The sequence below is a fragment of the Marmota flaviventris genome, unplaced genomic scaffold (assembly GCF_047511675.1).
Source record: "Marmota flaviventris isolate mMarFla1 unplaced genomic scaffold, mMarFla1.hap1 Scaffold_49, whole genome shotgun sequence".
Classification (NCBI taxonomy): Eukaryota; Metazoa; Chordata; class Mammalia; order Rodentia; family Sciuridae; genus Marmota; species Marmota flaviventris.
The window spans coordinates 181,160-253,248 of record NW_027288305.1 but is presented as its reverse complement, the minus strand read 5'-3'; the positions used below and the strand labels follow the sequence as shown (position 1 = coordinate 253,248).

The 72,089-nt window shown below is 36.6% G+C and overlaps 1 pseudogene; it reads left to right on the top strand.

Moving 5' to 3' along the window:
• Positions 1–31,728: 31,728 nt before the first annotated feature.
• Positions 31,729–67,901, top strand: LOC139704308 (ubiquitin carboxyl-terminal hydrolase 31-like; annotated as a pseudogene).
• Positions 67,902–72,089: the final 4,188 nt, after the last annotated feature.

Sequence of the window (72,089 nt, the reverse complement as noted above, 5' to 3'; positions counted from 1 at the left end):
GGGCAGAGGTGGCCCTGGGTGGGCAGGTGGGGTGGCCGAAGGGCCTGATGACCACATTCATCTCCCAGAGGAAGTTTTAACGAGTGACCCATCGCCCAGGGTGGGCAGTGTCTCCATCCATTACAGGCAAGACACAGCCTGGGGGGGGGGGGGCAGGGGATTTGTCACATCTTACTGTGCTGACACGCCATCTAGCGGCCATGACAGCACCCCCATTTTTTGCACCATTTCAGCTTGACTCTGAAAAATGGTTGTGATGTTTAGGTGAAGGGGGGCTGGTCCCCAGAAGTGGTTGAGGCGGTCACAGCTGGGCCCAGGCTCTGGGGTGCCTCCCAGCACGGGACTGGATGGCCCATCAATCCCAGCTTCCTGCCTGCTCTCAGGGGCCCCTGTAGGAGTGGGAACCCAGAACTGGAAGGGCTCTTTTTTGGCACCAGGGACTGAACTCAGGGTCCCTTACCCACTGACCCTATCCCCAGCTCTTTTTATATTTTATTTAGAGCCAGGGTCTCACTGAGTTGCTCAGGGCCTCTCTAAGTTGCTGAGGCTGGCCTCCAACTTTCAATCCTCCCCCCTAAGCCTCCCAAAATGCTGGGATGACAGGTATTTGCCAGCCAGCCAGGCTCCTTTCTGTTCTTGAGCCTCAGTTTCCCCATCTGTAAGATGGGCCTCTGCCTCCTATCACTGGAGGTGTGTGACCATATCCCATGGACCTGGGAGGTGATGTGTGACCAGCCACCCAAGCAGCCTGGATTGAGAGGAGCCCCCAATCCAGGTCCCTCCCAGGAAGAGGACTTGCCAGTCTGTCAACAAGGAGACCCCCTGGCCGGTTCCCCTCCCAGTGATAGACCCAACCTGATTTTCTCTCAAAATTGGGAGCCATCTTCCCACAAAGCCATGAAAAGCTAATTTCAGCTTTACAATAGATTACTGCAAATTCTGAACCTGCTTGGAATGCCTGCCTGTGCCTTGAACTCGCCCATGTCTGGCTCTCTGACAAGATAGCAGCCTTCTTTGAAACTTTAGTGACCCTCACAAATCTTGACCTTCCCTGGCCAGATAACGACCCTCTCTGAGGCTCTAATGACCTTCATAAATTCTGATGTCGGGGCCAGCAAAAAATGTAAACTACCATTTGTGTTCTGCTCCTCAGAGTTCTGTTATCTGTAACCCCCCTTTGTGGAACTTTCTGGGCTATAAAGCTAGGCTGCAGGAAAGCTGAGGCTCTTGTTCCCACGGTTTTGGTTGGGAGAGGCAGCCCGGCCAGTGGAAATAATAAGCTTGCTTTAATTTGACTTTAATTGGAGTCACTGCTCTTTTCTTTTGTCCTGGTCTAACTCCACGTTATTCACATGGCTTCTGACCTTCAAATTCCCTGTGTACTCTAGCCCTTATGATTAAATTTTCCTGTAGTTTACAACAAGTCTAGTCCCTTTATTATTTTTCTTTACATCACCACATAAATGTTTGCTGGAATGTTCAAAATGATTCTACAGTTCATTATAATAAAGTGGTCTCACATAGAGGGGAAAAAAATTTTTAATTGGGACACCTTAACTATACTATTTTCCTTAGAAGAGAGTCATTATTTTTTAATGTCACCTGATTTCCTAATTTTTCCTTTTTTTATTCTTATGTGAAAGACTCACAGGGGTAAAGCAAAATCTTTTAAAACTGGCCTCCAGTTTTTGGAGATAAAAACTACAAATAAGGCACTCCTTCAAAATTAAACATGGGAACAAATAATTGATCATTTTGAAACTGGAGTTTTGAGATGAAACTTAATTCCCCATATAACCAGTCTTCCCTGGGATCCTGACTCACAAATTTTGAAGAATAAAATCTATGGACACTCAGTGAAAATAAGAGTAAAAAGAATATGATTTATTTAAGCAGGAGAAAATAGAACTCCATGATGTGAGAGAGGACATAATCGCTGAAACACCCATTTTGGTGTGGCAGCTTTGGAGTATAGGTATGGTTTTGAGAAGAGCATGAGGCAAAATCTACTTAGAAGAGATATTGAAAAAAGCATCCTGGCTACCACCTGGGTTTACATCTGTTCTTTCTGTTTCTCATCCTTCTTCCTGTAACTTCCACCTAGGCTCATCCCTGGGACAAATGATTTGGTTGAAGGTATTCCCACAAGTGAGCCTCAAGGTTTCTTTACATTTGAAATAGGCCTTAAAGATGCTCATTAACATATCTATCCATGAGCCTCCAGGTGTGGTTGGCAGCTCTCCATTATCTGCTTGATCATTTTACTATGGATTCAATTTATTTATTTATTTTAAAATTTTGCTCTTTAATTGGTAACTATGTAGAGTAAGAAAGACAGGCTGGGGATGTGGCTCAAGCGGTAGCACGCTCGCCTGGCATGCGTGCGGCCCGGGTTCGATCCTCAGCACCACATACAGACAAAGATGTGTCCGCCAAATATTAAAAATAAATATTAAAAAAAAAGACAGTTCACTCATGGGGTGTTGGAGAAGTAAACCATAATAATAATAACCCACTTGAATCAAAGTGTGAAATATGATATATCAAGAACTATGTAATGTTTTGAACAACCAACAATAAAAATTTAAAAAAAAAATAGAACAACTTAACTTGTACAATGACACCAGGTGAAGATATTATTCATAATTGGCTAAAGAGACAATAATCAATATAGGAAGCAGAAGGGAAATAAGTGACAGAACTTAAATTATTATTATTGACTCAATTTATCCTCAATCCAGGTGAGCAGGGAACCCTGGCTTTGGGAATGTGAAGTGAGAGCTGAAAATTTAGAGATTTATTCTCAGACCTATGAATAGCTAAACCGGAATTCTGGATATCAGACAGCTGTTCTGGACTTTAAATACTGCTCACCCTAGATATAGAGAATTCAGGTGGCATGAGAATGGTGAGTTCAAAGCCAGCCTTACAACTTACTGGGGCCCTAAGCCACCCAGTGTGACCTTGTCTCTAAATAAAAATATAAAAATGGGCTGGGGTTGGGTGTCAGTAGATAAACATTTCTGGGATTAATTACTGGTCACAAACAAACAGTCATATATATAAAAACAAAAACAAACAAACAACAACAAAAAAAAACCAAATCAAACAAACAAAAAAACTCAGGAGGAGCAAAAACATGGGTTCTTAAAATCACAGCTTCTTTCCTGAAGGAACACAGGCAATGGAGTAGGTCTCCTATCTTGATGACTCTTTCAGTCTTCACCACACAATCTGGGGTCAGGCCAGGCTAGTGGCACATCACAAGTGGCACAGAGATTCCCATGTAGGAATTCGGGAAGACCCTTAAAACACCATACAGTGATGAGAAAGAATGCCAGGGGTCTCCAATGCTGATCTGAGTTCCATAGAGTAGTCAGAGCCAACTGAAGACTGAGTTGCCACAGAGAGTCCTTCTGGCCACCAGACACTGGAGAGAACTCTGAGGAGCGCCTGGCCACCAATTCCAGTTCCCACCATTGCCAGTCCCACTGGCTCCATATAGCCTCCCTACCCAGTCTCAGAATGTGAACACACCCTTACCATTTCCTGGCTTCCAGTGTGCTTACTTCATTTTTCTTGATAGTTTCTTTCATCTGCTGTGCTGTGCAGAAACCTGGGGCTCCTGATCTAGGACTGGAAGCATAGAAATGGTTTCAAAAAATGGCAGGCTCCAGAAACAGGAGAAACAGAAGATGGTGGAAGCCCACCCCTCATCACTGGCTGTATGAGGACTGGACAGTTCTCACCTAAGAGACAGATTGGAAAGGGCTCAGGCAGTTCCTCCAAACAGAGCCTAGTAGGCCAACTGTTTGAGTGACATTAAACTGGATCCAACACAGAAATAATTGATGTCAGAAAGACAGGGTCTTGGCTGCTCTTTTTTTTTTTCTCTTTTTTTTTTTTGTAGATAAAAGACTGGGGGGGGCTAGGGATGTGGCTCAAGTGGTAATGTGCTTGCCTGGCATGCGCAGGATGCTGGGTTCGATTCTCAGCACCACATAAATAAAGATGTTGTGTCCGCCAAAAACTGAAAAATAAATATTAAAAAATTCGCTCCCTCCCCCCCTCTCTGTCTCTGTCTCTCTCTCTGTCTCTTAAAAAAAAAAAAAAAAAGACTGGGGATCAACCATGTGCAGTGGTGCATGCCTGTAATCCCAGCAACTGGAGAGGCTGAGGAAGGAGGATTGTGAGTTCAAAGCCAGCTTCAGCAATGGTTAAGAACTAAGAAATTTGGTGAAACACTATCTCTACATAAAATACAAATATGGCTCAGGATGTGACTCAGTGGTCATGTGACACTGAGTTAAATCCCAAGTAGTAAAAATGAATAAATAAATAACACTGGGATCAGAAACATGGATACTCACTACAGAGCCTGATGAATACAGATTGATGGATGGATTGATGGATGGATAGAAACATAGATAGATTCCTGGGGCAGCTCCTCTAAATCTCCTGAGATTGATTTTCAACTGATATTACAATAATGCTCCACAGTCCTGAAATATATATATATTTTTTTTATTTGTTGTGAATTGCAATAAGTGTCTTAGGATGGAATTCTTTCATGGCAGTGTTTTCTCACAATACACAGACCCACCTAGACAGAAGTTCATTTAAATTTATCAATGTATATAAGGTTAAATCAATTTGTGAATACATATGTATATATTTTTATTTAAAATTCACAATTTCAAAATTTTCTTTAATATTTCTGTTCTCTGGTATTATGAGAAAACATCTTGAGATTTCTACTCATAAGTAATTCCCTGAGGCAGCCATGTCCCTACTCCCCTAAAAAAATGAGGCTCAAATAAATTTTAATGTTTCTAGTATTAATATTAAAATGAAAAAAAGATGTGGGGTGCCAGGTCTCTAGATCTGTCACTATCCCAGACTGTGGAGTATAAGCAATAAAAAAAAAAAAAAAACAACAACTTATTTGCAATTTTGCCTTGAGACTAATGGGAGGATAATGCTGTCTTCCCCCCCCCCCCCTTTGGTATGGGGTACTATGAGAATATGAACACAAATTACAGGCATAGATATAGATATAGATAAAGATAGAGATAGAGATAGATATTTTTCTGTAGCTCAATACAGCCCATCAAGAGAGTCAACTTTAAATTTAAATTAAAATAAATTAAATCTGTATTTCTGGGGTCAAGCCCTAGCAGAGATCCAGGGGTCCTGAAGGATGAGTGGCTTAGGCGGAAGAAGAGGAGACAGGACTAGAGTTGCAAGTGACAAGGGGCCTTCAGAAGTGTGTGCCGCCCCTAGAGGGCCCTTTATTTTATACCTTTTTACAGGTGTTTTTTTTTTTTTTTTTTTTTTCATGTAGTTAATGGATAGCTTGAAAGCTCAAAATTTCTTTGATTTATATAATTTCTGAGAGTTACAATCTTTTCAGACATATATTAATTACCTAAGATGTTGAGTATATTGTTTAAAATACTTTCCTATAACATTTGACAATCATGATTAAGCTTTTATATTTTCACCTCAATCACTAGACTACACAACTGGACTACAGGTAACTGGATCTACTATTAATTTTTAACTTTAAAACATACCTATAATCATATCATTAACCTTTAACTTTAAAGCTTACCTATGACTATTGGTAAGATTTCTTACTTCCAAAGTCCCAATATAACACACTTAAAATAGTGAAATTCTATTACTTAAAAGCCTACTACTCTGAATTGCCTCTAAAATATATGTATATTAATTTTATATTATTCTATTTTTAATTTCCAAGACAATTTCCTTTTTTTCATATGACCTATTTAACTGCTTTCTTAAACAGTTTCTTTGATCCTTGATCAAAGTGCAATGATTCTTATGTCTTTGTAATCTTTAACAAAAGAGCAGAGTCTTCACCTCAACCCATTTGCCATTAATATTAACTATGTGTTTCCCATTTTTATCATGAATTCCTGTGTAAGGCCAAGGGGGGTCTGTTAGTGGGGGGAATGTATGTTGCACAGGTTGTAGCTTTAGAATGGGGGGCTTAGTGTTAATTGTTAAGCTTTTCTCAAGAACCTTAATTTACAATGTTTCCTGGTATATTTCTTGAGGAATAACACTATCGTTTGTATCCTGAGAGATATCAAAACACATCTCCAGGCATGTCTTAATTGTATCCTTAGTCTCATTCTGCGAATTTTCCTGCAATTTCAGACAACACATGGTTTTATTATTGATTGATGTGTACCCTATTATCCATATCATGTGTATCATAAACAACACACATAACTGTCTCCATGGTTCCAGTTTCCAGATGGTGCATCCCTGCCACAGTGTCCCCCATGCTGTGACCCTGTCAGATGGAGGGAACATCTTCACCACACTATCTATGATAAATCATCTATTTTCCATATGACTTCTGTGCAACTTGTGGTTAAATCTTGGCATCCAGTCTATAGTGAGTCAATTTGTTGTCACTGGATAACAAGTCATTCTACAACTTATTGGCTCACTCAACCCCTGAGCCAAATCCCAGCAATACTTTATATTTTATTTAAAGAAAGACTTTCACTGGTTTGCTTAGCACTTCTCCCTTGCTGAAGCTGGCACTGAGTGCATGATCCTCTTGCTTCAGTCTTCCAGGACCCTGGGGTTACAGGAGGGCACCCCTGCACTCAGCTCTGTTCACATTTTTAATGCCAGCATTCCTTTTGCCTTATCAACTATTTTTTATGCTATATTTCAAATGGATGCAGTATTTCTTATTTTTCTCCAAGAACTCGATGGCAGTTTCAAGATTTTTTGCTTTCTCTTTGTGAGCATTACACATGAGAGAAAAGCAGATACGATGAGTTTATTAGAAGTGACGTGAAGGAGGGAAAATGTGACACTTTGAAGGGAGAGAATGTGTGCTCTCTGTAAAGAGAAGAGCATGGCTCTCTTGCACTCCAGTTTTATTGGAGATCTAAAATAAAAAGATTCCAAAGAGTCCTGTCCAGATACACTTCTTGACTTTGGACTGACAGCAGGATGACATCAAACTCTCAAGTATCCACTGCCATGACAACTTTAGCTTAATTAGCCTCATGTTTATGATTTTTAATTGCATTCTTAAGAATAAACTCTTGCAGATTTTATGGTTAGTAGGAATTATCTTTATTTCTATGAGTTCCAGAATCTGGTCTGTAACAGGGTCTCAAAATTCTCTCCTTCAGGGTGACGTGTGCTCCCCTTATGAACATTATTTTGAAACTGCATTTCTCCTGCACATAATAGTTTGATAAAGAATGTGATACATCCTGTCCAGTTAATCCAGAAGGGTGCAAGTAAGTTGCTTCTTGGAAAATAAAGTATAGAATCAATATGTTGTGCCTATTTATTTATTATTTATTTATTTATTTATTGTACTGTGTGTTGAAATCAGAGGTAGTCAACCACTGAGCTACATCACAAGCTCCTTTTTTATATTTTATTTAGATAAAAGACTCATTGATTTGCTTAGTGCCTCACTGATAAGTTGCAGAGACTGGCTCTAAATTCATGATTCTCCTGTGTCACCCTCCCAAGCTGATGAGAATACAGGCATGTAGCACCATGCGCAACCTACCATTTACCTTAAAGGTAATTTAGTTCTTTTACCAAGTTCAGTGAAAAATACTACAATGAAAATATAAATGTAGTGTTTTCTGTGATGTAATTACTCCAATATTTTTAGATACATACCCAGAATTACTAGTACTGAATCATATGGTGTCGCAGTCTGGCTGGGCACAAAATCACGAGCCACCACACAGCTTGTAGATTCAAACAGCAACTCTTTATTCCCGAACTCACACCAGCCATCTACAATCACATTCTGGGGAAATCCATGTTCTCTGCCCAAATCTACACCCACTGGGCTTCTGTCTCCCAAAAAAATACTGTCTGAATCCCATGAGAACTCAAGGGGAACTCAGGCAGCAGGATACACCCCATTCCCAGCAGGAATAACCTTAAACCTGGAACCACCCTAAACCCAGATAGTCCTAAACCGGGAACACCCTAAACCCGGATCCGCCCTGGTCCTTGAGCAAGGTCACCTTAGATGCACTGTCACTGCAAAATGTCCTATTTCCACGAGTCCTTCCACTAAGCAACATGGGGTATGCTGGCAAGGAAATTGTCATACCTACTTGGCTAATGGCTCCCAGCAATATGGTATTTTCATTTTAACATATTGAAGAACCTTAATACCATTTTTAAAAATAGCTTTATACAATTTATATTCTCACTATCATTTTTAAAAATAAGTCTTTATATCCATGCTCATATGCTCTGGAGTACTTATTATCTTTCAGATTTTTATTTTTTGCTCCTAAATATTTTTTTAACTGTTTATTTATTTGTCATAGATAAATTACTTTTATTTATTTATTTTTATGTTATTCTGATAGTTAAACACAGTGCCTACCATGTGCTAGGCAAGCACTGGACTACTGAGCCCGAACCCCAGCCCCTATCTTTCAGATTTTTACCATAGGCATTCTGACAAAACTGCATAGGGTGTAAGAAATCTTTCATTTGACTGATGCATTAAATTTCTGATGTAACTGTTTTATATTCTAGGCTGTCGAGTAGCCAGAGGAAGATTGTGCTGTGAACATTTTCTGTGATAAAACAGGAATCAGTGATTTCTAACACATTTTAACACTACTGCTGAAAATTTTATTTTTTGAAAATAGTTACAAACAATGTAAATCCAGCTGTTTATAATGTATGAATATTTGCACAAGCTCAGTCTCTATTGCTTATAGAAATTAGAAGTTTAAGATACACTCCCTGGAACAGAAGTCCCTAATTTTAGATGCTCAGTACATGGAGAAAGTCCTTCTGAAAACAAATGGTAGGCCTGGAATTATGACTGGGGTGAACAAGTGTAGGTCAGGGCTCCAAAAGCGCTCAAATCTTATTGAGTCTATCAGTAGTTTGCTTAATTTGCCCCTTTTGTACTCATAACTGAATAGAGAGAGAAGCAATTCTTCCCACAAGAGAAGTTAGCAAAACCACTGGGAAATCTCTTTTTTGGGACAAATTGACATCTTTGATATTTAACTTCACTGCCCTGACTTCAGGTAGTGAAGTAAATGAAAACACACCAAGTAGAAGATGACCACTTTGTCGTTTTTATACTTATATATTATTTCTTCTCTAACCACTGGGTAAATTAAGAAGAAAATCACAGAAATTTTTAAAGTCAGCTTATATATGATCTCAATCTCTTCTTATTTAAGGTGACCCTTGACTTTGGGGGGATTTTTCTCACATATGTGGCACTTTACTCAACAACTCAAATGCCTAGGTGTATCCCAGCAATTTCCACTCATTTTGCTGTAGGTATTGTTTTCAATTGTCCAAAGTATCTAAATCTTAATTGTCCAATGTATCTGAACTTATTGATGACTTTGTCAAAGAAGGACCCATAACATGAGTAGATGTGCAATCAATGAATCAGTAGAGGGAGGGAGGGTTAAAAGCCTCATATTCTGCTATATTTCTGTTATGGTCCAGTTGTTGGTGTCCCCCAAAATCTCACATGTGAGACAAAGAAGAAAGGTTAGCAGAAGAAACGATTTGATCATAGCCTTAACCGCATTAGTGAACTAATCCCTGAATGAATTAACTGTGGTAACTGAAGTGATAGTGTGTCACTGGAGGAAGTGGAAATTGGGGATTTGGCTCTGGAGTATAAATTTGTATATTCTCCCCAAACAGAGTCTCTCTTTACTTCATGATCACCATGTAAGTTTCTTCCCTCTGCTACACCTTTCTGCCATATTCTGCCTCACCTTGAGCCCTGAGAAATGGAGCAGTCGTCCATAGACTAAGACCTCTGAAACCCTAAGTCTGCAAATAAACTATTATTCCTCTACTATTTCTATGGTCAATTTATTTAGTCACAGTGGTGAAAAAGACTGATTAAAACAACTTGTAACTTCACCTCATCTGAACATCTGCTTTTTATGATGAATTTGAATGCAGTACCTTACATATTCTGCATGCAAACTCTCAGGGAACTGTGACCCAAGCTCAAATATCTAACTTTAAATTGTATCATCCACTTACTTCTAGTGTTATTTTGGACATGGATAGGCTTAGACCATTCAATTGCTCTTAACAATACAAAAAAATTACATGTATATGAGCTTATCTTTGTGTTTGGTTCATACTATGACTCCTTGCTCTTCATTATTGTATTAGAGTTTTTTAATATACATCAGTGTCTCTTAATGATGCTACTAGTTTACTTTCTTCTCTGAAGCAGAGGTTTTGGGGGTATTTCATATATACTTTTCCTCCAAAGTATTTTTTTCTTTAGTCTCTTTCCTTTAAAAGAGAAGCATGCTAAAATTTCTTTGTTAATGTTTTTTTTTTCATAGTTGTAGTTATAAATAATACCTTTATTTTATTTATTTATTTTTATGTGGTGCTGATGATTGAACTCAGTGCCTCCCATGTGCTAGGTGAGCACAATACCACTGAGAAAAACCCCAGGCCCACATGCTAATATTTTGATGAAAAATAGTACAGATTACATTCATGGAAAATTGTTTTCTTTCTAATGGTGAGTCATATCTAAAGACATGTGTGTAATTGGGCCTTTTGTGTCCTTGTTCAAGTTTTTATATTCTGATAAGTTCTACATATTGTCTTTTAAAACATATATGCACTTGTGTAAAGTAGTATACAATGTGACATTCATATAATACTGATGTGGTGTTTTGTCCTGCTGGTTAGGCTGAATGTAGTGTGGACAAAATGTGTGTCAACCTTAGAAACCATTTGACTCACACTTTATTATTTGTATCTTCTTATGTGCACATCATCTTTTCATTCAACTTACAGATTTCTACTCTATGGACCATTCAGCTCTCCTTTTTATGTATTTTGTCTTATAAGGGCCATCATTTCTCTATTTTAATACTACTGGTGGGGAAGAATCCTGTCCTTCAATAGGCACACAGTTTTTAGTGGAGGCTGCAGCCTGGCGCAGGCCAGAGGTGAGCGCGAGGCCCAGCGGGTAGACAGAAGGGGGGGGGGGTGTCTAGGGCGTGGCCCCCACTGGAGGAGAGAGTGCCTGCCGCCCAGACCCGTGGGGGTGAGAGAGAGGCTCCTGCTCTCCTTAGGGCAGCGGCTGAGCTGGGCAGGTGGCTCCGAGAAGGTGCATTCTTTGAGGGAAATGCTTTGCAGCTGCAGCGCAGGTGGGAGACGGGTGAGGGGAGGCAGGACTCGGGAAGTGCTGGGAGTGTGTGGGGGTGAAGCCCAGAGGGTCCAAACCGCGGGTTAAGCCTCCCGGAGGAGGTGGTGGAGAAGAGGGGGAGGACATCCCCAGCCCATGTCAGCTCCTGGGGCAGAGGGTGAGGGGTGCTGCAGGACCAGGGGCTGAAGGGAAGGAGCTGCCCCAGGCAGGGCGGCGGAGACGTGCTTGGGGCCAGCTGGCCAGGCCACGGAGGGGGCTGGGAGTCAGGGGCCAGGCCGCAGAGGAGGCTGGGAGTCGGGGCCTGGCCGAGGTGGGGATGGGACCTGGGGCTTGGTCGTGTAGGGGGCAGAGAGCCCGGGTCAATCCGAGGAGGGGGCAGAGGTGGCGGGGAGCCGTGTCCTGGTGTGGGAGGGGAGCCAGGGGCCTGGCTGTGGTGGGGGCGTGGAGCCAAGGGGCCCGCGCCACGGTGGGCCAGGGAGATGGGGCCGGTCACAGCGGGGACGGGGAGCCTGGGGGCCGGGGCTGGAGGGGGCTGTGGGGGCGGGGAGTGGGGGAGCCCTGGCGGAGGTGGGAGCAGGGAGCTGGCAGGGCCTTGTTGGGGGCTGGGAGCCAGGGGCCGGGCCGTGGTGTGGGCAAGGAGCTGGGGGCCTGATCGCCATGGAGGCGGGGAGCTTGCAGGGCCGTGCCCTGGTGGGCCAGGGAGATGAGGCCTTGCTGCTGTGTGGGCGGGGAGCAGGGGGGGGACGGCCAGGGCCTGGGCTGGGTGGGGGCGGGGACTGGGGGCCAGTCCGCATAGGGTGCAGGGGCCTGGGGCAGCGCTGCAGTCGGGGCGGGGATCCAGGGGGTGGGGCTGCTGTGGGGATGGGTACTTTGTTACTTTGCTGAACTCTTAAGATCTTTTCAGCTCAAAATTGTATTTATGGAGTTTTTGATGTCTAAAAACTGTTTCTTATGAAAAGAACCAATTACTCTCAACTTATCTTTTATTATAATTATTCCTTTTTACATGGGATAGAAAAAGAAATTATTAAACTTATTTGAAGACTTCCGAATAACATTTGGTTATGCAGTCTGCCTATTTTAATGTTACTATGACTTGCAAAATTGAAAACTGTGGAGGAATTCTAAGTTAATGGAAAAATCTCTAAACTTCTTTAAGGATGTTCATCTCAAAATGTGGTTTTAAAATTAGGCATTTCACCATCTGACACAAGAAGAGAAAGAAACCAAATTGTAGAGAATCAGATGTGATTACTGTCCTTGATGGCATCTGCCTGCAAATGGGATATTCTGTCAAGGTAACAGCGGATATGATTGAAAACAAGATGTCTGCTGCCCTTGGGAGGACTTACTCACAAATGGGATGTTCTGCCAAGTGCGCTAGGAGGGCGCTGAGAAAAATTTTATTATCTGTTCTTAACAAAGAGCAGAGTTCAGCATGCTCCAGGCTGAGAGTAGATTAGCCATGAAAAGGGGGTCACTTCTGATTAGAAAGTAAAACTTCTGTGTGCTATGTTTAATTAGCTGAAAGACCTGGTTTATTGCTGTTGGGAGGCTGCCTTCTTTGTTCACAATACTATAAAAAGATTGCTTGTGTACAATAAAGGACTTTTTTCTTCTGCTGCTTGGCTTGCTCTGCTGCTTCTTTCTTTCTCATGCTGACCTGCACGTGAATTACTGCAACACCGAATAAAATACTAGCAAACTCTGACAGAAACTCTTTCCAAAATTAGACTTACTAATCTTCACATGAGACTCCATTTTCTACAGAGGGCTTATTCTTTAATATACAAGACTCCCTCTCCTCCCCACTAAACTTACTTATAAAATTACACTGGTTTCTTGGGGCTTCTGCCCAAGTTTCTTCCTTATGAACCACTGACATTTCTGCAAACCTCCTCTAAATATTGTGAGAGATAGAAGTGGCTTTTTATTTGGAAAAGTAGTCGTGATTGAGGATTATCAGTGAAAGCCCGTGGGGCTTTATTGAATCATGTAAACAGCTGTCTGTAATAATGCATACTTTGCTGGCCACAACAGAATGTATAAAACAATGTTATGAATTGGAAAAAAAAATGTGTTTTTTTCATAATTTATCAGCATTATTATGCCACAGAATAATGCACTCTTATCAATAATACAAAGCTCTTTGTGAGCATTATGTGTTGAAGGTAATAATTCAGTCTGTTCTCTGGCCTGCCAGGAGAGTTGTAAAGCAGAATGTATTAGCTCACCTTGTGATAATAAATCACTTTAGTATGTCCGTAGGCTCTAGCTAACATTCACTTCTGAGGTCTTAAAGAACAGTGCTCTAAATGGTTCCGGAAGTGTTTATACTGGCTCTGACTCTCCTGGGTAATGTTTCAGTGAGTGATATGATCAGATAACAAGTGGCACTATTTCTCAAGTATCCATATTGTGATATCTCCTGTAGTTTTATTGCCTGGAGTAGTTGATTTTGTCTTAATTGGATCTGGAGTTCTTTGTGTCTATTTTTAATATGATTTTTTAAAAGTGGTTTATAAACTTGTGCACTTGTTCTAAGTGATATCACCCTTTTTTCTTAGTTATCTTTGCATGGATCCGAAATCAATAAGTCCTCACTGTTCTTGTTTTATCCTCTTGAAAAAATACAGACACCCGTATAGGAAATGTTTCTCTTGAAACTGAAATAGCCATCAATTCATCACCAATTCGTGTGTTCCAAATGGTAACAAGACATCTGCATTGGTAGCAAATCACAATTGATTATATAAATAGAATTTAGAGCAACATGTTTACATAAACTTTGTGAGAATAACCAAGCTGTGTGCATTAATTTCTCCTATAATAACAGTAAAGGTGGTGATTTGTGCATAGGAAGAAAATCTCTGACATTAAATCATTCTTTTGGCTGAGAACATACAACTGAATTTTAACGTGTTACAATTTTCTCACAGGAAAACAAGAAATAAATTTATAAGAAGAACTTTATTGAAGGTAATAGCTTTTCTAAAAGAGGTAAAACATTTCATTTTGTTTATATTTTCTTAAAACTGCGTAGACTAATTCTGAGAATGTACTTAAGCATTTTCTTTTTTTATATACATTTTTGGATGTTGATGGGCCTTTATTTTGTGCATTTATTTATATGAAGTACTTAGATGGAAACATGTGCCTCAAACATGCTAAGCAAGTGTTCTACCACTGAGTTACAATCCCAGCTCCAGGCACAAGCCCAGGTCTTTCAGCTCTTTCTTGATGTGTAGAATTTCTCACCCATGCCTCTGCTGTCTTGATCTAAGTATCCATACATTTACTTCACACTGATACAGTGATTGGATGCACAAACACAGTACCATTTACTGCAGCATAACAGCATGGTTTATAACTTAGTCCATTTTAAGCATTCAAGCTAATTAGAGTCACACAACTATTATAATAGTGCCTTTTAATCCACTGGTATATTAACCTATATAAGAGGGGTGGGCTTTTTATATACAAAAAAATCCTGAAAAATAGTTGGACTGAAACAGGTGGAAAATAATAGTTGAGGCCCACTGCTCTTTTGTGTTGCACTAATATTAATGCAGAGACCATTAGGAGCAGCACACTAGCTGAGCTGAATAAAGTTGGCCAATTTCTAAGAAAATCAGAATTCATATAATACAGGGCCTTCTAGACCACATCAGGTTGACTCCTTTGGAAAGCAAATGTGTAAGCCATGCAGCTCACAAGACATGACATGGCTCATCCACATTCCACATGGCTTGTGTGGCCTCTGTTCAGCACCAGAAGACCCTCAACACTGGCTCCCACAGAAGAGATTGCTGCAGTGAATTATTGGGATTAGTAAAGTGTAGTGAACAATGGTGACAGCAATTTTGAAGAGAGATTCTTCTGTTTGCTTCCAGCAAAAAGACAGTAAGGAAAATATGAGTGAAAAAGTCCTTTTCCATGAACTCCTCCTTGTTTTGCTTTGTGAGCATACCCTATAGAAGAAAATAATATTCTGACTGTGGGGGGAAATCTGGACCTCCAGTGATTGTTATAGAAGAATAGGAAATGTTGACACCAAGGGTATGCTATCGAATACTTAGCATAGAACTGCCTACTTCTTTGAGAGAAGGCTCTGTGGTAAATAGAAAATGCTGGTCATATCCTTTCTTTTGGATTCATGAAGCCTAGAGTTTTATTTGATGTTTGAGATCCATTGTGCTTTGAAATGTAATGCTCTTAGCATCCCTGCCATAGGTTAATATGAAAGGTGATTTAAAATACTGTGGTGGGCTAACCTCCATTGATTATTTTGATGGGAAACATTTTGTAATAAAAAAATTAAAATACAAATACTCTTTAGTAGGGAATTTTATACACCATTGAGTGGAGGCTTTCTTAAAATGATTTTTGTCGGACTGCCCTCCGACAGAGGTTGAGGAGAATCACTAGACCAGCTAGTGAGTGTCTACAGGCTGAGGGAGAGGGTGAGTGTCGTGACCCAGCCCGCCACCCTGCCTGGCAAAAATCACACCGAGTTGGAGTTGAGGACTTATATAGAGAGAGGAGAAGGAGGGGGTGCAAAGGCAGGGGCCAATCAGAGATTGGAGAGTCCCCCAGGTTGGGGTATCCTAGGCACCCCAGTTACAGAAACAGAGCCCCGTTACCCTAGTTACAGAAACAATACCCCATTAGGTATGTGTGCCCCATTGCTGGGGAGTTATTCTTTGTGTTTGTGGAAGCCATATCTTGGGGCCGTTCAGGCACGTATATGGAAGCCATTTCTCAAGCTCTAACTGTCATGTACATGGAGAATCACAAAACCAGAATCACAAGACTGGGGATTTCTTTTTCCCCAGCGATTGCACTTCCATGGTCAGCAGAGGTCCCAACAGATTTTATTCAAACACATCTTTTATTTCAAATATATAAATAACTGGCTTTTTAAAGTCCATCATGTAAAAAATTTCAGATACTTTAAAATAAAGTAAACAGGTAATTCACACCATATTTTCTACAAAATTTTTTATTTGCCATTATGTTTAGAAAAATGTAAAAGAATTAAATTATCTCACATACATATAAAAAGTTAACCTTAGGTAAAACATATATACATATATACATTTATACATAGTGTTCTGGAGTGTACACACACATTCTAAAATATATAAAAGATTTCATCAACTTGGAGAAAAATTCCGTAAAGTATCTAGAATTGATATTATTTAATGAACTTTCATGGAAAAGTAATTACAAAATCATGTCTAAACTTATGAGAAATAGTTTCATGTGTTGATCTCTATCCCAAGAAAATAAGTTTTCAGAGGATAAATAACCTGTGATTCTTCACAGTCTTATCATGCATTCACTACTTTTCTTATTTCTAGCCTGGATACTGTCTCTAGTACTTAAGACATTTTCTTCATATGTAAATTACTTTTCCACTTCTACCTATTTTGATTTAATTTCTTAAACACTCTTTGTATTTACTGTTTTACTCTCTCTCACTCAAAAAATTGATTTAAATGAGAGAATATATTAGTTTTTAACAAATTTATATATTTTACTTGCTTCAAAAGTACTTGCTTTTTTCATAATATGTTACAGTTATTACAAACTCCACAGTGGGATATATAAAACGTTTTCAACATATACAAATATGCTTTTAATATATTTTTTGATTTTTAAATATTTTATTTCCTCTGCATTTGCTCACAGTCTTTTATATATTAACTTTTTAGATTTTATTTTAATTTGTTACATATGATAGTAGAATGCATTGTAATTCATATTACACATATAAAGTACAATTTTTCATATCTCTTGTACACAACATAGAGTCACACCATTCGTGTCTTCATACATGTACTTAGGGAAGTGACATCCATCTCATTCCTCCGCTTTCCTATTGCCATGGCCACTTTCTTGCCCTTCTTCCCCACCGCCTTATCTAGTGTTTGTCTATTCCTCCCATGCTTCTCCCTCCTCTCCATTACAAATCAGAAATTTTATTAACAGAGAAAATATTCAGCATTTGGTTTTTTGGGGAGGGACTTACTTCACTTAGCATTATATTCTTAAACCTCCATCCATTTACCTGCATATGCTATGATTTGATTCTCTTTTAATAATGAGCGACCTTCCATTTTGTATAAAAATGAAATTTTCTTTATCAATTCACCTACTGAAGGGCATCACAGCATAGTACAAAGATGCAGCTACATCAATGTTTATAGAAGCACACTTCAAAAAATGCTTTTAACTACCAGGTTATATATGAATTTTCTAAAAATCTGATATAAAGATATAAAAATTCTACTTTACATGGTTTCTATTGAACATTGTGGATGTGTAACGTGTTGAATATTTTCTTATACATTTGTTATCAGAAATACTATTATTTCTTCTAATAAAATGCTTCTAAAATGAAAATACTAAATGGAGAAGCCAATAAAGTAATAGCCTTGCCTCATAACTTATTAGGTGTAAGACTTTGTGAATATTTTAGTATTTTTTAGGTGTAAAATCATAGCTAGATTTTAGTTTAACCTAATGTTAGCTTTTCTCACTTAGTAACTTTATAAACTATGATATATCACTCCCAGAATTTAACTATTAAACTCTGGGAATCTTATCAATTTGATCATCTGTCAATCATTAATAATTGCTCTCAGATTTCCTGGAAAACTTGAACATGCCCAATATGATTTTCCTAACTTATATGTTATGAAAGGATTATTCAGTTTCCTAATATAAAGTAGCCTTTAAAAACAGCAAGAGCTCTATACCATGTAGACATGTAGTGGTCATAACTATTGAGAACAGAACTACATGAAGCTTGGTTTGTATACTCCATCAATTCAAGTTTTATTAACAAGGAATAAGACAAAGTTTTTGTACCATGAAGAAGATCTCATAGCAGGACAGGTAGACACTGCAGTCACTTATCTCCATGAAGTCGCAATATCACATCTGCTTATCACATCCACTACATTTGCAAAAAGGCATCTCATTACATCAAAACTGGTATATGAGATGTAACCTCACTGAGAGTCTCACCAAGCCCAAAAAATTATGAACACCATACATGGGAGGGAGGAAGCCAGGACCAGATCAAACAGAAACTGCTTGCATTAAGACCTGTAACCACCCTGGTGATGTAGCTGAACCCAAAGAAAGATCAAAACACGAGTATTAGGGTTTAGAGATAAGCCTGCAAAAGGCTTATTTGTTCTAAGGCAAGGAAGCAATGTAAACCATAATTGTAACTATGCAGTTATAAACCACAATTTTGAAGAGAAGGACAGAAAAACAGGCAGAAGAACAGAATTAAAGAACAGGATAGAGTTTTTAACTCATAATAGAAGGCTTGACAATCCTTACCAAAGGGGTGAAGATGTTCCAGAAATTGTCCTTTATGAAGATAATTTGTGGAAGGAGTGAGTTTTTTGTTTCTGGAGAAAATTTGGGCAGAAAGTGTAGAATAAGAGAAGGACCAGCAAAAGCACAAAAGTCACAGAAGGAAGTCTAGTAAGATGTTCAGTTATAGGGCTTGGGATGTAGGTCAGTTGGTAGAGTGCTTGCCTCACATGCACAAGGCCCTGGGTTCAATCCCCAGTACCACCAAAAAAGGAAAAAGATCTTCAGTTACTAATTTTTATTGTGTTTATCATGATGTCATGTAGAATTATTATTAGTATTATTAAAATCAGGAATTGAACCCACAGGTGCTTAACTACTGAGCCAAACCCCAGCTTTTTTTTCTTTGATACTGAATCTTGCAGAATTTCTGAGACTGGTTTTGAGCTTGCAATTCTCATGCCTTATCCCCTAGAGCCAACCAATATTACAGGCATTCGCCACCATATCCAGCTTAAAATTTTATTAACTGATTTTATTTTTATATATCAGGACTTCATCTGACAATGATTGTATTTTCTTTTACTAATGTTTGAACTCACTCTTTTTGTAAATATGATATCATCTTGGCATGAGTGGAATGACTCTACAGTTCTTGAAGTGACTCCCTAAGTATGGTCAAGCATAATATCGAATCTTTGATATTGTTCCTTAAGAAATTTGGAAAAGAATGTGGCACATTAAGTGAATATTTTAATAAAATTAAAAAGCCTTGAAAAATATGTCCCAGAGACTTGTGCTTCAATCCATTAGGAGTAATGTTTTAGATTGTATAGTTGAGAAAATAAATGCTGTTTAGAACCCACATCTCAATTATTTATTTAATCGGTGTTTATTTCCCACTCTAAAAAGTGTAAAGTGAACAAAATCTAATGGTCACACAGGTCTCCTGGGTGGCTTACATCTGAGGTAGTTCTCAAAACTCTGGGATTCCTGCATTTTATGGGTTTTATGGATCATTTTCCCTCTACAATTTGTTAGTATCACAAGAGTACATGTCCCTATTAAAAATATCCATGTTAGTCTCCCAGGCCTTAGAACCTTCACTTCCTGGTGGTGTGCTCTGGGAGAGGCATGCACCTTCAGGGTCAGTTACAGCCTTCAGCAAACTTGTTTGTGCTACTTGCCATCTTGAAGCCTTTTTCCCATCATAAATTATACTCAGAAAGTTATTTTGTGTATGGAGAAAAACTTGAATTTTTCTTTAACTTGCCTCTTGGCTGACTGATGTCTCTTAACCAGTGGTGAATTTCTATTAATAATTTACATGAATAATAAATGACAAAGCATGTTTCATAAGATAAAATTATAAGAAGAATAGAATGAGTCATTATGCCTTCATTAAGATTGCCAAATGAGAAAGAAAATTAATGTGTTTTAAATATTTGTCATTTAAAATTATTGTACTTAAAATATTATAGCAAATTGGGTAATTTTAAAACTAAGTTTCTTTATCTTAATACATATGATTGAAACTTTATAACTTAAAGATTATTTTTTCAAACCTGAGCTCAATGAATTACAACTCACTAGGTGCAAAAATCAAAAATTAGGCAGAGAATTTGTATATTAAAAACAAGAATAGGGCTGGGGATGTGGCTCAAGTGGTAGCGCATTTGCCTGGCATGTGCATGGCACTGGGTTCGATCCTCAGCACCACATACGAAATAAAAGATTTTGTGTCCGCAGAAAACTAATAAATAAATAAATACTAAAAATTTCTCTCTCTCTCTAAAAAAAGCTTAAAAAATAATTTAAAATAATAGATGGCTATTATAAAACCTGGAAGATAATGTTGAAAAGATTCTTCAGAGAGAAAAGAGAAGATAAGTCCAGAAGAATAAATTTCCCTAACATATTCTAAAATGAGAATATGTAAGAGGGGAAATAAAACATGAAAAAGGAGAATTTCCTACTGCTGAGTGGAAATGTAAATCTTCAAAGAGTTTAGTCTTCCAGAAAGGAAAAAAGTGGTCATGAGTAGTGGTGCCAAACCCACAGTTGTCTCTAAGTTACCACCAGTCTCCCTGTGTAAAGACACGGGAGAAGTTCTTTCAAGTTTTTTGAGATAAGGTTTCAAACTAAAATTCCAAGCCAGTCAACCTTTCTTTAAACTAGGAGCTAAACATAAAGACCATGGTGTCTACACAGACTTCATATCCTGTGATATTACTGTGTATGTGTTTTAAACAATTTCATCTGTTGCCTTATGAATTTTTAAAAATGACTGTATTCTGGGGCTGGGGATGTGGCTCAAGCGGTAGCGTGCTCGCCTGGCATGCGTGTGGCCCGGGTTCGATCCTCAGCACCACATACCAACGAAGATGTTGTGTCCGCCAAAAACTAAAAAATAAATATTAAAAAAAAAAATGACTGTATTCTGTAATGGAGTCCTTTGTAAATTACCTGATAAATATTGAATAAGAAAAAGTTATCCACCATAGCTAGAATATCAATTAGGACATGGTGAAAGGCATTAAAATTAGCTAATCTAGTGAACTAGAGGTGAAAGGGTCCCAGAAATGAATGTAAATATGCTAGTTGACATTTAACTTCTGGATTCTTACCATGTATCCATTAAAATATAAGATTTGAAGAAAAATATTTCCCTAGACAGTGTGTACTAGTCTGCCCTTTGTCTTGGCTAAGGGAGGTCAGACCTCATAGACCACCTCCATTCCTCCTTGAGATAGCCCTGCATGCTGTGAGGTCCTGCACTGGCTTTGGCCTTGTTCTTCAGTTCCTACTGCCCTGTAGCACTTTTTGCTCTGACATTATTCAAATAGTGCTTTTCAAAGCCTCATTCTGGGTGGTTCTACACATTCTATATTATGAGCAACAAACAAACGATGATCACTAATTATTGATGAACTTCTAAGGCAAATTACTACTAAAAATAGACAAAAAGAGATTTTTTTTAACTGTTTTAAGACCTAAATATAATTACTCAAAAACTTGTTCTTCATTGTTTTTGTTTTTGGTGTCACAGTGGAAAGATGTGAGAGAGACACATGGACAGACACAGGGGATGTATAAAATTTTCTGAGGTTAAACCTTGTTGTGCACACCCATTTCTCAAGTCTATACTTGGAATTCTGATTTCTTTTCTCTAATATACTAAATCATTAAGATTTGGTAAATTAGAATACTTATTAGTTTTGACTTTACATCAAAATTGATTCTAGATATTTTCTTGCCAAGAATTTATTTATTTCATGATCCTCAGATTTTTGAGGCTTACTTAATATTCTTATCATCTTTCTCTTATGCTGGCATTACTCAGAGACAAAATTGCTGTAGTCTTTCATATGTATTTCTTAAGGGTAAAAACTTCAGTGTATTTGTTGGGTATCAAAAGTATTTTAATTTAATCTCATGGTAAAGTAACTCTAAATACTCCTTTCAATGTTTCTACATTTTCAAATTGAGGTTTCTTTAGAGCATATTTTACTGAGTATTTATGTTTCACAATAACAGACTCAGAAATTTCAGTCACTAAAAGCCATTTATTTACTGAGATATGTACAATTTGAATTTTTAATTTTTGTGCAGCTACAATAATATTTGATAATAATATTTATGATACTTTCATGAATAAACATATATTACAAAAATAGATGTATTTCACTATTCCTTAATAAAAATGTACATTGTATCATTATTTAAATGTTTATTTTCACCTGAGTATATATTACCAACATTATTATAAAATAAATCATATAAGATTTATTATTTTATATTTATTTGTTTGTGACATATTTTGTTATTATGTTATTGTTATATACATATTGATGGTTAATATATTCTTAAAAGGAAAATGCTATGTAATAACTGTAGCATTCATACTTTAATTTTAAAGAGTTTTTTAACTACTCTTTTAAGACATATTTTCTTTTATCTTCCTAAAAACCTTCTAGAATGTGTAAATTTATAAATATATACATTAAAGAACAAGATTACTATGGCAATAAGTAATATATCAAAGTGACAAAACCTGATAAATTCAGTGCTAGAATTAACACTGTTTTCCTGAATTGTAGGTTAATGATGTCTCTAATGCAGATAGTAGGCAAAACATTAAAATAACTAAATAATTGTAATTGAAATGATTCAGCAAACTATTTGACATGCCCATATATGTCCTCAATTTTAATCAAATATATATTAGATTTACTTCATAATATCTAGGTTAATTTATTCCTTTATGATCATTATCTCTTCTTTAAGAAATGATCTCTAATAAAGATCCTCATTTGGCCTCAGGATATGTGTACAGTAAGAAAAAAAATCTCAAGAGTTCTCCCTATTATATTCATAATAAGTTTTTTACATATCCCCAAGCCTTTCACATACTGGTCAGTCACACACAGCAAGCAATATGAAAGTTCATGAAGTTTTGCAGTATAACATTGTTATCCTTCCAAGCTATTTCTAAGACTTCCTTGTGCTTTATTGAAAACATCAAGGAAAATAAATATGTCTTTTTAGACCCAGAACTTGAAATGACACTGGACTCAAGAGATCAAGTTTATGAAGACAAAAGTTATGTGTTTTGGCTTCTATTTATCTGCAGAAGAGCTGTCAAGTTGAAAGGGATTGTGTGAGAATGGCCTTAGGCCTGAGCCTAAGCAACTCCTGTAATGCCAGATTCATAGGACCCCAATAGACCTGCAGGAGCTGAATCTGATGCAATCACACAACACTGTTTATAGTAAGCTCAAGCCTGGACTCACAACCATTTCAGATGCAGTGGTCCCAAAGAGTGAGTCCTGACCCTTTGTCCAGTGAGGATTAATAAGATTTTTGGGGATACCATATTCATCACAACATCACACAGCCAATCATTTCACATCACAGGAAAGTCAAACAAGAACTCTTAACATTGATTAGCACAGTCATTGGCAGGAACAAGTTGGGTAAGGGTGATTGGTTAGTTCAAGTGGTGGATGCATTTGAACTGATTGGTTTCGGCCATGAGGGGTTGCAAGAGTGCATATGATAAGCTTGCCTAATCATGTTACTAATCACCAAAACTACTGGGAAGATCACCTGGTATTTCAGGTATTTTCTCTGTCTCACACGTTTTGTGGTAGCTAGGGGGTTGCTATGGGTCCTAACCTAGTGTAACTGAGTCAGGGTCACCTGGAATGGAAGTTCTCTCCAGTTATTTACAGACAAACAACTCAGCAGGGTGGGTATGTGCCTAGGAGCACTCTGGGTTTTTCCAAGGACAAGGGAACTCCCCCATTTGGACAGGCTTTGCTCTCAGGTAGAGGCTGATTTCTCAAAGATGGAGTCACATTAGTTTCTCACTCCATTTAAAAAACTCCAGTTTGAAACCTGAGGTCATTATTAGAGGTCATTTATCACCAGGCACACCCACAGAGCCCTCTAATATGGCCTCAGACAAATTACTTCCCCTCACCCTGATAAACTGAGTAAAGCCTCTGGCAGGCTTTCCTCTGCTGATAAGAGTGAAAAGTGAGACTATCAGGATGGAGACCACCAGACCAGATATTTCTGACCTCAGGGTAAATGATGTCATGGAGAAATCTGGTGGCACCTGATAAGAATTACAAGGGGTGATCAAAAAAACCCAAAATTTAGTATAAAAAATAGAGTGAATAAACAGGCATTCAGCCAGCCTAAACAAGTATGCACTCGAGCTGGAGAGCCTGATGAGAACCTGCACTGACATCCCATCGCTTGCTATCATTCTCCTGATTTCTCTGTGTGATCCTCACTGCTCTCAAACTCTACCACCTTGTCTGGAACTTTGTGAGAGATGCAGATTCTCCCTGTGACCCTCTCCTCAACTGGTCATCCACTCCACACCAAAAAAAGCCTGTTTTGTTTCAGGACCTGATCACTGCTTTCTGAGTGAGTATGCATCTGCAGGACATAAAGCTAAGGCTTGAGACTTTTGAACTTAGCATTCAGAGGAAATGTCTGTCACTAGTCTGTCATAATTAAATGTGTTTTTCAATGCTCAGAATTAATCTAAAATTATTTTCTGTGAATTAATTAATCTAGAATTGCTTGCTGTTAATTGATTGTCTCTATTGAAGTGCCTATTATTAAGGATTGTCATTTTCCTCATTAAGAACCTATAGAGTAAAATGGTATTAAGTAATTTGAGTGAATAAAGAATTGAAAGCAGCAGAAGCATGTGGACATTCTTTATTTGTCCCCTTGACTGCATATGTCACAAATTTGCCCCCCTGGTGATAGGTTGTTATTATTTTTAAAGTATCAAATTAAGGAATTCTTATCACTAAAGATTATTTTTATCTTCAATTCTAAATTTTGAGTTAATTTTTGGCATTATCTCTGTCCTTTTACTGTTATTGTTACCACTTTTTACTGGTAATGAGGCCTTGCTTCCCCCATGCTGAAATATAACACCAGAGAAGCACACCAAGGCATGTTTAGAGTGGAGAATTGAAGCATTATTAAAGGACAGCAGAAAACACTTCTCCCTGGAGAAAGAAGAGGACTCAATGAAGTGACACCTCCTTTCTCCACAGAAAAGCCCTCTTCACCATGGCTTATTTGGGGACTGTCAGCCAAAGAGTCTCTGCAAAAAAGTTCAATGTAGATAAACCCTATTTTTGTGTCACCCTGTTTACTTGGCCACTGGCCGAGAAGATACCAGCACTCCAGGTGCTGGACACCCCCTTACTAGTTTTTCACAAAAGTATCCAGTAGAGTACTTTGAAGAAATTTGCAAACAAGGCATCTGGCCATTGAGCTGAGCTTCACAGAGATGTCTGCATTTTTAAGATAAGTTACAAATGGGCTCCATGGTAACAGCTGGTAGGGGAGGGAAGAAAGGGGAGAAGAAGCTCTCCCCTTCTCAAGTGTTGTCCTTGAAGGGTTAATTTGCCCAGAACAGTGAAAGAAAAAGCTGCTTTTATGTGAACTTCTGCAGACTGTGAAATTCTGAGCCCCTTCCCTTACATGCTGGGTATAAAACTCTGAAACTCCCTGAAATCGGGGTTCAGGGGATTGATTGATTACAACAAAAACTGTGCCCTCTGAACCTGGTTGCAGCCAAATAAAACTGTTTCCTGCTATCTTCAGTGCCTTGCCTCGTTTTTCCCTACAACAACCTGGGGCACAGTGCTGGAGGGAGTTCTGTCACGTGTGGTGAGTCAGGGTCTGCAGGAGAAAACACCAACTGGGCTGTTACCACATACATCTTTCCCATTTCAGGGTAGCAACCTGATTCTGAGCATTGCCTCGAAACCTCTTCCCACAACAAAATGCCTATACATATAAGAGTCTACAGGCTGCACCATGTCAGTCACATGTCATTTTGAAGCCAATGGCAGATCCACATATCCCCACCACAGATGTTTTATCACACACTTGCACTCCACTGCTCCAGGCCCAGTTCCCAGCGGGGTCCAACTCACTGGCATCTCTGTTCTACACCATTTTCATGAACTCCAGTCAAAAAAGGCACTCTCTGGCTCAGTCATGATGAGCAACAGGAGATCCTAAGGTTCTCCAGTGCTTCCTGGTAATGGGAATTTCAAAAATTTCATGGTGTCATGTAGCCATCATTCAGGGATGAAGTAGGTGGCACTGTGGGTTTTGATTCATTCAGGAACCAGTAAGTGGTGAGGAATCTCCTTTCAATGAAAGCTCTGAAGAAGTCACAAAGGCAAGGCTTCCCAAAAAGCAGCCAAAAGTTCACGTGAAGCCAGGCCCATTGGGATCTAAAATGTGAGGTCCATGTGTGTTTTGGCTCTCAACTATGGCTGACAAGGCTTTCACAAAAAATCATATGATTCCCAGTTCTGTGGAGAAAGCCACCCTGGGCCTAAATCTCAGTTTCCAAGGGCACCTCTCATGCTTGGCCTTCCCAAATCCCAACACAATTCATGGCAATACTTCTCTGAGGTCAGTTCCAGAACTCAGTCTCTAATGGGAATCACACCAGACATCAAGCTGAGGTTGGCCCACTCATCTCTTCCAACCACCACAAAAATGATCACAATTCCAACAAAAAACACTCCCAAAAGTCCCTCATCTTCTTCCATATAAACACTCATCATAACATTCTGGCTGGAGGTTTCCATATGGGAAGCAGTCCTCGATGGTGTCCAAAGTAAGCTCCCATGCCCTCATTTGCCTAAAGCCATGGTGGGCTAGACACCCTTCTTGAGAACCATAATAGATAAAATGAGCCTGCAGTTAATACTGCTCTGCTTCTCAAATTAGATGCCTACTGACTGCTGGGGGTAGATTCTTTATGTGTACTGGAGTCATAGAATAAACCAACCACCTCTGTGCTAGCTACTGCAGGGCTTGGAACAAACCGTTTGACCCAAAGGATTCCTATTCTCACTTCAAGGAGGTCAGGAGTCTTACAAGAGGAAGGCAAGAGACTTCTTCCAAAATTACTGCTTTTATTTTGTCATTTTAGTTTTGCATGGACACATGGCATCTTTATTTAGTTTCATTAGGTGCTGAGAATCTAAGCCACAGCCTCACACATGACCAAGAGGCTGATTAAGACATATCCCCTTACAGAACACTTTACCTAAAAGCCACAGATGAGGCCTCTTCATTTCCGATTGAAACTGTTTTCTTGAGGATTCATAAAGGGGTGGCCTGAGACAAAGACCTTCCTGACATTCAGGGGAACAGATCAATAGGTAAGAAAAAAAGCCTGGGGACAGACTTTTCCACAAGATGAACACTATGGCACTGACAGCTCCTGATCATGCTACTTGGGTTGCTATATAGTCAAGCAGGGTTTCTCCACTGAGAGCCTTACCAGTCACAATGATTTCTGAGTTTTCTGAGATGCTTGGAATTCCATTCAGCAATCCAGTGCATGGCTATGTCACAGAGCTTGGAGGTGATACATATCTTGGACACAAACCACAAGCCCCTTCTGAAGAGTGGCCAAAATTCAGAAAGAATACAGAAACTTAGGAACATAGTAGGTGTTGCTTATCTGCAAGGCAAACAGCAATCCATTCATATATTCACCAGGAGGAGTTCTGGGAAGCTTTCATTTAGACAGGCACATCCACTGATGCATTTTTTTTTACTGTCTACTACCACACACACAGTGGGATACATTGACATAGAAACACTCACCTTTAACAAAAGGACTCACTAGTAAATTCACTGTTTACTATTGAATACCAAACAAACTGTATTTCCTCTGTATTCTCAGAACATGAGACAAAACCAGAAATTCAAACACACACCCACAAAGACACACATACACCACTCTGGAGTTAGTCTGCATCTATCCAAAGTGTCCTCTGACTAGTGGGAGACAGTATGTTCCCCAAGAGTGGCCTGTCCTGTGTTAGCTCTGGTCTTCTTGGCCAACTCTGTGAAGTTGTCAGGAGCCAGCAATGAGCCAGTACCTTCCTTCTTAGGAAAGGCCCCTCTTCAGAGCTTTCCTGGTATTTGGCCATCCCCACATCAGTAGGTGCCAAGAAAGAATGACTCTGTCCTTGGTAAATCCAAACAAGTGAGCCCACAGGGATGGGACTGGCTCTGGGTGCCTCGCTACATGGATCCCAAGTAGAGAGTTCTATCACCAAGGAAGTGAGGTGAGGTCACTTCCTTCAAGGAAATAAATGAGGTCACTGCCTTGACAACCACTTTGTTTTAACAGTGGTTTTCAAGAGTCCCATGAGATGGAGGCTGCCCCATCCTCCTGTGACATTTTCACAAGTTATAAAAGTATATATACCATTAGCACCTGGGATCAGCTATTCCCACAGGCCTGGTTTGGTCCATATTGCCTTCATTGAGAAGAGAAAGGCTGATTCAGGCACATCCCTTCATCCTGACTGGGTTAATTGCCATGGAAGATGACTTTACACCTCTCAGGTCCTACATAGCTGCCTACATCCTCTCCAGGGATCATTTTTACATCTACCTTTGAGGTTCTCAACAGGTGTAGGATCTTGTACATACCTGTATTGCAAGATCAACTCTGTACTTGCTCTTACATGAAATTAGATTGAGGAAGCAGAGTATGTTTAGGGTTAATATCATGTTCAATTTGGGTTAGGAGTCATTCTGCTGGATGAGAATACTGGTATTGAGAAACTGAGATTTTTATCAGAATGTATAGGTGAAATGTAAGTACAAAAATAGAAAACTAGGTAAGATCTGAAGCACAGAAAGGCATTGGGCCCTTGATTTGGATGCATAGTTTTGAATTCACTTCTGCACAGATATATCATATAAATCAATATACAATGGCATAGGATCTGGTAGTTTGGATTATTGAATATAGAAGAGAACATCCATTGAAATAGGGATAGTAGTGTTAGCATTGCAGTGTAGGTTTAGGATGAAGAGTGAGTTTAGCATTTGGAAAAAAATTTCTTTTGCAATAGGGTTTCTGTTAGAGAATGAATGTAAATATCAGCACACAGGAAGAGTCAGCCACAAGAATGGACTTGGGAAACTGTAGGAAAATAGATATCAATATAGACGTTAGGCGATCGGGAAAAGTATAAAGTGAGTGATAGGATTAGGGATATATTCAACAGGGGGGAGGTTGAATATATAATCTTAGGAAGAAACAAATATATAGTCACCATTAGGATTGAAATTTGAAAGCATTAGACAACATAGATATGGATGTTTTTAGTAATCCATGCTGTCATTAAAATTAAATCATTAAATCATTAAAATTCTTTGGTAGAATCATAAGACTGGATTCCCCCTATAGTACATATTCTTCATCTCATTTTTGAATTTCCCTGTGAAATGTTCCAGTGTCCATTCATTGTATTCAAGATAAAACTCAAAGAATTTATCTTGTTCTGAAAAGGTTTTCTGAGCATATTCCTTGACATGAACTGAATCATCCATTACCACTAGTGGACACCAGTGCTGAATTAGATAAGCTGGCTTCACAGGCTCTGACCTGGAGCACCCAGGCCTTAGACAATTTTGTTTGACTGCTGGGCTGGTTTCATCCTTTTTCTTCTATGTCTGCCTCTCAAAATTGACTCTTCATTTGTGACCAAATTCAAAATCCATCTTCTTGAATTGGCTTTGTAAAACTACAGAGGCAAAAGGAGCTTCCCCCTTTCTTCCCTCCTGCTAGCAGATTGCTAGAAACTCTGCTCAACAAATACATCCATTCAAGCCCCAAGTGCTTTGGGGATTTTACCTCTTAAGGCACAGGATGATTGTTGGCTCCTATTAAATGTTCACAAACTATTTGTTGAATGACAGGTTAATATGTTTGAAATTATGTTCTCTTTCCCCAAACTGACACTGCTGACAGGTCCCATCTTCTCACGTAATCACAAAACAGGTCCCCATCAGGGCATAAAGCCTGAAGTCTTTCCTCCCCTACACTGTTGTCATAATGATCTCTCTGAAACAGAAATCTGGATGTGCCATGCCATTTTAAAAATTGCCATCATCCCTCCCTCATTTAAAGGCTGAATTCCATAGGCTTCATGTGACTTCTAAGGTCTCATGATTTTCTCTTTTTTCTGCAGCCAATTATCTGCAACTTGGAATTATGTGCTTCCCATCAACATCAGGGAGTTGCTTCTTACACAAGTGCCCCAAAGTCCTGCATCATTCAAAAGTTTCATTATTTAATAAAATTTCTTCCCTGTGAATAAATCTAAACTGTATAGATGTCATGGCATTCTGGAACAGTAGATTCACCTTGGAGGAACACATTTCACTCCACATGCCTCTGCCCAGAAGCTCTGTTATTAGTTCATAGCAGACATTTTCTTAAATCTACAGAAGAACATGTGATAGTGGATTGGTGAATTTCTTCCTTTTATTTTATTACATTCAAATCCTGTTTCAAAGTTTGAGATTTGGAAACATTACCCCAGACATTTGCCTGAGCCCTAGTAGCACTATTTAATAAAGATTTTAGTTATGTTTTTATAGTGTACAGGAAATTTGTAGAGTCGTGATTATGATTCATATGCCCCACCAAAATTCATGTTGAAATTTAATACCCATTGTGGGTTATTAAAAAGATAGAAATTTAATCCTTGTATGGGATTCGGGAGGTAATTAAGATTAAATGAGGTAATAGGAGTAGAATTGTAACAAATGGGACTCTGCTTTTAACAAAAAAGAGGCAGAGAAACCTGAAATGGTACATTCTGCCTCATCCTGTGATGCCCTACACCACTTTTAGAATCTACAAAAAGGCTCCAACAAAACGAATAACTTTTCCATTTGATTCCCAAAACCATGAGCTGGGAAAAAAAAAAAAAAAAAAAAAAAAAAAAAAAAAAAAAAACTTTACTCTTTTTATAAATTACTTTGTCTGTGGTATTCAGTAATAGCAACAGAAAATGGACTAAGATAATTATGCACACTAAAATTATAGAAAAAAAAATTCAACAAATGCATTCACAGAAGTTTGAAGATAAACTTTGAAAAAGGAAAGGAGAAATTTCTCTGAATCAGCTAAAGTGGTAACATGAAATTGTAGAAACTGTTAACAAGGTTAAAGTTAATAATCTTTTACATTTAGGAAATTTTTCACCTTTCAGTTTCTATACATAAAGTAATAATTTATTAATACCTCTTAAACTTTGTTACTTTAAGTCTGCATGTCTGGATTTATAGAAAATAAAATGGCATTGTGTTTATATTTTCCTAGTACTTCTTGCCGTGACGTTGTTCCCTACTGCCTGGGGTTCATCTCAAACATCCCACTATGCCACATGTCATCCACAGTTCCTGATTCCTCTGTCACTCAGCAGGTTTTCTCCTCCATGCTGGGTCCGTTATTTGTTCTTGTGTAATGTGTCCCCATGCATAGCTTTGCCATTAGATTCACACCCACCCTACAGTGAGGATCATTTACTCCTTCTTGCTCTCTCCATGGTGAATGCAGTGTGTGGACATATGGATTCAGATAACACTGTTCCATAATGGAGGTCGCATGATACAAGTGTGTTAGTCAGATTTTCCTAACTGTGGAAAACCCTGAAATAGCGTTGCTTGCTGGCTTGGGGCCACTGGGGTGTGTGGGGCGCAGAGCCTCAGAGCCAATGAGGGCAGAGGGCGAGATGCGCTGGAGGCCATGGCGGGTCCAGGCGGGGAGGTGGGCGTGGTGAGGAGTGTCAGTGGCTGCCATCATGTCCAAGGTATGTGTGCTCCGGAGGTGGCAGGAGGGAATGAGAAGTGCTCCCTCAGCAAGGGGTGTTCTGGAGTGGCCGGCGGTCGTGCCCTCCTCGCCCTCTTTGGCACGTTTGGTGGGCAGCTTCCAAGCTGTGTCCTCAAGATGCTGTCCATGCTCTGGCACCTTTGCTCCCAGGGCAAAGCCCGGACCACAGCGGCCTTCACAGCTGCTTCCAGCCAGGGCCCACAACTCGCCCGCCAGCCCGCCTGCACCAGGAGCCAGTGCCCGGAGTGAGGGGGCCGCAACCACACAACGCCTGATCTGAACGCTGTGCTGCAACGCCTCAGCAGCACCGAGCTCTTCCCAACCACCTGGGCTAGGCCAGTACCGGGCGGTGCAGACTGAGCCCTACCGGACGTGCGCAAAGGGGCCATGGCGAGGTCACGGAGCAGCTGGCGCACCGGGTACACCCCTAGACTACACCCCGCAGCACAGCCGTGATGTCAAGAGTACTAGGTCAGGGCTGGGGATGTGGCTCAAGTGGTACCGCGCTCGCCTGGCATGCGTGCGGCCTGGGTTCGATCCTCAGCACCACATACAAACAAAGATGTTTGTCCGCCGAAAACTAAAAAAAAATAAATATTAAAAAGTTCTCTCTCTCTCTCTCTCTTTAAAAAAAAAAAAAAAGGAGTACTAGGTCAAAGAACGCACTGCAGGATTGGGAAATCCGAGCATGATGCCCAGGAGTCTCTGCTGTGGCTTTTGTACCTAGTTCATGAAGAACTTTATCCTTCTGTAAATCAGAGTGGCCATCCTCCTCTGAAGCCTCCATCAGAGACTGATGTCATACCCTAGGGACCATCTTTTCCTGAGTGTAGCACTTTTGTACAAGAACTTTTTCAAGCCCAGTGCAGATCTTCTTTGACATGTACTCATTGTCAGAAACAGAGCAACACTTTAGATCTTTTCCTCTGCATTTCTTTGCCAATTTCTCTAACCCACATAAGACCTCTCCATTTCACTGTAGTGTATCAAGGGAAATGTCCTCATTACATGAGGATTGCTGTGGCTGTGCCTCTGTTTGGGACTGTTGCCAGACTTCAGGAAGCAATATCTATGAAAACAAAGATCCCCACTGATCAGATTGTGTTGACAATCTATGATGGATTCCACCTTTCCTTTTGTGTTACAGATGACATGGAGACAGGCCATGAAAGTGAAGGCATTTTTGCTTTGAGACTCCAGAAATATTTTGACCTGAAGGAATTCTCAAATAGGAATTCACTTAAACAACAATCTCAACCACTTGAAGTTTGGCTTGGATCATCAGACTGTCTTCCTGCACATAAACAGCAGCAAAGCAGGGGAAATTGGACCTGCCCACCACCAGAGCAGGCAGTGACAAGATTGTCCTGCTGGTGTGTAACTGAGCCTGCATTGGGCAGCACAGGAAGACTGTCTTTTATGCTGCATTTAGAGAAGATGATAGCATGGGACCTTCTGCAGAAGAAAATTTTGGAGAAGATGAAGTATTTCCTGTTTGCACTCAAGTGTGTCCATTCAGTTTGCATGTGGTCAGTTTTGTGGGAATTACATACTTGCTGCCCCAGGAGGAACAGCCCCTGTGCCACCCAACAGTAGAAAGAGCATTAAAACCTTGTGGACCAGGTGTCACTGCTCATGTGAAGTTAGTGGTAGGATGGGACAAGGAGACAAAAATTTCTTATTTGTACACACTGAAGATGAGTATATCCCAGATGCAGAAAGTGTCTGCCTGCAGAGGGAGCGGCATCAAACCTCAAACCTGCACTTTATCCCAGTGTTTCCAACTGTAAGCCAAAGAGGAATGACTGGCCCCAGATGATGCCTGGTGTTGCCCACACTGCAAGCAGCTGCAGAAGGGGAGCATCACACGGAGCCTGTGCACTCTGCCTGATGTGCTATACACCTCAAGAGCTTTCGAAAGGAAGGAGACAGAAATGTGAAACTTCAGAACATGGTCAAGTTCCCCTTGACTGGCCTGGACATGACTCTTCATGTGGTCAAGAGAAGCCAGAGCAGCTGGAGTTTGCTATCCCATTGGTCCCCATGGAGGCAGCCCTATGGACTCAGGAGGGACCCTGAGGACAACATCTATGACCTGTATGCTGTGTGCAATCACCATGGCACCATGCAAGGGGGGCACTACCCAGCATACTGGAAGAACTCCATGGATGGCCTCTGATATTGACAGTGGCTTCAATGACAGCGATGTGCAGCAGCTCTTGGAGAACAAGGTGTGCACACAGACAGCCTATATAATCTTCTACCAAAGCAGACAGCCATCCCATTATGGTTGGCTAACAGCTCAGTAGCCGGCTCCACAAGTTCTTCCCTGTGCAAGCACTGGGTGAGCCAGCTTCCAGGGAGCAAGCAAGCAGGTGTGACTTCAGCGGCCTCCTCCAGAGGCACCTCCCTGCCTCGCTCTTCAAGTCCATGGAAATGACCGGGGAAAGGAGTGAACATGATGGTGGCTTTTCAAGTGAGCCATTTTTGAGGAGTGTCCAGTGGCAAAGCTTATCCTCCAGATCATCTGTGACCAGCCCCTTGGCTGTTAATGAAAATTGTGTGACACCTTCTTGGTACCTGTCTGTGAAGCTGCAGATGTGCTCCAATTCTCCTTCCCACTTCTCAGGTTGAAGCCTGATTTAAAGATAGGTAGTTAGTGTAGTTAGGTAAATCGGGTCTAATATTGAGTAAAATTGAAAATGAAGGCCAAGTAGAGAATGGAGCCACAGAAAGCAGAGCAGCACTTGGGAAATTGAAATGTTAATGTTCCCAAGGCCCAGATCCCATCCCAAGGAAATGTTAATGAAGCAGCTCCAAGCAAACAGGGAGATGCTAATCCAAAAGTCCTTCCTGGCCAGATTACTCCTTTGGCCCACCTGCTCCCCACCCTTTGGGCCTTCCCACCTACAATCCATCACTGAAAGGTAATAGAACAAAGGACAGGAATGCTGACAGAAATGCGGGAAAGCTGAATGAAGACCTTAGTTATAAAAGAGGGAAGACCTCCCCTCTTCCATGGATTCCACCTCTTGGGTCTCCTTCTTCCTCTGGGAGAAGTCTTTTCTGCTGTCCTTATTTAAGCTTCTACTTTCCACTCTAAACTTGCCTCAGCGTGCTTCTCTGGTGTTATACTTCAGCATTGGGGAAGCAAGGACTCATCACCAGTAAACAGCGGTAACAAGGGGACTCTCCAATTCATAGCTCTGCCTCCACCTTAGAGAAGATCCGGGAGGCAGTGGATGACAAGGTCTCCATCTCTTGCCTTGGCAGCTTGAGGAACCTTTCCAGCAGTTATCAGGAAACAAGTGATAGTCGCAGTTGACAAGAGCACAAGGCTGTGAGCTGAGTCCACCTGGCTGTCAAGGAGGGCGTGTTTAGAGATGAGTCAGATACCCAAAAATTGAACTCCAGTGTTCAATTTTAGATACACAGAGCAAAAACTTAGCCCAAGGGGATCACTTACCACCTGTCTCCAATGCATTTGATAACAATAACCAGATTGCCTACATGGATCATAGTGATCTCATGGACTGCTCTCCAGTCAAAGAAGTGAAACCCCCAGGCCACCCAGGCTTACTCAAAAATAGAACCAGAGAGCACAACCAAGAGGTCTCCCAGCTCCAAAGGCATTTCTGAGCCAGGTCAAAGCTTGCAAAGGGGAGAGCATCTTTGGCAAGCCAAGAATCATCTCTTTCAAGTACATCCCCTTTTTCTCCTGTTCCTTCCAAAGTTTCTCTAAAGCCTTCTTGCTCTTGAAGCAAAGCAGGTTCTTCCAGGGCCCATGGAAGGCATTCATGCCCTGCTTCTACCCAGCCTAAAAAGAAGTTATCCCCCCAGTCCCATGATTCCTCATCATCTCCCTCACCACAGAAGCAGAAGTCAGCTTCTGCCCTCGATTACACTGTCTCCTCTACATCTGCCAAAAAAGCCTCATGCTCTGCCAGCAGGGGCCCCTTCCCTTCTGGGAAGAACAGGACTTCAGAGTGAACCGTGAGTAGGGAGGGCTCCAGACAAAGCCTGGGTTCCCACAGAGCCAGTGTCACCTCCATCTCCAAACCCAGCTCCTCTTGGGTGAGCCAGGCCAGAGCCGGGGAGGGCAGAGGTGAAGGCAAACATGTACAGAGCTCCTCTGTGGCCACCCTGCACCCTGCCCCCCCAGCCCAAGTGTGCAGTCTGGTCTGAATAGGGACAGCAAGTCTGAGGATAGGGGGCTGTCCTCCTTCAAGTCAGCCTTGAGATACAGGAGACTAGGCGGTCGATGGACCTTGGCAAGACAACCTTGCTGTCTAAAAAGACACGTGGGAGCCCTGTCAAGTCGGACAGTAAGAGTGCCAGGGATGACAATGCTGAAAAAGGCCACCAGCCTCCGGGCCCCCAGCAGCCAAATGCACATGCAGTTGGAAAGGAGCAGCTTGTCTCCAAGGACCCTGCCCCCACTGAACATTCTCTGCTCTCTGCTCACAAGGCCATGTCTTCCCAGCTATATTCCGGACTTTCCCATCTCCCAGCAGCAAGCAGCCTGATGAGGAAGCCTCCAAAAAGTTTCCTTCTAGCACGCAGACCTCTGCATGGACTTCTCAGAAACCTCAAGGTCGTTTCTGCAGCCTAAGTGTTCTGTCTGTAAAGATGTTTATTTATTTAGCAGCCCTCCTCTCCCACCAAAGCCCTCTATGCATTTGTTTTGTTACTTTTTGGTTATGTGCCTGATTGCGTGTGCATGCATGTGTGCGTGCGTGAGTGTATGTTTGTATACAAGAAGAAGTAAGTTGTAAATTGTTAAAAGAGTCACCTTATCCTGCCATTGAACCAAGTAACAGCCATAGACAAAACATTGATACCAGGCTAACTGGAGTCATTATAGACAATGCCTGGACAGTCCCTTTACCAATTGTATATATTTCTTTCTAAAGAACTCTAATGGCTCTCACTGGACACTAGGGTCTTGAAACCTGTGAACCAGTTAAGCTATCATTAGTGTTTGGAAGGGTGGATTATTTGACTTGGGTTTCATCTGAGCAGCATTTGTCCACACTGTGGATTGTCGAGTAGCACCAGGAGCACTAAAAACTGGGACAATAACATATTAAACAAACCGAGGGAAAAACTGTTGCTTTCAGCACTTGCACTCCGTTTACCAGTCTTTGTAAAGGGAAATATTTTATCACTAATGTTTCTCAGGTATTTACACTCAGCTAGTCCAGGATGGATGTGTATCAGTAAATGGATTAAAGAGAAAAAAACCTGAAATAAATCAATTTAGAGGAGAAAATTTTCAATGTGGTTCATGGTTTCAAAGTTGACAGACCATGGTCAGTTGGTGCTGTGGCTTTTGGGTCTATGATGAAGCACAGAACGTCATGATATGGAAGACATCAGGAAGCAAAGCTGTTCATGGCAGCTGGGGAAGCAGAGAGAGGAAGAGGAGCCGTCAGGCTCCTAATATTTCCTTTAAGGGCGTGCTCCAAATAACCTGACTTTCTCCCACTAGGCCCCACCTCCTAAAGGTTCCACCATATCCCAATAGCACCACTGGCTGGAGACCTGTGGACATTCAAGATCCAAAATATAGTAACGGGTATTTTGTACTTAAATATTTGCTAACTCTAGAGGTGGAGATCATGGAGAAGAGGAACTGGTACCCTAGGTCTATAACGAAAAGCTTTGTACATAACTATGCCCAATGTATGTCAAAAAAGTGCAATTTGCCTTATGCAAAAAAGACCTCTTCATTTATGTCATACTTCTTTTAACTCCCAGGTTACATATCTTTGGGCTAACGTATTCAACCAGAAGAAAGTGGATTTTTTTTTATGCTAGATTAGTTAAGAACTGATATAATTAGAATGTAAAGATATTTTTATTTGGGGTTCAGTTGTTTCAAGTTAGATGGCTTGCCCAGGAAAACAATGCAGGAGATTTTGTCCTCCACTTCACCCCAATTGTATGGAAAAAAATATTATTTTTTAAATTAAAAGTTGAACCCACAGGCAATCTACAGCAGGTATTGAAAAGTCATGATGAGACACCAAATTGCAGTTGTTTTTTTGTGGTTTTTTGTATCATTGATTACTGTGGAATTTGATTTGAATGTTTGAAATATAAAAACAATATTTAAAAATAAACATAAAATATTCTTTTGTATTTTAAGGTAATTTGAAGGCTCATAGCCTGAGGTCATAATACACAGTATAATTACCTCATATTTTTTAGCAGAATATATGGAGGATGAATCAGAAGATTTCTGAAATTGTGTATTTTTGTGGCTGGAAAGTCTTGAAAGGTACATCATTGTTATTAATGGAAAAGACTGACTAAAAACAGCAATGTTCTGTAAGTTGTATGTAAGTGAACAAATCCTTTATTAACCAAAAATGCCCTGTGAAACCAGGGATGGCTGAAATACATTATACCGAGACTCTGGAAATCTCAGTTCTATTTTTTACCTTTAACTGGTAACTTTTTCTAGCTCAATAAATCTCTCTCTATTTTTTTCTTGCTTTTCAAACCAGAGGAGCAATACTTCTTTTTTTTTTAACTTTCTGGATTGTTCTTCAATTTGACTGAAATAAAACATGCAGAAATCTTTCGGAATGTATTTCAAAGCATACAAATGGAAGTGAATAATCTTTGATAACTTTGACACTCTATTTCTTTCAAATGCTGTTCTAGCTCAAAGCGGGTAATTTATCTTTCTTCAATTACCTTTGGTTATATGTCCATTATCTCCCTACCATTCGGAAGCCACACTTCATCCATTATTGGTCTCTTGTTTAAGTCTTTAAAAGTTTTTATTTGTATATTGTTGTGTGTTGATCCAATTGATTTTTATTCTCATTTAGTGTAGTTTCATGTATAATTAAACTGTTATAAATGTGTCCATATTGGAGAGTGTACAATGTCCCCAGACCTTGTTCTTAGCCATATATTATTGTAAACTCAGTTCTTCATGAATTATATGTAATATTAATAAAATTGTGAATGATATTCAATATGATTTTTGTATGGATTCCATGTATAAGAATCCCTATTGTAGCTGGTAAGACAACATTTAATCATAAGAAACTTAATCTTTACATACAACCTTATCAGTTTACCTCTTATTAATTGGTCCACAGAAAATAAGACTATGAAACATAGCTCACTAATTATTTTGTCATAAGTATAAGACCTCACTCAACCTTGACTCCAGATCCATTTCTCAGATTCCTGCCCTGAAATAACACTACCTATAAAATAACAGTGATGTCAGAAATTTACTAATGTACATGAAAACACTGATCATTGATCTCATTCAGAGAAAAATGAAATGTCTCCAATGAGGCTGATGTCTAGAAGGCTATTATGCACACACAAGAAAGATAAAGCTCTTCTCTCATGCAAGAGCTAACTTTAAGTTTGTGGAAATTCAGTCTATTCAAATCACTAGGAAATGTTAAAATGTTAAAAAATTAAAATGTTAAAATTTGTAATTCAAGATATGAAAATCTGGGGCTTATTTTCTTTATCTATGTCTTTCTTATAACTCATAATTTCACCATAAATACATACAGAAAAAAAAATATAATGATCTGGCTTATGCAAATTATATTCCACTTTAAGTTTTATTAAAATGTGTAAAATAATTAAGAGATGCTACAGTATTATTTACTCAGTAGTATGTTTTACTGTTACATAAAACATTTAGTCAAGTGGAACAATGTGATGTCTGTTATTTAACAACAGGATGAAATACATGAGTGTTAACATATAAACAAATATTCAGTTATAAGGACATATTGAATACATAACGTAAATATAGGTAAAAACAATGCACTATAAATTGGGAATGATGGTCCATGCTTGTAATCCAAGCAAATTGAGAAACTGAGGAGTTTCAGAACTTTAAATTCAGCCTCAGCAACTTAGTGTGGTTTCAAGCAACTTAGCAAGACAGTCTCAAAATTTGAAAAAGTGGGGAGAGGGCTTAAGAATGTGGCTCAGTGTTTAAAAATCCCTAAATATAAACTGAAATACAAAAAAAAATACAGTTTAAAATGTTACAATTCAGTGTTAAACATCAAAAAAATAGATTTCATATAATTCTTTTCTCCAGTATTCAAAAATGAAAATCATAATTTTTTGATTTAGAAAACAAAAATTATATGCTTTCAAAGATGAGATTTCTGCACTATGCATATATGATATTTATGACTGATATTTCTACCAAATAACTTGATAATGCTTAAAAAATTTAAGCAAAAGTTAAAGACAACTACTTATTTTCTATATTTAAATGAGTAATGTCTTTTACTGACCCTCATATACATCAAGGTGTAATGTAAAATAATGACTTTACTATACTCTCACATTTGTCAAAGTGTTTATTATAAATGTTTCACTTTTATATAAGGCATACATTTTGGACAAAATCTGTTCAATGTTCACTACTGGTATGAGTTTTCAGATGTTCAATGAATTCAAAATTTGAATAAGTTTTCAAAATATTATTTAACTTTTTAGGGTTTCTGGGCACAATGAATTCTCCAAAAATCAGTAGTTTTTAATAATCATATGGTTATGAAATATTTTTTTCCATTTGTATTTTCTCTAACCAGTATGTATCCACAGGTGCTGAGTATTGGTGAATAAATTTTGGAGGCATTGTCACATTGTCAATTTTCACATTTCAAAACTTTGTCTCTTCTATGGTTATTGTGGTGAGGATTAAATGTTGACTCTTTCTTAGAGGAATGGTTTGATGGTATCATTTGTAAATCTTCTCTCCAGTGTGTTTTCTCTGATGTCTAGTAATGTATGATATATAATTGAAAATATTTCTACATTCTCTACATTTATGTCTTCTTTCCAGAATAAATAGCTTAGTGGTGAAAAAGAATTGATTTCTTATTAAAAGCTTTGCTACATTGTTTTCATTAGTAGGGGTTCTTTTCTGTATAAATTCTGTTGTTAATGAGGTTTAGTTTTTCTTTAAAAGTATTATCACTTTATTTATATTTCACATTCACCAGGGTGTCTTCTGCTGTGCTGAATAAAGTTTTATTTTTTATTAAATGTTTTGCCACTTATTCACATTTGTAGGGCTATTCTGCAGTGTGAGTTCTGATGTGGTGAATAAGGCCTGATTTATGGCTAAAAGCTTTGCCACATTCCTTATATTTATAGGGCTTTTCTCCAGTGTGAATTCTGTTGTGGCAAATAAGGGTTGATAATTGAGTAAAAACTTAGTCACATACTTTGCATTTGTGAGGCTTCACTACAGTGTGATTCTGCTGTGCAAATAAGGTGTGACTTTCGAATGAAAGCTTTGAAACATTCTTTACAATTGTAGGGATTCTCTCCAGTGTGAGTTCTTCTGTGGCAAATAAGATCTATTTTTTTGACTGAAAGCTATTCCACATTCTTTACATTTGTAGGGCTTCTCCCCAGCGTGAGTTCTCTGTGGCAAATAAGGTGATTTTCAACTGAAAGCTTTGCCATCTTCTTTATATTTGTAGGCCTACTCTCCGGTGTGAGTTCTCCTGTTGCAAATAAGGTGTGAATTTCTACTGAAAGCTTTGCCACATTCTTTGCATTTGTAGGGCTTCTCTCCAGTGTGAGTTCTGCTGTGGCAAATAAGGTATGATTTTCGACTGAAAGCTTTGTCACATTCTTTGCATTTGTAGGGCTTCTCCCCAGTGTGAGTTCTGCTGTGGCGATTAAGATGTGATTTTTTACTGAAAGCTTTGTCACATTCTTTGCATTTGTAGGGCTTCTCTCCAGTGTGAGTTCTTCTGTGTTGAATAAGGTATGATTTTTGACTGAAAGCTTTGCCACATTCTTTACATTTGTAGGGTTTCTCTCCAGTGTGGGTTCTCCTGTGGTAAATAAGTTCTGTTTTTTGACTGAAAGCTTTGCCACATTCTTTACATTTGTAGGGCTTCTCTCCAGTGTGAATTCTCCTGTGGCAAATAAGGTATGATTTTCGACCAAAAGTTTTGTCACATTCTTTGCATTTGTAGGGCTTCTCCCCAGTGTGCATTCTGCTGTGGTGAATAAGGTTTGATTTTCGACTGAAAGTTTTGTCACATTCTTTGCATTTGTAGGGCTTCTCCCCAGTGTGCATACTGCTGTGGTGAATAAGGTGTGATTTTTGACTGAAAGCTTTGCCACATTCTTTACATTTGTAGGGCTTCTCTCCAGTGTGAGTTCTGCTGTGGCAAATACGGTGTGATTTTTCACTGAAAGCTTTGCCACATTCTTTACATTTGTAGGGTTTCTCTCCAGTGTGAGTTCTGCTGTGGTGAATAAGGTGTGATTTTTGACTGAAAGCTTTGACACATTCTTTACATTTGTAGGGCTTCTCTCCAGTGTGAGTTCTACTGTGGCAAATAAGGTGTGATTTTTTAATGAAAGCTTTGACACATTCTTTACATTTGTAGGGTTTCTCTCCAGTGTGAGTTCTGCTGTGGTAAATAATGTCTGTTTTTTGACTGAAAGCTTTGCCACATTCTTTACATTGGTAGGGCTTCTCTCCAGTGTGGGTTCTTCGGTGGTAAGTAAGACCTATTTTTTTACAAAAATCTTTGTCACATTGTTTATATTTGTAGGGCTTCTCTCCAGTATAAATTCTCTGGTGATGAACAAGCTCTGAATTTTTATATGATTTCTGGTGTTCACTCTCACTTGTAGTTTTCCATATTTTCTTTTGATGTAAATAGTCAAGATTACAACTTCTATATTTTACACTTATCACTTTATGAAATATATGTTTTATAACCTTTTCTGGTGAATATTCTTGGGTGTCTTGAGAAGCCATGACTGAAATAAACAAAAATTTTAAAAAAACAATACCTACTAGAGTGGGATAAATATACTTTGCATACATAATGTGAAATTAAGGTAAAATAAGTACATCAGGAGTGTAGCAGATTAGTATGTTCAAAGTCATCATGAATTAAAAAAATATATCAGTTCAATAAAAATGTACAAACACAATTAACTTGAGAATATTACCCAAATTCTTTTAGAGACCACAGTATCCAAGAGGAGTACATCATTAAGAAGAGTAATATAACAAAGAGAAGTAAAGTATGCTATTTTTATCATCCACAGCCTTTTGTCCTCCATAAGATAGCATTACATATTTAGGAAATATCTAGCAGCTATCTTCACTCTCAGTAGAATAAGAGAAATGTAAAATGTATACAAACATTTGTGGCTTTTTCAAAGAGTGTCCAAAACCTGGTTTTTGTCTACCATGACATAGAGATGTGAAAATAACTAGTAAATTTTGAGTGATAATACCACAAATAGTCAATAAGGGTAAAGAGGCTATGGACTCTTAAAACCAAATATGAACAAATTTTACTAAGAAATATACACATATATGTCTATAAAATTTTCCATAAAAACATTTTAAAAGACTATAAAAATGTTGCATAGTCTATGCCATAATACTTGGCTGAAGTCAACACTTGACAATCAAGTGTAATAAATTGATTTTCATATTTGTAAATTCATGTGATATGACAATTTCTTTCATTGACAAATACAACTTTGTTTATTTACTAAATATATCATGGTATTTTATACTATATATAAAAGATAATATGACTAAACAGAATGAATTAACACAATCATTATTTCATATAATTATCAGTTTTGTTCTTACAAGGTATTGTATTCCTTCAACTAGTATTTATGAAGAACATAATACACTCACCATTTGATAAAACAAAACTCTTGACCCTCTTTATGATCAATAAAACAAAACTATGGAAACTTTGACTATAATATCAACCCTACACAAAACACAGTATCTGGTGAGCACAATTTTACTCACTAAATTACTGACTTCTACATGTGAATCAAGTGCTCCTGCAACTTAATCTCTGCCTGCCACATTTGACTTAATGCAAAGTCCTACATGTATTTCTTAAAACACTTTATGAGACAAAATATTTTCATTACTAACTAATAATAGTATATAAGTACAATATTTTTACTCATTTGATCATTGATGGGCACATACATTGAGTGCCTACTTTTAATACTGAGAACAATGTTTGCACTAAACACAAAAGCAGAGGTATCTCTTCAATTTTCTGATTTAATTGTTCATAGATACATATTTAGTACTGGCATTTCTGGATCTTTACATCATCAAACTTTTAATTTTTCATGTGTGGTGCTTGAAAAAATTCTATATCACTGAACTATAAGCCTTTTTAAAATTGTTTGAGTCATGCTGTTTCTAAATTTCTGTGACTTCCCTCAAACATGAAGTACTTTTGCATGGCCTCCCAATTAGCAAATATTACAAGGATTCAGCACTGTTCTTGTGTATTTTTATTTTTTTTAAAGTTTTTATACATTTTTTTCCCAAAATTTACTATATAATCTACTGTTGGCTCCTTTAATGAACAAATAAAAAACAGTACAGCAAATATAAACAAAGATTAGAATGGCTTAATCCAAGTAACAAAAGAAGAAGAAAAAAACATTAAGAACTGAACATTAGGGTACTGACCATTATGAATTACTCAAAGAACACTAAATAACTATTTAAAGAAAGTTTAGAGAGTAAAATTGAGACCAAATAGTAATATAATTGGGCACAAATTGTGTATGTTTATAATTTTTAAGAATAAATGACATGGGGATTCCTAGTGTGCAAAGCTGAAATGTTACCAATATGGGAGAGGCTTATCAAGCAGGACCAATGTTAAGACAAGTCTAAGCAACTTGTGAAATACTGGAAAAATTCAAAACTTATAGGATATATAAAGGGAATATATATATATATATATATATATATATATATATATATATATATATATATATATATGTGTGTGTGTGTGTGTGTGTGTGTGAAAAGAATCCAAGCATACCACAATAAAAAACAATGATCCAGAAATTAAATCATTAATCAAAATAGAAAATAATAAGAAATATAGAAAACAACTTACAAAATAGAAGTATAATGAGCTATTCACTTCAAAATATTTATGATTATTAAAGCATTGTTGCAAGTCACAATACAAAAGAAAAAAATTGACTAACAGAATTGAATCTAAAAACAACAACAAAAACAAACAAAACAAAACAAAACAAAACAAAACTGCCAATTCAGTTCCAGCAGAGAGCATGGAAAGAAACCAAACGTAATCTGCTCCTAGAAGCCTTATTTGTTTAAAGATGGATAATGCCCCTGCCTTTACATCTCATCCTTTTGCACAATTTTTAGTCAATGAGATATAGTTTTAAATAATGAAATTTCTCATAATCCTTTTGGACGAGCTATGGTTGAATGAGCAAATTGTATCCTAATACTTGCCTTTTAAAACAGAAACAAACAAAGATCTAGTCTCTCTCATATTAATATGTATTAAATATTGTTTTATTTACAGTTAAGGTGCTCAATATACAACATAAAGTTAATAATCAAAATTGGTCATGTGCATTCAATGGACATTTTATTCTCAAACAGCCATTACAAAAAAAAAAAAAATGTAATATATAAGATTCCACCTGACCAGCATGACAAGATCCTATGCCTTTGATCATGTGGGGAAAAGCATGAACTGCTATACTTATGCCAACATGTCCTGTTTGACTCTAGCTTGATGTATAAAATATAGGAATGTTGAATGTACATCAGAGACTTCACAAGCTGATTCAAAAGTTTCATTTAACCCTGGAAGATAAGAGTCCCTTCAAAGAAGAGAATAATCATTCTCCTCAGATGAGGAGAAACATTAAAAGATGAACACAAGACACTATAATTCCACTTACTTGGAGGGATATAAAACCATTAACAGCCTTAGCTCAAAAGGTGTTGGCTCAAATAGGTTAGAATGTACTCCGGATAACTTAGTTACTGCTTTGATTGCTAAACTCACACAAAACTCTGTAAATGTTTTGGTCTCAATAACAATGTTACTCATTTTTTGTACATAAGCTGTGGGAAATTCAGTACTGTCAGATCCTGGACTTCTACAACCCATTAAAATATCTTGACTCACTTGAATGAAATTGTTACTTGCAAAAATTTCTCACGGAATTCATTCTTTTCTTAGCAGAATAACTGTGTCCTTACCATCCACATAGTATTTAATAGGTCACCATCCTATGCAATTTATTTATAAAAGATCTATACTTCTTGATAAAAACTGTGATAATTCAGTAAACCTTCACACTAAGGCAGAATTTGATGCTTTGACATTCTCCTTAGAGGGTTTTCCTGGACTAGGTCTACGGGCTTACAAAACTATTATGAAACTCACCTATCCTATCATAAAAAGTATTAGCCATGCCTCCATGGCCGTTAATATGCTTAATAAAGAATAAAAACAACATTGTCAAGCCATACTTGACATTCATGCTGCAATTGATTGTCTGGTATTGCTACATCATAATGGATATCAGAAGTTTAATAACATGTGTTCCTTCAATTTAAGTGATAATAGTAATTTTATTTCAAAAGAGTTAGATTACCTTAAAGATATCATTAATAAGGTCCAACATGATGATTGATGTTTAGCCTTGTTAGATTGGATAATTTCATGTTTAATCAATTTGATCTGGGTCAAAAAATATTCATAGGTGGATGTTTACTGATGTTGGCACTTGCTGTTTTCAATGGCTGCCTTATTTTTTGCCCCCACGAGCATTAAGAAGATAAGTAATATTATTTATTCAAAAGGCCTTAAAAAAGGAGGGGAGGCTGTAGGTATTCTGACTTTGGAAATAGGCAGGAAAGGGTAGGGGTGATGATAACTGGAACCCTGAGTTCCACAATAGTAATGCCTGGCAGTTTCTCCTTGAAGCTATTAAGACAACTCTACAGGTGCACTATCTAGTTTCTGTGGTAATGTCCTTAGGGAGAAGGGGCTCTATGTTTGTAGTAACTGTACCTTATCTTCATTAGCTAGCACTTGGGGTTAAAATAACACTAGGTTATAATGTAGTCATGGTAACAGAAGCTATGTAATTTTGGGGTATACTATGTGCAGCCATGAAGAGGAGTGGCAAGATTTTTTCTTTGTTCCTTTTCACTGTGAGTGTGTCTCTCTCTTCTGTTTGCTTCTTTACAGGTTTCCTCACAAGATTTGTAACAGATCATGATGGCCCTCAGCACAAAAGGTAAGTTTTGGTGGTTAATCTGAATAAACTGGGACATCACTAAAGAAGAAAACAGAGGACTACAAAAAATTTGAAAATGTAATAAATGTAGGGCAGTATGTGTTCAATGATTACAATCAAAAGAAATAAAGCTAAGCATCTGAAAATTTTTTCTGCTGAATAACTACTCTGCCAACATTTTTTAGTTTGGTTTTCTCCATTTGAACGTCTCAGCTGTGTCCCCTGTTATGTGTAGACTACAATAGTTACATCACTAAATTATGCTAAGTACTACTTATCTAAAGTGGAGAATGTACAACACACCAAGAAAGAGAGAGATTAAAGAGTAAAATAATATAAAGAGTACAATATCTGTACTAAAAATGTCCTTTTTATTTGAAACACAAATCTGAAACTCATAGAGAAGTTCCCAGAAGATACAACAGAAGTAAATTAAATAATAATTATTAATTAAAAATTTTAAAGGGAAATTAAACTTACCAAGGAAGGCAAAGTTTCTATAGTTCTCTAACATCACATCTTTATATAAGTTTTTCTGAGCAGGCTGAAGGCATCCCCACTCTTCTTCAGTAAAATCAATGGCTATATCCCTGAATTTTAACAGGTCCTGAAATAAGAAAACATAAATAAATAACACATTGACCACATGAACATTTGCACAGTCTGTAAGGTAATTGAAGTTAAAATGAGAGTTAATATACTATCATGTAGGTGGTGTTTTGGAACACAATGATACTATTATCTACTTCTGCAGATAAACTGATTTAAGTTCAAAAAAGTATATATACTCTGCATTTATGAAACACAATATAAAACTCAGGCATTACCACAAAATATATATTTTGTAATTTTTTATATTATAATCTATATTACACACATTGTTCAGATGAGAAAATAATGGTAATTAAGAAAGGGAATGATCAAATTTTAATGCACAACCACTAATCAGAGATTTAATAAAGTGTAGAATCTCATTTCTTATTTCTCTGATGGATCTGGCTATTCTGAATATGTAGTGAAATCTCTAGTAATTCCAATACCAATGATATAAGAGAAATTTTGAAACATAACAAGGTAGACAGACCACTTAATGGAAATATTTAACAATGAATTTAATTTCAAACATTTTATGGTATTTAGTATGTTATTAATATAAAAAAATAGCAAAAACAATCCTGTTTGGATTTTCCTTTTTATAATTTTAACAATTTATAACATACAAAATAATAAATACATATATATAAAAACTTTGATTGATGTATATATTGTATGATGTTTATAATAAAATATACATGTAGCTTTACAAACAAATATAATTTTTTTTTTATTTTAATGGTTCTTTCTAGTTCTACCTGATAGTAAAATCAATTTTTATGGCATTATGCAAGCATGGGATACATCTTATACTAATTAAAATCCTGTTCTTTTTGGTGGCTATCATGGTAGGCTGAGTATATGTTAGAGGATAGAAATATTAAAGACATATATGTCTTTAATATTTCTATCCCTTTCCCTTTTGTTTATTTATTTATTGTTTACCATTGTGCAATCTACTGATCTTTTTTTCTTACCCTTCCCCACTTTATGAGCTTTAGATTTCACATATCAGCAAAAACTTTCAACCTTTGGTTTTAAAGAAATGGTTTGTTTTACTTAGCATAAAATCTCCAGATTCATCCATTTACTGACAAATGTCATAAAAGCATTCTTCTTTATGACTGATTCATAGTTTATTGTGTACATAAGCAACAATTTTTTATCCTGTCATCACTGAATGGACCCATTCATCATTGAATGGTTGTATTTATAGCTTAGCTATTGTGAATTGTGCTGCTATAATCATTAATGTGGCTGTGTCAATGTGAGTATGCTGATTTTATATTATTTGGGTATACACTGCAAAGTCGAAAAACTGGGTAAAATTGTGGTTCCATTTCATTAACAATATCTATACAGGATATTATATTTTACTTAGACCTCCATAGAGCTGGAAAAAAAATGGAATTCATCTAAACCTGAGGTTGAAATAAAACATACAGAAAAAAACTTAGTAAGCCATAAAATGACTAGAATTTATTATCAAATCATCCATTCCAATGAAAAGTAAATTTTATAAACTAAAAGTAAAGAAAATCTTAAGCAAATGAGCAAAATTAGAAGCTATTAAAGATGAACATAGCACAGAGAGAGTTACCAATATCAATGTTGGTGCTTTTAAAAAGCAAATGAGCCTGGTCTAGTGATGGACAACTTTAGTTCCAGTGACTGAGGAGGATAAAAAAAAGGATCATAAATTCTAAGACAATATTATATACAATATATATAGTATTGAACAACTTAGTGAGCATTTAGCAACTAAGCAAGACTCTGTCTCTAAATAAAATATAAAAAAAAGGACTGAGGATGTGGCTTCATGGTTAAGCACCCCTGAGTTCAATCTTCAGTACAAAAAAAAAAAAAAAAAAAAAAAAAAGCAGATACAACTTAAAAAGCACAAGCAAATTTGAAAATTCAACAAAGAAAAATTATCTCAAATATACAGTATATAATTTCAAATATATGCATATATAATAAATTCTCACTTGATGGAAATACACTCAGGAAAATTTATCCTAAGAATCTTTTGCAATTTTCCAATTCTCTGAGTGTAATGACAAGAATCTAGATGATATAGACAAGTACATGGCTAAAACTTTTGATATATCCACTGTTGTACATAAAGTCTACTGCTGACCGAACTACCATGATGCCACATGATTGATGTTATGAATTTAAATCAATCAGGGTAAACCTCATAATAAAATAAATGGTGGAACTTCAGAAAACAACAACAAAACTCTTAATAAGTCTCTTGTTACTTAGGCAGTTATACATAATGAAGATTACTGTGCATAGAAGAGAAAAAATGGCATTCATTTCAAAGAAAGATGCTAGGATATTGGGAAAACAGTGTGATAATAAAATGCTATTTTATCCCTTAACTCAGAAATTATAACAACATATTTTGACACATTAAATGCTGAATATAAGTTATTAATAAATAATACTGAAATATGTAAGAAAGTACAAAGCTCAGGGTTTCATACAAAAGATAGGGTGCATATGGTGGTGCACACCTGAAATATCTTCTATTCTGGAGGCTAAGACATGAAATTGAAAACTTATGGCCAACTGAAGAAATTGAGCAAACCCCATCTGGAAATAAAATTTAAAATAGAACTGAGAATATGCTCAGCAATAGGACACTTTGGTTGAATCCCTAATATCACAAAAGAAAAAAAATAGTTTATTTGTTTTCAAAATTATACAATATAACAGTTTTAAACTTATGAATTACAAAATATTAATACAAAAAAATCTATTCATCAAATTATTACGTTAAAGGTGCAAAGGTGACAAGGTAAAAAAAAAAAAATTCCTCACATATAATCGAATGCTTATAAGAAGAAAAAATAAAACATATTGCAAAAGAAAAACAGAATAAATTCTTGAAGAGCCACTTTAAAAGGGATGTATCTAAGTGTTAAATAATGATAAAAACTCAAAATCATATCATATAGATGAATTAAATAGTATTGATGAAAATGTGGAATAAATACATTCACAAAAGAGGAAAATAATAATTTAAACTTTTATTATCCATTTGTAGAAACTATTTTGTAATGAAATGTATATGATACACTCACACAAGAAACAGAGACTAAAATTAAACCAACTGTAAATGAGAATACAGCCATATTCCTCCAGAGTTGGAACCAAGGTGCATGGTTAAAGAGAAAGAAATAATTATTAAATTTTATAAAAAGTAAATTCTAGGAGCTAGAATTTTTTTGATGTATTATATCCAGTTTGACAAATACTATAAAATACAATGTATGTTTTTTGCCGATGTCACATGAATATTGCATTTCATGAAAGTATAGTTATAAAAGGAATATGCAGTATTTGAGAAAATAAAAATAGAGAAAATCACATAAAAGACTCAAATATTTAACATTTTTACAAAAGATAAAACTATTATAAAAGTGACAATTTTCCCAAGTTAATCTATAATAATAACTGGTCAAACTATTTCCATGCTTTACTTTTTGTTAAAGAAGAAATCAAAGCAAAAACTTCTAAGATTTTCCTGGAAATTTAAATGTACATAAAATATGCCTTATTACTGGAACAAAATGCCCAAATCCAGTGTTAATATGAACAGAGGAAGATTGATTAGGGTTTGAAATATATTATTTAACTCTAACAGAAAGTGTATGGTGTGTGTGTGTGTGTGTGTGTGTGTGTGTGTGTGTATGTTTTTTCTCCAGATCCAAAGATTTGAGTCTATTATTTAAATTGATTAATGGTATATTTCTAATTTTATGACATGGCCATAGACCCAACGGCCTTAAGAGAATGGGCTTGAAATCAAGATGAACTGTTTTGCTATGCATGATGTCATATACCTGTAATTAGGGTATTTGAAGTTTTGCTTTTTTAAAAATACTATTAAAGCACAAGAAATAGAAACAAGAGTCATTAAATGGGATGAATTCAAACTTAAAACATTCTTCTCTGCAAAAGAAACAATCAGTGAGGCAAAAAGTGATACCAGAGAGTGGGAGCAAATTTTTACCACATGCACATCAGATAGAACACTAAATTCCAGAATATATAAAGAACTTAAAAAACTTAATACCAAAAAAACAAGTTTCCCAATCACTAAATGAAATGGGCTAAGGAACTAAAATAAGTAATCAATCAATCAAAAAAAATCCAACATCTCTAGCAATTAAAGAATTGCAAATCAAAACTACTCTAAAATTTAATCTCACTCCAATCAGAATGACAGTTATTAAAATACAAGCAAAAATATATTTTGGTGAGGATGTGGAGAAAAGGGCCCACTGTTACACTGTTGGTAGGTCTCTAAATTGGTGACACCAACCTGGAAAAGAATAAGGAGATTCCTTAGAAAACTTGGAAAGGAACCATCATTGACCCAGCTGTCCCACTCCTCAGTTTAGACCAACAAGAGCTAAAAACAGTATAATACAGTGGCTTATCCACATCAATGTTCATAGAAAAACAATTCACAATAGGCAAACTATAGAACCAATCTATATGCTATTCAATAGATGAATGGATAAAGAAAATATGGTTTATATACACAGTGAAATATTACTGAGCATTAAAATAGAATAAAATTATGGAATTGGGAAGTAAATGGATGAAGTTGGAGAATATCATGTTAAGGCAAGTAAACCAATCCACTAAACCAAAGACCTAATGTTTACTTTTCTAAGTGGATGCTGATCCAAAATGAGGGAAGTGTGAGGTAGCATGGAAGAACTGAAGAAACTTTGAATAAGACAAAGGGGAGGGAGGTGATGGGAGAAGGTATAGAGGTAAGTAAGATAGTGGAATGAGATGGAAATTTTTTGTACACAAAGTAGAGGTACACGGGTTTTGTAACTATAATTTCGGTATAAGAGAAATAAAATTTTGTGCTCCACTTGTGTACTATGAAGTTAAATGCATTCTGCTCTAATAGCAAGTTAGAACAAATTAATAAATTAAGTGATTTTTAAAAATTCAGGAGAGAGACTTGCCTTCCCCTAGACCTATATATAAACATATATTCTATATGTAATATGCACATTTTAATGTATATAATTTATAAACATTTTTTCATATTTTTATCATTTTTTTTTTAAAATAAGTAACAACAGAAGCATTACAATTCTTATTCCATGTATAGAGCACAATTTTTCATATCCCTGGTTGTATATAAAGTATGGTAATACCAATTTGTGTCTTCATACATGTACATTTGATAATGAACTCTATTACATTTCACCATCCTTGTTAATTCCCTGCCCCCTTTCTTTTCTTCCCATCTCTCTGCTCTATCTAAAATTCATCCATTTCTCTCATTCTCTCCCTCCCTACCCCATTATGAGTCAGCCTCTTTATATCAGACAAAACATTTGGCATTTTTTGGAATTGGCTAGCATCACTTAACTTTATATTCTCCAATGCTATCCATTTACCTACAAATGCTAGATATGATTGTGAACCTAGAAAACTCAAAAAGCTCCACCAGAAGACATCTAGAACTAGTAAATAAATTTAGCAATGTAGCAGGATATAAAATCAACACCCATAAATGAAAGGCATTTCTGTATATTAGTGAAAAATCTTCTGAGAAAGAAATGAAGATAACTACCCCATTTAGAATAACTTCAAAAAAATAAGATACTTGGGAAGCAACTTAATGAAAAAGGTGAAAGATCTAAACAAGAAAAACTACAGAACCTTGGAAAATGGAAAGATCTACCTTGAACATGAATAGGCAAAAATAATATTACCAAAATGGCCATACTACCAAAAGCACTATACAGATTTACTGCAATTCTGATCAAAATCCTAATGGCATTCCTCATAGAAATAGAAAAAGCAACCATGAAATTTATCTCAAAAAAATAAGTGACCAAGAATAGCTAAAGCAATCCTTAGCAGGAAGAGTGAAGCAGGTGACATCACTATACCAGACCTTAAACTAGACTACAGAGCAATGGTAACAAAAAAGCATGGCATTGGCAAAAAAAAAAAAAAAAAAAAAAAAAAAACAGACTGGAAGATGAATGGTACAGAATAGAGGACACAAAGACTAACCCACAAAATTACAATTATGATATATTAGACAAAGATGCAAAAAATATGCACTGGAGAAAAGATAGCCTCTTCAACAAACCACTATCTCTAACCATGCACAAAACTCAACTCAAAGTGTATCAAGAACCTAGGAAATAAACCATAGACTCTGCATCTAATAGAATAAAATGCAGGCTCTAATCTTCATCATGTGGGATTAGTCCCCAATTTCCTTCATGACAAACATATAGCACAAGAATTAAAACAAATGTTCAATAAATGGGATGGAAACAAACTAAAAAGATTATTCTCAGCAAAAGAAACAATCTGTGAGGTGAAGAGAGAGCCTACATCCTAGAATGAATTTTTTACCCTTCACACATCAGATAGAGCACTAATCACTAGGGTACATAAAGAACTCAAAAAGCTAAGCAAATAATAATAATAATAATAATAATAATAATAATAATAATAATAATAATAACAACCACCACCACCATCACCACCACCACCACCACCACCCAATCAAGAAATGTTCCAACAATCTTAACAAAGTATTCTTAGAACAGAATATACAATCAATCAACATTTTTTCTATATATTTGATTGGTTATGGTGCTCCCTCTACAGGGCCAAGCATAGTACTGGTGCAGTTTCTAAGGAAGGGAGACATGAGCAAGAAGTGTTATCAACTCTCCTTTATAAATTATCAAATACAATTTTCTAGGTCATTTTCTAAACATTGCTGGACATGGGGAATATAGGCTTGAATCAGAGAACATTTTTATTAGAAACACAGTGTAAAAGAAAGAGAAAAAACAAAAACAAAATTATTTGAACCACATTGAACCATAAGAGAAATGGAACCTGGAATTCAGAAAAGAAAGATTCAAACTTTTGTACTTGGGAATGTGGATGACATGGATGCCTAAAGTGAAAAGGTTATTACAAACTTTTGAAAGAAAATTCATGTGAGTAGCATATAATGGTTAACCAATTAGAATCTGCACAATGTTTTCCAGGGGCTTTGTCAGCTGTGCACTATAGTGTAACATACAGGTATTCATGGCCTCCATGAAGAGCATTATTCATCTGTGCCTCTAAAATTATTCCCACAGTACAGATGAAAAAAATATGGGTATCTGGATAGTAAATGGCAAGTCAACAGCCCACAGAAAACTACCCAGAGACAGAACTGTATAAAATTTCTTCAAAGACCATCAAGGTATTGTTAGCTCCTGACACAGGAATGTCAGTCTGGGGAAATATTATTTTCTCTCCATTTTGAAGAGAGTGCATTGAGCATACATTTCAGGGGAAACATAAATACTATTTTTTCTTTCATGTTAAGAAACTCTTCAGAAATAGAGCTTACAAGAAAGATTTCTTAGAGGGGTAAATGCCTGGAGATTACAAAAACAACAACAACAACAACAACAACAACAACAACAACAAAATATCAGTGGCCCTGAGTGACTCAGTAAGGAAATAAATCTAAAAGGATTATTAGAAACTGAAAAGCAAAAAATACCTATTTCTAAAAATAAATATATTCATTAGTTTCTATCTCCACAACATATCATTAAGTAAACAACAAATTATGTATGAATATTTCTAGGATTGGCCAAATTTTATTCCATATGATTTTATATTAAACCCCCAAATCCAGATAATAGAATTCATGATTCACTGCCAAAATATTACAGAAAAAAAATTTAAGGACTGGATGTTTAGTAAATATGTCATTTAACAATTTTATTACCATTTGATTTTAAACAAATTTATTCATTTTCCTGCAGCTATAGTGTAGAGAAATTTCTTAATTAGTTTTCCTGTACTAATTAACAAAGATAAGCCCTATAATCCACTTTAAATTACCTACCCTTACAATCATACAAGAAACCTATAATAAATGATGAGGAAAAAAAGGCAATTTTAAAAAATAATTTAAACCTTTTTCTTGAAATCAATCTCTAGCTGCATTTTTGGATCCTTTTCTTATCTTTTAAGCCAAAAAGATATAAAGGACCGAAGTTTGAACTGCAAATTTATACATGAGATATGTTTATTAACTATAAAAATTCAAAATCTTTATAAATTTAAGAAATACACAATAAAAACCTATCATGGGAAAAATTAAGTAATGTTGATGAACATTTAAAACAAATGAATAACAATTAACTCGAAAGGAGTTTAAATTAGTATCTATTTGTGGAAACTATTTTGCTATTGAACATATATGATACTCCCCATCACAGAGACTTACTGAAATTAGAGCATATGTGATCATGAGAACATAAAAGTACTCAATGGTACTCACCCAAACACTTGAAGCCCAAGGGCATGGCTCAATACAATATACTTCTTGGAAGGGATAAATAATAATCTGTAGGAAAAATGGTCACTAGGACCAGTCACATTTCATAATATATCCAGTTTAAAAAAGAGGATAAAACACTATGTATAAATTTTACATAGGTGCCTTATGCAAGTAGTATTTAACATGTGTACATTTTTAACTTATGAGAAAATAAAAGTCACAAAAAGCACATAAAAGACTGAATTATACATCCCATGTATAGAAGATAAAACTCATCATTACAAAGGTGATAATTTTCCCACAAATTAACCCACAATATATCTTACCAAAATTGCTATGTACAAATATGAATATATCACAGTGAAGTCTACTTTTATGTGTATTCTATGAAGCAATATTAAAAAAAAGAAACTATAAATAAATATACGATAGAAGAATGTAGGAGAATAGGGAAAGGGGAACTACTGGATACTGAAGGGGAGCAAATTATATTTCATTTTTTATGGTTATGTCAAAATAAACTTGACTATTAAATACAACAATAATGCAATAATAATTTAAAAAATCAACAAGATTTACTTTAAATGAAGTAAGAAACCAAAGCATGAATTTTTAAAATTCATCTACAAAGTTATATGAAACTTTAGCCAAAAACTTTTTCAATTATAAGAGAAAAAAAAAGAACTTATCATGACCTACTATTCATATTTATTGTGAAATTATAATATTACAATAATCATCAAAGCATCAAAATAGAAATAAGATCTCCATATGAATACATATGTATGTAACAACAGTATGCTTTATTGCAATAGCAAATTCTAGATAAATCAAACCATAACAAAAATAATCTCAGCAACATAAATATAAACCTGTTAGGGCAGTTTACTGGTGAAGAGTCCTTGCTTCCCCAATGCTGAAGTATAACACCAAAGAAGCATGCCAAGGCAAGTTTAGAGTGGAAAGTAGAAGCTTTATTAAAGGACAGTAGAAAAGACTTCTCCCCAGGGAAAAAAGGGGACCCAAAGGTAGAATCCATGAAAGGGATTTTTTTAAACTAAGGTCTTTTTAGCTTTTTTATAGCTAAGGTCTTCCTTCAGCTATCCCACATTCCTGTCACATTGTGTCCTTTATTCTGTTATCTTGCAATGATGTAATGTAGGTGGGAAGGCCCAAAGTGTGGAGGACAGGTGTGCTGAAGGAGTAATCTGGGCAGGAAGGGCTTTTGGATTAGCATCTGCATGTTTGCTGTGAGCTGCTTCATTAAACTTTCCTTGGGATGGGCTCAGGGCCTTGGGGACATTTTCAATTCCCCTTATCTTGTACTCCATTCTCAATTATGGTGTTCATTCTTGATTTTACTGGATATTAGACCCAATTTACCTAACTAAACTAACTACCTATCTGTAAACCTGGCTTCACTACCAAGGATATGGCTAAGAAGTACAGTATCCCTGAGTTCACCTAACTTTAACAAAATAATAATAATGAAGAAAGTAAAAATAAAAGAATGTCAAAATTAAAATTAAGGGAAATTAAGTACCCCAAAATGACAGCTCCTCTCCTGCAGGAAAATGGCCCTTGGAGATTTGATTTTGATAATTATTCCACCTGTCAATCTCCAGCATCTGGGCTGCAAGAACATACCTGCCACATAGTATTTTATGCAGATGCTAAGGATGCCCTTTGAGCATAAGGAAGACAGCAAAGAGTCTCTGCTACTGACAAGTTCCCCACCTGGTTGGAAAGTAGGACTAAGGACATAGTGGCCCAATGGAGGACTTAAGCTTATAGACTCCAGAGACTGCCCAGAGTACCAATCTGTTAGCTCCTGTTTTCAACATAGCCAGTCTTGTGGTTCCAATAGTCTTTCTCCCCCAGCCTCCCTTGCTAGGCCAGTGCACACTCACCATTTCCTGGTTCTCAGGAGTAGGGTTACTTGGGATCCTCAGTTCCTGCACAACAGAACAACCTGTGACTCTGAAGTTTCAGGCTACAAATGGCAAAAATGGAGGACTCAGGAGATAAGAAGTGAAAGCCCACCCTCCTCCTCCCTGATGATAGACAGGATTGGACAGTTCCTACAAAATGCTCTTGATTGGAAGGGGCTTCAGATCATGCACACTGAATCTGAGAGAAGTGAGCCCTTTTTTTGTGACAGGGAATATTATCCAATACAGGCATGAATAAGGGCTAGAATCTCAGGTCGTTGAGTGCTGCTTTTTTTTTTTTTTTTTTTTTTTTAATCTGAGAAACATACCCCAGAGTCTCAGGCTGCTGTTATTTTAAGGCAAGGTTTTTTTTTTTTTTTTTTTTTTTTTTTTCCATAAGTGGAAACTAACCCAACCAACAGAACATTTTCATTTAAATTTACATATAAGGTCATTTCAGTTTATGGATTATAAATGCTTGTATATTATTCAGGAATTAATATAAAATAATGATAATAACTATCAAATTTTATTTATTTTTTTAATCTCTGTTCTTTTTAGGTGACAAATTGAACTTTGAACTGGGAAGAAACCCCCTAAAGTAAAAATGCCCAATAAAAACAACACATAAGTGGATGGGATTGTGCCTCAGCAGTAGAGTGCTCACCTCCCAGGTGCAAAACCCTGGGTTCAATCCTCAGGACCACATAAAAATAAGTAAGTGAAATAAAGGTATCGTGTCAAGCTACAGATAAAAAATACATTAAAAAACATAAGGTAAAAGATGAGAAACCAGCCTCTACCTCAGAGCAAAGACTGTCCAAGGAAGGGGGCGTGACCCTTTTTCTTTGAAAGACACTCAGAGCACCCCTAGGCACATACCCATCCTGCTGAGTTGTTTATCTACAAATGACAGGAGAGATCTGCTGTGCCTGGTGTCCCTGACTCAGTCAGGGTAGGTGGGGAACCATAGGAACTTCCTAGCAGCCACCAATCAGCATGAGACAGGGAAAATACCTGGGATGCCAGATGACCCTTCTAGTAGTTTATGGTGGTTGATAACATTTTGGGAAACCTTGTGGACTAAGCCAATCAGTTCAAATGAATTCCTATCTTGTAGTAACCAATTACTCTTACCCAACTTGTTCCCGCCAGTGAATGTGCTAATCATGTTTTAGAATTGTTTATGATTTTCCCAAGCTGTGTGATGATTTGCTAAGAGATGCTATGATGTATGTGGGGTACCTGCCTTCCCCAAAGAGTGTATAAAACTGCTGCAAACCCCAGTCTTAGGGTCTCTAAGCCACCAGTTGCTGTGTGTGTGGAGGACTGAGCTAGCTTGCAATAAACACCTCTTTGCTGCTTACAAGGATCTTGGTCTCTGGTGGTCTTCTGGGGATCCTGCATTTGAGCATAACAGTCTCTCCTGAAACCAATGGGAAAAGAAGACAGGACTCCAGTTCTCTAGGACTGCAGTTTAATAGCACAAAAATGTTGCAAAAGGGGGGTGTCTTGAGAACTTACACAAATAACAGGATTTTGACAAGCATAACACAAGGCAGGTAGTAAGCTAATGGTCTAAGTGGTTCAGCACTTAGGGAGTAAGTTTACATCACAACATCAGAATTTATGATACACCACTAAAGTTTCAGAGTGAGTTGTTATTTGGTCAGGGAAAGCCAGAATTTATGAGTAATCAATAAAGTTTCAGGGAGGGTTGTTATCTCATCAGGGAAAACCAGACATGGGTTAATTCAAGGCACTGGCAGGCATTTCAAAGCAAGTTTACAAATCACAGTAATTTATAATGAAGCAAAAATTAACTTTTCATGCCTTTGTGACAAGATGGCTCCCAATCTTAAAAGAAAATTAGGCTGGATTTTTCACTTGCTATAGCCATACAAGAATGAGCATTAAATTATTAATATTAATTACTATTTTTTAAAAGACTGAATAAAATAGAAACAATATATTTGTTATTAAATGCATAAAAATTTTGATTAATATATTGATAATATAAACATGGAAAATTTTGACAATGATAAAAAGAAATTTAATATAAGGGCTTCAATATTATAAGTTCTCATGTTCAGTGGGTCAGTCCTTCAATGACTTTTTCATTTTTTAGGTTATTTTGAATTATACTTCTGCAAATGTTTGTTAAGTATACAAATTTAAATTTTGTATTTTGTAAAGAAAAAAAATGGCAGGTTTGAGCTCCTGTTAGGATTTTAAAACTTATAAGCCATGTGGGGCATCTTAGCACTTTTTTATTTCATATTTGCACACAGTCCAATTCTAGAGAGGAATGAGTTGGAGATATAGTCTACTGTATTGAGCAAAAGATAAATTGCCTTAGGCTATTTCTAAACCTTTTAACTTTTCTAACTTTTCAGAATTTTTGGTAATTTAAAAAAAATATTTATTTTAAGAAATGAATTGTTTGAAATTAATTATTTATCTTTCTGCATTATTTTTCACTTTCATTGATTTTTTAGAAGAAATAACAGAATTCCAAAAGTGTTCCATGTAAATTTAGAGGTATATTTCTAATGATCAAGATAGAAAGCAGAAGCAAAACATCTATTTTGATGGTTCTGCCTCAAACTAGAGAGTTACTTAGTTATTTATGCTATTATTCACTAGGTTCCTGAGGTCGCAAAAATCACCAACCAACAAAGAGAAAAGTCTTTTTAGTTTGTTTCTCACAACCAATTCAAGCTAAAATACACTAGTGTCATTGTAGTTTTAGACCAAAGTGTGTTTCTAAATTATATATATATACACACACACACACACACACACACACACACACATACACACACATAAATATATAAATAAATATGAAATAAAATATGATATTAGATTTTTTTCCTGGATCATCATTTGTACATATTTCCCTTTAGACACAGTTCTGAGAACAAAGTGTCACAAATAAGACATGGATCCTACATTGCTACACAGAGTAATTATGGCACATACTAAGAGCTTGGTATAAAACTTTGCATACAGACATAAATAACTAGAAAACACCATAGAAAATTATACCTAAATGCTAAGCAGCAAATTCGTAGACTTTAAGTATATTAAGAGACAAGTTATCATAGCAAATTTTACAACTCAGTTGCTCCTAATATACAGAGATAGAGATATTTATTAAGAGATGGTTTTATGAAGATTTTTGGTTTAAAAAAGAAAAGATCAAATAATGTAGGTGATTTAAACATGAGTAATAATATTTTTTCTGCATTCAGTACCTTTTTCTCAGATATATGAATTATAATTAATTCCAACCAGTAAACTGCAGAAATAGTGTAAAGATTAATCACTATGAATAAATCTACTTAAAAAGAGAACCAAAACTTCCATTCCTGTCCCAATGTTTATTCCTGACACAAAGACTGCTTATTTTGAACCATTTCTGTAGATATGATTTTTTTATAATAGATATTTTGGTGATTTTTTGCATACTACTTAATATATTTATGCTTTACATTTTCCCTTTTGTCCTATTTTACTACCTATATTCTGAAAGAAAAAATTTCTAACTCCTAAACTCCCTTAATATTTGAGCTATCTTTTAATTTTTAAGCTTATATCATTTTTATAATGAATACTGTGTCTTCAGTAAATAAAGACTATTATTATGCACCTGGCTCATTTACAGAAGTTTTGCTGTGTTCTTTGGTTTTATTTACAGTGAATTTAAAAAAAAGGTCAATGTTGAACCAAAACACAAAGAAAAGACCACCAACTCCAATTTTTAAATAAAAATTGTATTGTGTACACAAAAGCTGGCCAGGACTGTCTCTTATAATATCCCATGCTAGAGATCATCCTCCTGATCTTCAGGAAAAAGTTTTTACAGCACAAAAAGTTACAAAGGGGGTGGGAGTCTAGGGTACTTACAGCTAACAAGATTTTGACAAGCATAATACAAAGGCAGATAGCAGGTTAAGGATCTGTATGGCTAACATTTCAAGGTAGGGAATAAATTCAGTTCCAGACATTAGAATTTATGAGTTGCTACTGAGATTTAGAGAGAATTGTTATTTGGTAAGCAGTAGCCAAGATTTATGAGGCACTGATAAAGTTTTAGAGGGGGTTGTTATCTGGTAAGGGATATCCAGGCATAGGTGAATTCAAAACACAGGTAGAAATTCCAAGCAAGTTTAAAACATCAAAATATTGTCAGGCCAAGGAGAAATTTTAGTTTTCTTACAGAAAACAGGAATAAACTTTTTAACCTCTAAAAGCTCTAAGAGAATATTTTTTTTTTTGTATTTTCTCACATCTAATGGCTTCTGGCATTCCTTTGTTTGTGACCATAAATGCATATCTTCTGTGTTTATGGGACTCCCAAAACAAAAAATATATAGATAAGCCCTTCTCATAGGGAAGATGTTTCTAACATAACAAGTAACTACCCTTTAACCTCACAGGGTCTGACAATCATATTATAGAATATGAAAGACCCTCCAATATGCTTGTTCTTCCAATCATTTTTTGCAAAGATTGACAAAAGTCATTTCATTGCAGAGAATGAGTGAGGTTTGTCTCTGCTCTGCAGTCCAGAACAGGTGGTAAAAGAGCCCCCAAAGTGAGTTTAGGACAGGGCTTTATATGATATAGCTGACAAAATCCTGAAAACATAAATTCAGAGAGAACCATACCCACATAATCTCATTTGACAGAATCAAATTCATAAGAAAAATAGATGACAGAGGCATATCTAAAGGGATTTAACTGTATTTTCTTTTTCTAAATTGCTATTAATGTCTCCCACAATTATAGAGTTCTGGAACACCTCAGTTACTACTTTATCATTACCTTCTACCTACAATGCATGAGGCACACTGAATTTACCCTCATACTCATGTACTTATCACTTGTTTTTTTCTATAGAAATGCATATGTATATGAATATATTTTTCCCACATTTCCAAGATTCTACCCTGAAAATTCCTGTGATATCACTTCCCTGAAATGCATTTTCATTATTTCATGTCACTTCATCTAATTATTCCATATTATGTGTTGGAAAAGATGAGACAACTCTAAGGCCCTTCTTATTTGAATATTTATAAAGTATAATTAAAGCTCAACCTCAGTACCTCCACAGAACTTAAGTCTCATTCACCTTTCTCATTCATAGTGCTTTATTTTTTAAGTAGGTAGCAGAAATTTTATTTTGAAGAAGAGTAAATGATTTAAAGCCATTCAGGGTACTTTAAGGGATCACAAAAATCTACGGTTGTTGTTCTTAAACAACTTTATCACTGAAATTCTGGATTACACTCCAGGTTGGACACTGATACAATGCTTCCATGAGAAATGTTTTTTTTTTTTGGTTGTGAATACTGTCCTTTCCCTTTTCCGTATAGTCTTGGAAATGTGTGGATTGTGTGAACTTTTAGAATCATTATTTTCAACACAGTTAGCATGGACCCACTTGACAATAGAAGACATCCATATTCTGAAAAAAAAGAAGACCCTTCACCAAGCCCCAAAGAGGTGATAAAATAATCTTTGGAAAAAATAACAGTCATCCATTAGATTATTTTTAAACAATACTAAAAATAAGTTTAGTTAATAACACATTGCTGTACTAGGAAAAGTGATATAAATGCAATTTTAATTTTTAAAGTTGTTTCTGGTTACTAAAAAGAGAGTATTAAAAAGCTGGGTACATGGGCTGGAGTTGTGTCTCAGTGGTAGACTACTTTGCTAGCATGTGCAAAGCACTGAGTCTGATTCTCAGATATACATATAAAGAATTTTTTTTTGTTTTATTTTTTAAAAATATGACAGTGAAGTACATCACAATTCTTATTACACATAGAGAAAAATTTTTCATACCTCTGTTTGTATATAAAGTATGTTCACATCAATTCCTGTCTTCATATATGTACTTTAGATAATAATGTCTATCACATTCCACAATCCTTGCTAATCTTTACACAACACTCCTACACTGGCTACTTCACATAAACTTGCCTCAGGAATTTAATGCATTAATCAAATATATTTTCTGCAGCCTATGCAATGCTGTTGGAATGGCTATTATAAAAATCTAAAATTGTCATGTATGGTGGCATATGCCTGAAATTCTAGAAGCTATGAAAAATGATGCAGGATAATTGTTAGTTCAAAGACAACCTCATTAACATAACAAGGCTACAATCAACTTAGTAAGAGCATGTCTCAAAATATAACATAAAAAGTAATGTAGATGTGTCTCGATGGTATGCTCCCCTGGGTTCAATACTCAGCAACAATCAAACAAAACCAAGCAAATGTCTCATAAGTAATAGGGATTCCAGGGTACATAAATATGTAAAAATGTTGGTGACAATATAAATTTAATAAATATATTTTTTATAAAGGTGTTAAAAATATATTTTTTATAAAAGCCCAAAATAAAAATGCCACATAATCCACTAGTAATAATTTGGGGTAGCAGTGCAAGGTTGTACATGCTTGTACTCCCAGTGGCTTATGAGTATAAGAGGTAGAAAACTAGGGGTTTATTCTCAAGTTAAAGACCAGCCTCAAGAACATGGTAAAGTCCTAAGAAACTCAGTAAAACCCTCTCTCAAAAATAAATAAATAAATAAAAGTGTTGGAGACTGGGTATGTAACGCACTAGTAAAGTGCCCTGGAGTTAATCTCCAGTATTTAAATAAATAAAAAGATATAAATAATAATTCTTGGTAAAAAATGTCACAATCCACTAATAATAACTCTGGATATATATGTAAAGGAATTGGAATCCTTTTGCTAAATATATTGCCAAACATCTATTTTTATTGTATCTTTATTCACTGTATCTAATAAAAGGAAACAAATGAAGTACCTTTTAGATAGAAAGTATATCAGAAAATGCCTCCCAGCTGCAAAGCATCCAATTAGTCTATCCCTTCAGAAGCTACACACTTAAAATTCAAACTGGTCCCTAGAAGGCAAGACTCAGATAGTGGTGTTTTCTAAATACTTCAAAAAATTTGGAATCTCTGGGAACCTCGTTTCAGATATTCTGAAACTCAGAACAATGCCTTATGGGAGGTCAGAATGAGAACAGAACACATAGTAATTTATTTAATGGGGAATCTTAACTTAGACACTGTCATAACTGAAAGCAGTGTTGGACATAAAAAAATAGATTCTGTTCCACTGGTTTCTGGGTTATGGATTCAAGTCAAATATATATTAGAAAAAAGTTAAGGCTACTGGTTAAAATCTATGTAAAACAGGTATTAAAAGTGTACTAGGGGCTGGGTGTGTTGGTGCAAGCCTGTAATCCCAGTGTCTGAAGAGGCTGAGGAAGAAATATCAAAAGTTCAAAGCCACCCTTAGCAAAAGTGAGGTGCTAAGAAACTCAGTGAGATCCTGTCTCTAAATAAAGTTAAAAAAATAACCCTGGGGATGTTTCTTAGTAATCAACTGTTCCTGAGTTCAATCTCCAATATCCCCCATAAAAAATGTACCAGGGGGCTGGGGCTGGAGCTCAGTGGTAGCTCACTTGTCTGGCATATGTGAGGCACTGGGTTCAATTCTCAGCTCCACATATGAGTAAATAAAATATAGGTCTATCAACAACTAAGTATATATATATATATATATATATATATATATATATATATATATATATATATATATATATATATATATATGAATGATATATTTTAAATAATGTACCAAGTTATTGACATGGACTTTGATCTAATTTGCTGTGTACTTTAGCCCTTAAGATTTAAATGGGCCAGGCATGGTGGTGCATGCCTGTAATATCAGCTGTTTACAAGACTGAGACATAAGGATTATGAATTCAAAACCAGTCTCAGCAATGGTGAGTCACTAAGCAACTCAGTGAAACCCTGCCTCTAAGTAAAATACAAAATAAAGGTAAGGAATGTGGCTCAGTGGTAGAGTGCCCCTGACTTCAATCCCTGGTCGCACCCCCCAAAAAATGGGGTTAGTAAATAGCTCAGCTTGTAGAGTGCTTGCCTTCTAAGCATGAGGCCCTGGGGTCAATCCCCAGTACAGAAGGAGAGAGAGAGAGGGAGAAAGAAAGAGAGAGATAGAGAGAGAGAGAGAGAGAGTGAGAAAGAGAGAGAGAGAGAGAGAGAGAGAGATTGAAATTGCATGTAATTTAAATTCAAGTTAGTCCCACTTGTATTTTTTCCTGCCACACCAGAAGAAAAGAGTTTCCTGAAATGTTTGGAATGTTTCTGTGGGTTATTTATTTCCTTATTTTTTTTTTTATTTTCTCATTTTTATGTGGTACTGAGGATCCAACCCAAGACCTTTCATGTGCTAGGTGAGTGCTCTATTACTGAGCCAACCCCAGCCCCTTCTGTGGGTTATTTTAATAAAATGGTCTGACCATAAATAAGTAAACAAACAAGTAAATTAATAAATAAATAAACACTCAATTGATAACCTATTACATTTTTAAAATTTCTTAATTGGGACACATAAACCTCATTTAGGAGAGATTCATTCTTTTTAATGTCACCTAATTTTATTCTGCTATCTTCTCACATGAAAATCTCAGAATGATAAATTAAAATCTTTTAAAAATGCCTTTCAGTTCTTGTAGAAAATCATAAATAATGCATCCATTTGAAATAAAACATGGGAAAATAATGATTGATAATGCTGAAAGTGGAGTTTTGAGATGAGCCAAAATTTCTCAGTTTTCCAATTGAATCTGGGTGCTTGTCTCATAAATTTTGAAGAAAAATATCTAAGAAATAGAATTCCCACCATGTGGTATGAGGAATGATACCAGGAAAAAAACCTCATTTTGGTGTTCCATCTTAGAAGTTTACTAATGATTTTGGGCGGAACACGGAGCATAATGCATTTAGAATAGGCTTTGGAAAAGGCATCCTGACTACCATATGGGTTCACTTTCATTCTTTCTGTGACCAATCCTTTTTTCTTGGAATTCAATCAGGATTTACCGCTGAGAAAAAGGACTTTGTTGAAGGTGTTCCTACAAGTGGGCTTCAAGGTCATTTACATTTGAAATAGGCTTTAATGGTGCTCATTAACATATCTTTCAGTTAGCTACCAGATGTGTTTGAGTGAGGCCCATTATCTGCATTACATGGTCATTATACTATCTATTGTATTTTATACTTATTCACTGTGAACCGAGAACCCAAGTTTTGGATATGTGAACAGAGAGCTAGAAAACTAGGGTTATTTCTGAGACATATGGATAGCTAAACTGAAGTTCTGGATTTCAGATTTTTGTTTTGGATTTGAGATACTGCTTCCCCTACATTTAAAAATCTCAGGACTCATGAAGAGAATGAGTTAAAAGCCAGCATCATCAAATTTGTGAGGCCCTAAGAAATTCAAAGGGACCCTGTCTCTAAATAAAAATATAAAAAGGGGTGGGAATGTGAATCCGTGGATGTACACCACTTGGTTGAATTTCTGGTACCAAAAAGAAAGCTACACACACACACACACACACACACACACACACACACACACAAAATTAAACAAACAAACAAACAAACAATCCCTCATGAGTAATAAGCCCGAAAATCAATAGCCTATCTCATGCATGGTTACAACAAATGGATTTGGGGTTCTCTCCTGATAATTATCTCAGTCTTCACTATGCAATCTGGAGACATGCTGGACTCATGGCACATGGAAGCCCACAAAGGGATTTAGAAAGAAGCTGAAAACACCGTACAATAATGGAACAAAATGCCCAGGTTTTCAACTCCCGATCTAAGACTCATTAGACTAGTCAGAGGCAGGTGAAGGCTAAGCAGCCCCTCAGAGACCCTCTGGACACAAGACTCTGGAGAGGACCATGAGGAGTCCCTAGCCATGACTGCCAGTTTCCACCATTGCCACTCCTGTCAGCTTTAAGCCACCTTCCTACACAGTCTCAAGATAGCAAGGCACACTTACCATTTCCTGGCTTTCAGGGTTCTCAGCGTTCTCCCTGTGGTTTGTTTTCAGATTCTGCATGGCACAGACACCTGGGGTCCGGATCCAGGACAGAAAGCCTACAAAAAGATTGAAAAAATGGCCGGCTCCAGACACGAAGGGAACAGAAGATTGTGGAAGCCCGCCCCCTCATCACTGGCTGCATGAGGATTGGACAGTTCTCACCTAAGATACTGATTGGTCAAGGCTTCAGGCACTGCCTCCAACCTGAGCCAAGTAGGTGCAGAATCAAAGTCTGAATGACAGGCTGCTCCATTTTCATTGTTAAAAGACTATAGATCAGGGCTGAGGTTATAGCTTAGTCAGTAGAGTGCTTATTTTGCTTATCTAAGGCCATGGATTCAATCCCCTGCACTACACACATACACTCCCGCCGGGGTGGGGGGGGGGATAAGTAAAGGACTTGGGGACTAGGGTTATGGTTCAGTGGTAGAGTGCTTCCCTAGCATTCATGAGGTACTAGGTTGAACACCCAGCACCACATTAAAAAGCCAACCAAAAAACAAACTATTAATGGTATTGTGTACATGCACAACAAAAAATATTCAAAAAAAAAGACTGTGTATTGGACTCGTGCACCCTCACTACAGAACCCATAAACACTTTTTATATATAATTTATACATATATGTCTTCAGACAGTGTATAAAATTCTCCCGTGATGGCTTTGCAAGTAACTTATATTACAGGTATGCTTCAAAACCCTGAAATCCTCCCCATGTCTCCTCTTCTTCTTCTTCTTCTTCTTCTTCTTCTTCTTCTTCTTCTTCTTCTTCTTCTTCTTCTTCTTCTTCTTCTTCTTCTTCTTCTTCTTCTTCTTCTTAGGTCTGTGAATGTGGTTATTTTAAGGCAAAGTTTTCTTTCAATACTAGGACCTATCCCAGAGGGAAGTGTATTGACACTTATAACTGTTTATAAGGTTAAAGCAATTTGTGAATAAATATGTCTATATTTTTTATTTATGAAAATGATATCACAATTTTTTTAATTTTTTTTAACTTTTCTGTTCTTTGTCTCATAAAAAAGTTTGAGCTTTAAATTCATTAGCAATGTCCCCACATCCCTTCCTCCCACAAAAGTGACTCACAGGTATAATTCAAATTAGTGAGACTCATAAATTTTGGATCCTTAATTTTAACTAGTGAAGTCTATAGATTTTCTTTTTATTTGCACCCTTAAATGAAGCCCACTTTTTATAGCTTTCTTATTGTGTAACTGACTTCTAATATTCTGCATATTTTGCCACCAATTCTGATTACTTTGGACTATTGATTTCTTGATGGAGGGGATCTCAAAATGGTCATGCACAAGGCAGGAAATGGATATAGTAAGATGTAAGACTGGAGATTGCTGAGTATGTAGATTTCATATTACAAAATAAGTATTGGTGGACTATATGGGAGAAGGGAGAAAAAGAACAATGAAAAAAAAAAACTTTAGCAATAGAGGGGTTCATATGCTACAAGTCTACAATGATGGTTTGAATGTAGATGGGTTGTGTTCTTGGAAGCAGCAATAAAATTTGGGGGAAAGAAAAAGGTAATTTTTTGCACAGTTCCCAAGTGAGAGAGCTAGGTGAATGGGTTCTGTGTTCAACTCTTCCCACCTAGGAGTGGAATTTATAGTTCATAGGGTATATCTCAGTAAGTAGTAAAACACCATTTCCATGTACCTTTACACTTTGTCATGGCTACAAGCTGACTTTGAAAATTCCAGTCACATTACATCTTTGCACTTGTTAGTTATTTATTCATTAATTAATTTATTCCACTATTTATTTGTTCCTTTATTAATTCACTTTTTCTTTAGTTGTCATTTTTTTACATTACTGGTGATCATATAATTGCATAGATATTCTGAACGTTAACTTTTTCTTAAATATTGTTTTATGTGTTTATTCATACATTTACTTTTCATTTAAATGTTTTTCCTTGGCCATGCATGGTTTATTATAGACCTTAATCTTTGTTTATGAAGACTAGATAAAATCACATTATTCCAAATAACTCAAGGATATATCATCTTAGCAGAACCCTAATCACCCAATAAAGTTGACCCAGTCTGGGTCAACTTAAAGCTGTGTCAAAACTCCTCTTTTTTTCTTATACAAAATTTAAAAAAGAATTCCTCTCTCACTTTTATATGTTGGAGAGCAGACTAACTTCCCAAAAAAGCAGTTAATAACCTAGATGAGTTTTCCAACTAGCTCACTATTACTTTTAAATTATTTACATCCTTGACACTAAGAGTGTCACTGATTACTTTTTTATTTTTGCAAGATCTCTCTCTCTCTCTCTCTCTCTCTCTCTCTCTCTCTCTCTCTCTCTCTCTCTGTCTCTCATATTACAAATTGAAATCAGATATGCTTTTTTGCTAAGAAACAGTCTCAGCCTTTAATAAAATATTCTATAAAGAAAAATGGTTTTGCTTATTTTCTTAGACCCTCACTAAGTTACTGAAGCTGGCTAACTTTAATCTAATGTTATAAGTCAGCAATATATATATATATATATATATATATATATATATATATATATATATATATATATATATCATTGTATACTCACCAGTAGTGTATACACAATAACAGTAAAGCAAAACTGAATAAAAAATGGAATGAATGAATGAATGAATGAATAAATAAATAAATAAAACAGATGAAAAAGTACAAAGATTTTATGTGATTAGAATTGTCAAAGGTTGATTGTGGCCACACAAATTTTTAAAGCTAATTGGTAATGGTTTTATACTACCTACTGAAACATACACTATGAATTATCAATTCCAGTCTAAGGTGGGAAGAAATAAACACATAACCCATTCATCTGATTCTTTCTCTTGGGGATTGTGCCAGAGTTACCTTCTTTTTTTCTACCTTATTTCTGCCTCCCAAGAAACTACCCCTTGCCCTCATGCTACCATTGATCAACCATTAGACTTTTTAAATCTGAACCCTTGAGCTGGTCATTCTTTCCCTCTTTCCTTTACAGCAGTTTTTTTTTCTCTACCTCTATCTATTTCACAAATACATCCACCAATATCACATCCTGACCCATCCCTGTTCTGCCTTTTCCATGGATTACTTTGAGATCCCCTCCACTCAGATATCAATAGTCCAGAGTAAGGTCAGATTAGGGTGTTATATACGCAGGTTTTTAGAAGTCATTTACATAATAATAAGCCTATAAAAAGTGGGATGTATTTTATCTGAGGTTAAAAAGAAAATCTACAGACTACACTGTTTAATTGAAGTATCTAAAATTCATTAGTCTCAATAATTTGGAAAAAGAATTCCTATAAAAAGGAGTGTAAAGAAAAGAACATAACACAAATTTATATATCCAAAGAGTGTTATATATTGGTGCTTTCAAAAGACAAATTAATCTGAAATAAATGTGGTTAATGTGAGATGTAGTAATCATTTTTAAATTATATATAATGGTAGTGTATATGTATATCTACAAAATGCATCTCATATAATTAGGAGTATACATTTCAAGAAATGAATGCTACAGTATTTTTTTTTTTTTAAGTTTGCTGACAATTTGAGTTTGCACACTGGTATCCTCACTGGGCTGGGAGCAACTTGAGGCCTTGTTTATCCTGTGTCTGCTGAGAAGCTTGACACCAAACAGGCCCTCCATAAACAACCTCTAATGGTAAATAAGAAAAGTCATGAAAGAAACAATGAATAAATTCTTTGCAAGAACAGCTGTGCTGTAGCAAGGAGTGGACCTGGGATGGCTTCAGGTCAGACCCCAAAGTTAAGGCCCTAAATAGCAGAAGAAAATCTTACCTACAATAATTAGATTGTAAAATCCTAGACTTTTTCAAACCAAGGTACATGCACACAGTTAGATCAGCAGCATACAACTTGTCTGAATATCTGCAAATTGTGGATTTTTCTACAGCTTAGTGTGGCACCAACTTCTAATGAATTATAATCATGAATCCTAACATGAAAATACAGACTGGACTAGTCTCTTTTAGAACTCTGTTTGTCCAAATGAAATATCTGGAAATATGGCAAAGCTTTTTGAATTTGATGAGCTGAGTGGCATTGGGGCTTTCTTCATCTTTCAGCTGCAGGTGGCTGTTCACCAGCACACTATCCTCATTACCATGTCTGTTAATGTTTGCTCATTTGGCATGTATTTATGTGGCATTTATTATATGTCATTATTATATGTCACTGACATGTTTTTGCAAATGTCATTTTTGTATTATATTACTTCTTTCCACCTAAAGATTGGAAAGAGAATAGGAGAGGAAATAAATCACCATATGAATTACCAGGAGTAGAACCACCATTATAATCAACAGAGGAATGATCTTG